The sequence below is a fragment of the Hakea prostrata genome, chromosome 2 (assembly GCF_041222555.1).
Source record: "Hakea prostrata isolate BN-2017 chromosome 2, UWA_Hpros_2, whole genome shotgun sequence".
Taxonomy (NCBI): Eukaryota; Viridiplantae; Streptophyta; class Magnoliopsida; order Proteales; family Proteaceae; genus Hakea; species Hakea prostrata.
Window position 1 is genome coordinate 49,652 of NC_142601.1, and position 72,089 is coordinate 121,740.

At 38.2% G+C, this 72,089-nt stretch overlaps 4 protein-coding genes and 1 pseudogene across 5 annotated transcripts; 2 read left to right on the forward strand and 3 right to left on the reverse strand.

Annotated features, from left to right (window-relative positions):
• Positions 1-14,775: 14,775 nt before the first annotated feature.
• Positions 14,776-24,198, forward strand: LOC149023117 (protein TOC75-3, chloroplastic-like; annotated as a pseudogene). The gene is made up of 7 exons (XR_016171484.1): positions 14,776-15,863; positions 17,284-17,413; positions 17,660-17,881; positions 17,966-18,241; positions 18,353-18,601; positions 19,443-19,697; positions 23,958-24,198. The product of XR_016171484.1 is annotated as a protein TOC75-3, chloroplastic-like (transcript).
• Positions 24,199-24,306: 108 nt separating this feature from the next.
• Positions 24,307-32,399, reverse strand: LOC149023118 (transcription factor PCL1-like). The gene is made up of 2 exons (XM_089143655.1): positions 30,901-32,399; positions 24,307-25,722 (listed from the first exon to the last, which is right to left on the reverse strand). Exon 1 carries the CDS (start codon positions 31,900-31,902, stop codon positions 30,934-30,936), a length of 969 nt encoding a protein of 322 aa, XP_088999781.1. The 5' UTR covers positions 31,903-32,399; the 3' UTR covers positions 24,307-25,722; positions 30,901-30,933.
• Positions 32,400-35,205: 2,806 nt separating this feature from the next.
• Positions 35,206-40,259, reverse strand: LOC149023119 (uncharacterized). The gene is made up of 7 exons (XM_089143656.1): positions 40,149-40,259; positions 39,907-40,002; positions 39,408-39,550; positions 39,247-39,297; positions 36,425-36,646; positions 36,167-36,269; positions 35,206-35,907 (listed from the first exon to the last, which is right to left on the reverse strand). Exons 2-7 carry the CDS (start codon positions 39,990-39,992, stop codon positions 35,325-35,327), a joined length of 1,188 nt encoding a protein of 395 aa, XP_088999782.1. The 5' UTR covers positions 39,993-40,002; positions 40,149-40,259; the 3' UTR covers positions 35,206-35,324.
• A 4,162-nt stretch (positions 40,260-44,421) lies between these two features.
• On the reverse strand, positions 44,422-60,259 carry LOC149023120 (pumilio homolog 1-like). The gene is made up of 9 exons (XM_089143657.1): positions 58,906-60,259; positions 54,121-55,679; positions 53,889-54,030; positions 53,643-53,750; positions 51,949-52,161; positions 51,731-51,841; positions 50,206-50,400; positions 46,261-46,435; positions 44,422-45,690 (listed from the first exon to the last, which is right to left on the reverse strand). Exons 1-9 carry the CDS (start codon positions 59,548-59,550, stop codon positions 45,653-45,655), a joined length of 3,186 nt encoding a protein of 1,061 aa, XP_088999783.1. The 5' UTR covers positions 59,551-60,259; the 3' UTR covers positions 44,422-45,652.
• A 5,386-nt stretch (positions 60,260-65,645) lies between these two features.
• Positions 65,646-68,881, forward strand: LOC149023121 (glycerol-3-phosphate acyltransferase 5-like). Its single transcript, XM_089142757.1, has 2 exons — positions 65,646-66,290; positions 67,645-68,881. The coding sequence occupies exons 1-2, from the start codon at positions 65,718-65,720 to the stop codon at positions 68,572-68,574; spliced, it is 1,503 nt and encodes a 500-aa protein (XP_088998883.1). The 5' UTR covers positions 65,646-65,717; the 3' UTR covers positions 68,575-68,881.
• Positions 68,882-72,089: the final 3,208 nt, after the last annotated feature.

Genomic DNA, 72,089 nt, shown 5'->3' on the forward strand with positions numbered 1-72,089 from the left:
TTTACAACCAACCACTAGGATATCCCAAAAGCTATCTAGCCTAGTGGGACCCCGCTGAGCATTACCAATTGTGTTATTCTCCATGTAGGCCAAAGACGCTCTTATATAAGCTTCATGGTCTTAGTTCTTGGCCATATGATCTCCTCTACAGACAAGCAACTAGCTATCGTTGATCAATCATATCTTATTCCTAGCTATGGCTGCAGGGTTCAACTCAAAAGGCTTAGCTCTCTCCTCAATGCTTGTCTTGGCAATGTTGCTTGCACTTTATCTCGACAGCACTAATGCAACCAGCACCACTGGAGAGATTAAGCCCAACTGGTCCTCTAGGAAAATAAATGTTTCTAAGTGCATCAATGGAGGATTTGCAAGGATTGGCTGCAAAGATTTTTGTTGGTGTTGTATGCCTGAGAATAAATTATGTTTTTCAACACAGGAGAAGTGCATACTGGGTTGCCCATAGGTTCCTCCCTTGGAAACTTCTGGAAACCCATCTACAAGCAACTCACCATAGCTGATGGTTGGCAATAGTGATTACAATAAAGCTAAATTATCAGACTAGTTAGTTAGGTCTCAGTATTTTTGTGTAACCATGCACGACTATTATTATTTTATTACTAGTAAATAAAACATCCTTAGTAATTTATATCTCAGAGGAGATGTCTTTCTCATTTTTATGATAACTAGGCATATGATATTATGAAGTCCCACGATGAATACAAACATCATATCCCCATCAGGCCTTTTTGGTATTAATTACATTCTTTTTTTCTTTTCTTTTTTTCTTTTCTTCTCTTATTTTATGAATTTTTTTTTATTTTTGGAGAAAAGTGATCAAATATAAGGAGTTGCTAGAGTTGCTACAATTTGAAGAAACACCGACCTTGTATCTCTTTATTGATAAAGAGAGCAAGGCGGTCAGGTAGGATACCAAGATCAAAGGCAATGATTTGCCCAACATTAAGTGAATCAAGCATCAGCGGCTAAATAGTATACTGGGGTCAATCGATTCCACAACACTACACCGAGGGCAAAGACTATGCACTGGAGGGCAATGCTAGTTGCAATGCTACTAGTGCAGATGTGCTCAGCTTAATGTATGGATAATAAAATGGCTGTTATCATTATCCCACAAGTGTATTGCAAAGAATCCCATGGAATCAGAGGAAAATGAATTATAATTTTTTTTTGGGTCAGCCAGAAAAATGAAATACATATTGAAATTTTAGTCAAAACATTTAAGACAAGAACTTGTTAACTCAAAACTCTCTCTAGGTTTAGGATAGGCAGCCGAGCTAAATTTGGATGCTCAACTTGGTTAATCTCGTTACTATTTCAGACAAGTTACATTTATACCCCCTGTATTTGTAAATAATTATGTTTATACCCTCAAAATTGAACTTATTACAGCCGTCCCTCTGTGATGTTGTTATATAATTCAAAATATGAGGGGAGTAAATGTAATAAAATGAATTTTTGAAAGTATAAATGTCTTTATATGCAAACATAGGGGTGTAAATGTAAATTGCTACTATTTTTATTTTTGAAAATGATAGGATTTAAAAAATAAATAAATAAATTGAGCCGATGGAGACCAATCCTCTACATTTATTCGGAGAATTGATTGAATTGATTTATTACTAGCATAAGGTTTCCATGACAAGCTTTACAATTTGTCCCAAGCAAGGAGCGAAAGTTCGCCACGCTTTGCTACCTGGAAAACTGGCGAAATCTCACATAAATTTTGGCGAGATTTGGCCCAAATAAATTTCGCAGATTTTAGGGGTTTTTTTTGTAATTTTTTGCCCAAATTTGGTGTCTACCCCAATTTGATGCCAATATTTAATAAATTTGAATTATTTTTTTTATAAATTCTTCCATTTAAATTTTCCTTCCTAACTACATTTAACATGTTACCTTCTGAGACTTAAATCATTCGGACATAATTGGAAAGATTACCGGTTGACCTTGAAGATTCAATTACAAAATCTCTTCATAATTTAAATTGTTTCCATAAATTCTTTAATGTATATACTCTTTGCTAACCATTTTTGGCACGTTGACTATTGAGGCCTAAATCACTGGAATATAATTGGTAAGATTGTTCATTAATCTTGAAGATTTTGCTATAAAATGTCTTCCTAATTTGAATTATTTTCTAAAATTATTCTATGTAGATTATCCCCCTAATCACATTTGGCAGATTGCCTTTTAAGTCTTGAGTCATTGGGACAAAATTTATAAGATAGTCCATTAACCCTGAAGATTATTCCGCTATAAAATTGCAAGAGAAATCGGCAAAATATCGATATTTCATGTTTGGTTCACCTTTCACCAAAGGACCAATTTCCGGCGAAAATTCGACGAAAAGTTATTCCATGGTTAAAAGTATGTACTATAGTGGTATGGAATTCATCAAAACTTAGTAAGTCATGTGGCTCACTCCCATGTTCATTACTAAGTATCGTTGGCTCCTAGGAAGGTAGAGTTCAGCTCTAGCTTTACTGGCTACATTAGTTCGAACCTCAAGAACAGTTCCGTGGGAACAGATTGGGAAAAAGACCAAGACCAACAAGAAGCTCATTTCTCTATTCACATTCACAACTGGGTTTTGATTATAACGAGAGCCTAAATCATGATTCATTATAACTTTTTGGATGAAACCGATCCAATTTTCAAGACCATTGGCTACTTTATAGCTGCATTGCATTCAACAGTCTGTATAATAAGTGGATTTACCAGGGACAAAATTTGAATGCCCCATTCAAAAGCTACATCGATCAATTGATTTTACAATTCTATCAACTGGAAGAGAAATAGATTTACAAGGAACAATTCGATTAGTGCATTCATCTCCAAAGGTGGCGGTGCCAGAGGATTTAATTTAAGGTCTAATGGGATGTTAGGGTTAGTTTTAGAGGTAAAATTGTTTAAAGGGAGAAGAGAGCCACCGTTTTAGCTAGTTTTATATGTCCAACTCCAAAGAGAGTTTTAGTCAGTTTTTTTCCTTTCTTAATGGAAACATTGAGTGGTTGATTTTGTAAAGAAAAACATTAAAAGTTGTTAATCACGTAATTTTTCCATAATATACTCATGGTACCGTGTGTTGGCGATAAATCGGTGTGTCGCTGGGGGGCAACACGACACCCCCCAGCGACACGAATTTTACCAAAAATTGGCGATATATCGCCGATAGTCGATTATTCCGGCGACTCTGTCTTCACTTTTCTCACCTTTTCTATTTTCTCTCTGCAACTAAAACCTAATCGGCTACTCTCTCTCTCTCTCTCTCGTGGAGCACACACACAGTCTCGCTCACAAGGGTTATCGACTTATCGCTGCCGCCACCTCCACCAGTGACAGCGGCGGTTGGAAGTGGAATGGCAGAGAATAGTGGTGGTGATGGTTCTTCTGTGACGCCGTCGCCGTCGAAAGGGAGTCTAAACCCTAGCCTTCTCATTATATATTTATATCTTTGATTCTCATGGCAGTGTTGATTTTCTCTGTTTTGCTTCACCTTCTCCTCCACTACCTTAGCCGATCTTCCTTAGTTCCTCCACCACCTCTAGATCATCTGGCGATGGAAACCAGGATTCGTGGATCACTCGCATCACGCTCACCGCATCTCGCCGGTGCGTGTCTCTTGAGTATCAATCTCTCGATTGATTCACTTCCTCTATTCTCCTTCAACTCACATCGGTCTGAAAAGCTCATCCATCGTGATTGTGCGGTTTGTTTATCTAAACTTGAACCTTATGAGAAGCTTCGATTGTTGGAAAAAAATCGGGAGACATGTCGCTAGTATCACCTGGGACAAAGTGGACCAACGACGGCAACACCCGGCAACATGTCGGACCATGAATATACTACAAAAATACAAGATATATAATAATATCATAAACAAAATCATTTTTCTAATCTCATTTTAATTGAGACCATTGGATAATTAAATGTCATTTATCACAATTCTAGACACTAATTACAAGAAATTGCAAGGATGTGAATTGTAGAAAAAGTGAATAAAGATCATCATGCACTAAAAAAATTGAGTTATAATATTTGAAAACTTATGCCAATTGTATACATTGTTGTAAATATGTTTAAAACTTAATTAATAATATTTTATATTTTTATATAAATATCTGTTTTAATCGTGTCTTTTATCTTATGACTTTTACAACGGAAACTTTAGTCCCACATCGGGCTAAGAGAAGCTGATTATCTCGTTTATATATAGTAAGGACCTATGTAATATTACTTTGGGGTTAAGGATCAAACCCTGTGCAACGCAAACTAAGCTTAAACCCTGTTGTGACCCTGCCATGGTTGGGTGAAAACATGGAGATTTATACCTGTTTGATTGTTGTAAAAATCTCTAGATTCAGGAATTATGACTCCATAGATTTGAAATCTCTAGATATTTTAAATCTCCAGACTCATGTAACCAAACAGACCCTAAGGGGTAACCATTCGAATTAAGAACATAAGCTCGTTACTTTTTGTTTCCCTATAATTGGAGCCATTGAGCTCTATCCATTTATTCACTCGACCCAACTTTGAATTGATTTTATTTTGTCCCGTTACTAAAATTCAAACAAAATTTTATACCAATCCCGTAAGGATGAAGTATTTTCAGAGTTCTTCATTGATACGACATGCTGTTTTTTTTGTTTAACCTAATTACACCTTAAGTAACTTTTTTTTGGTGCAACCTTAAAGCTTTGGGCTGATTGATCTTGGGGTGAAGACATAATTAGGACCCGTATTGCACAATTTAGGGTGTCTAAATACCTTAGGGCCTGTTTGGTTACATAAATCTAGATATTTGAAATCTTTGGATTCATGAATGCAAGATTTATACCCGGTTGTGGAAATCTCTAGATTCATGAAATCTAGAGATTCATCTTTTTACACTAAAAATGTGAATTTGTAGATTCATGGGTATGGGGTGAAATCCAGAGATTTCATCCCTACTATAAAAACACTACACATTTATGCATTCACAAAAATAACAAATGAATCCACAAATTTCATTCCACACATTCAGTTAACCGAATAGTTAATTTTATAAATTATGACTCCATAGATTTGAAATCTCTAGATATTTGAAATCTCCAAACTCGTGTAATCAAATAGGCCCTAAAGAAAGTATATCTGGTACGTTTCAGCTCTAAAGGAGTATTGTGATTACAACAACGATTTAAGTGTTTGTGCAGTTTCTTCAACAAGTTTCAACATGAAATGTTGGTCTTTTGCCAACTGAGCAACCCCTTGAGGTTCTCATGCAATAAATATTATCATGTCAACTCTTGCTATTCTTGATGCAATTGAATTCTCCACTGCCTAATGTAATAGATTTTAATTATGGAAATAAGTTTTAAAGCCTATTTTAATGTTTATTATTCCTATCCAACAAAATATTTGTCCATAACAATTGAAATTATCCTTTTAATAGTACTAGTAAAATTCAAAATGCAAATGCACGTAGGTTGTTATTGTTTTTTAGTGTTGTAGATGAATATATACATTAGAAAATATTTTTGTTCATAAGAATTTTGGTTGAAAGAAAATAATTAGGTTTATTCTTAAGTGTTATAGATTCTAGTGTGTTTTTTAGGAAATTTATTTGTTTAAACAATTCATACTGAGGGAGAATAGATATGGTATGGAAATTTGGGTCATAAATCATAATTCAATAGTGAGAATAGAGACGGTATTTTATTATTGTTTTTTTTTTTCTTTCTTTTTTTTTTTTGGGGGGGGGGTCTGGCTGGGGGAAATTGGTAGCTTTGTATTAGGGGAGGTACCTAACCCGAAACATGAACTGTAGATCTGAGTACCCGAAGCTCTAGTTGGAAGAAGCTGTAGGCCATTTAGATTAAAACTCATATATATTGTTGATAAAGAACCTACCTTACTGGGAACTAAAAGAAGATCCAACCAGAACCCAGACGGATTGGCCAGATGGATATCCAGCATGAGAAAGGTCAAGTTGGAAGATGTTCGTGAACAAGGTAAGACCCCTCCACATGTTGGTTTGTTGCAATAGTGTTAGGGATCAACCGGGAGTGTAAAACACCCAAAAACTGAAAAGTACAAGGGGGCGGTTGCTTAAGGCAGTCGATTGACCAAGCGACGGCCACCCCGGCAATTGGTTGGAAAATTCTTGCCAAAAAGCCCTAGTTTTTCCCAGGCACCCTATTTAAAGCCTTCCACGACCTAATTTCGTATTATTTTATTCTTGAAGGCTAATGTGGACTGAGTGGAGCCAAAGAACATGTGGTTGGTGGAAAGGAACCTCTTTTCCCGGAGAATCCTCTGAATTCTCTTTGACTTTTGGATCCAAGTGGAGGTAAGTTCAACCACTCTCTTAATCTACTGAATTTTTGTCTTATCAAAGTAGTTATTTCTTCCATAGTTATGTTGTAGTGGTTTGGATGAATTTATTTCCCTCATTGATGATCTTGATTGGATCATACCAAGAGGAATGGATTTTATATCCGATTCAATGGTGGATCTTATGCAAGAAGATGATGTAGATCTAAATTTCTCTTTTTTGAGATATGTAGTTTAAGTGACCTTTCTGGAGTTCTAAGAATGTAGTTTAAACTTGGATTAACCCAAAATAAGATCGAGGGTGATCAAAAGTCTAAATTTCAGACTTGGAATTCTACCTGAAACTTGGGTGGTCGATCAACTTAACCAACCACCTTAACCAACCGGTCAGTTTCCAAAGGTTGTGTTGAAGCTATATTTACCCAGTTTGAATCCCAGACTCTAATGTAATTTCATGATCTTAATGTAGGGGTTTTATGGGATCTGTTGGGATATTTGTGTTGGTAATACTCCATATATATCAATTCGATAATTGAATGGAAGAAATTAAGATCATTACCTAGATTCGGTTTCCCAAATATAGAATATCTGCAGCGGAAGTAATTTGGATCCACGTCCTCGTTCCTCCACAATCCCGTCATTGGTTTGATTCCACAATCTCTTTGAAAAGGAATAAATTCTACAACCCAAATGCCATGTGGAAAGATGGTATGGAGATCTAAAGCAAAGGAGAAGAAACTACCAAATAATAACTCCTACCTGCGTTTTCTTGGAGAGAGGGAGTCATCCTTTTCTAAGGAACTCATGTAATGCAATCACACTCACTTATGCGGTGGTTACCAAAATATATAACCCTATATTTTGTAACCGCCCTAAAAGTGATTTTCCAATTTTGTCCTTGGGCATATAATTATAATAATTATTAATAAACCCTAACATCTCCCACTTACACAAGGGCAAGTATTAATCTCTCTATCATAGTGCGTCCCAGACACGCATGTATATCGCATATATACACATTCAATCTCTCTATCACAGTGTGTCCCAGACATACATGTATATCCTAGATTTACATATTTTGATCTCTTTGCTATGTATCCCAGATACATTGACCTCTTGTATCCCAGACACTATCATCCACAAATCATACTAGCAAATGGGTTGTGCGACCGGTGATATACCTGCATGCGTGAGCCCTAAACTAGAAACCTTAGAAGGCCAGAATGGTACATCACTCAAAGAAACACATCAAATAAGCATTAGTATACCACAGTGTTCTAAAGGTATCTTTAGAATCATCCACAAAGATGAGTTCTAAAGATTGTGTTTCCAATCTTTTGAGTCTATGGGACCCAACACATTCATGCACCTCAATTCACATCAGTGGCGGAGGCAAAAAATGAACTCATGTTTTTATGGTGAAACAGTATGGAACGGTATGCATGGTATTAAAGGTGCTATAATTACTCTCTCTGTGATCACACCCTATGCTTAAATGGACATGTTTACATTTCACTTTGGCTCCTCCAAACATGGCTTCAGGTTTTGTTTCACTTCACCTCTCACTGCTCTTTCAGGTACCTATGATACACCACCTCTCTTCAAGAATCTCCATCAGTATCCTCACAAAGCTCACATTCTTGGGTGGACCACATTGTACCAAATCAATTGGCTTTTATCATCCATTCCTAGATGCATATATATTAATTAATTTGGATCAGAGTGTCAAAATCCCAAGTTCCCGGGGTTCAGAACTTACATCATTGCAATATTAGGAGTTGGATTTGAACGAGCATAGTTCCTTCCATAGCCAATTAACATCTCTCCTATATTATTCACCCAAAAAAAAAAACTCTCTCTCTTCTGTATTCAACTTGTCATTCCTCAGGATTTAAGGTACTCATGATTTTATCGATCTTAAGAAGAACCACTCTGTATTTCTTTTACATATATCAAATTAATTGTTTACATGGACTCATCGTGGTGGTGTTTTAACTTGTTGCGTCTAGACCTTCTTCGCGTTAGCCAAGTAGTTGGACGACCTCTTGAGGGCTTCTCCAATGTAACTTGAGTAGATGTGATGCCTGCACTTACAAAGGAAATTAGAGTGGCCCGACCTTGTATTGGTCGGGGGACCGCCTCCAACGCCCAAGTTAGTCTAGGCAACAATAGAAGGCTCTAAGAGGGTTCTCAAAGCGTAGAGAATGATAATGAGTAGAGTCTCATACCTTATCCATCTTAGGATGGAGGTTGTATAGTGGTTACCTAGGGGCGGCCCCTCCGTCGATTTCATCCACTAATTGAAGAGTGGGTCGAGTTGCCTTAGGAAGCACGTTCCTTTTCTTAGTGGGACTAATGGAGCCGTTACTCCATCATCCACTTCCCCGCATTTCGGAGTGAGCATGATGGGTGGTTATCTCTAACTGACCCTGTTGACTTGATCATCTTCAACGTTCCTCTTCTGACTTAGTATTGGGCATTCTCTCATTGCTCGAGCATATCCTGAGTGGTTTTCAAGGGATCCTCTAGGGGAGAGGTTCTTCAACTTCCTGAGGGAGTGTTGATGGAGTTGACTGAGGGATTCTCCAATCTTCCTAAGGGGGAAGGTTCTCCGTGCCTTTCCCTGAGGGGAGAGGTTCTCCAACTCCTCAAGGAGGTGTAAGTGATTCTTTCTCGAGGACTCTCCATTACCCGGAGGGGGTGTAAGGGATTCTTCCCCTCTCCATTACCCCGAGCGGATGTAAGGGATTCTTCCCAAAGGGCTCTCCATTACCCCGAGGGGTGTAAGAGATTCTTCCCGAAGGGCTTTCCATTACCTCGAGGGGGTTAAGGAATTCTTCCCACGGGACTCTCCATTACCCGGAGGGGGTGTAAGTGGTTCTTCCCAAGGGGGCTTTCGGGTTGACTGCCCTCCACAACATAATTCTTGCCATGTAATATGCATAAGCATGTTTTAAGATCTCAAAGCCCTTTCTGTGAACTCAAAAAAGAGTGTTGGCTTGAGATCTTGGCGAGATCCGACTTGGTAGAACTTTTTCCCACCTCGAGAGATATTAGATGTCACTCAAAGGTTCAAACTTGCTATTCAACATATTTTAACCCTTCTAAAAATAATGCTAGTGAACTCAGATTTATGAAAAAGAATAATCAATGTGTTTTCTACTTCAGACCCCGAATCCAAAACCAATACGCTAAAGAAAAACCTTCAAAATGGCCATTTGTGTGCATCATATAGTCCTGCAGTAATGCTCGAGAGCTCAAAATATTAAACAAGTCTAATACATTACACATTTTCGTGGTTCAATTTACGAAGTTCAACTATTACTCCAATCATCACAGTACAACTCGAGAGTGAAGAGTTAAGACCCTATATCCTCGTCTCGCTGAATGGAAAAGGAGAGAGTATCTCGCTAGGTCTCGGTCAGATCTTGGGAGTTCTCTCACCATGTGTAGGAGGACTTGCATGGATAAATAATACCATGAAAGCCATGGAAGAATTATGTCTACTGTACTATCACTGTAATGAACAAGACGCTGACAATGGATTCACTGAGCCTTATTGATCTGCAATGCTGTTGCCTCAACTTCAACCTGTGTGGTTCAAGCCTCAATTCACAATCCATTCCAAAGATGAGTAGGTGGGCAGAACAAGAAGAATGCTTGGATCATGCCTAGTTGTGCTTCCAACCCGTTAACCGCATGTATGATCAGAGAGTTGTGATGATTTTCAAGAATCCCTGAAACCCTGTGGTTATCATCTCTTCATCTTGCTTTTGATTTTCATATACCTTCCTCTTTGACAGGTCTAATTGTTCATTGCTCTATGATTGTTGTACTAATTTGGAAATACACTCCCAAAGAAAAGGGAACAGAAAATGGAAAGTTAACCTCCAGAAGTATAATTTTATGTACAAAAATTGAACTTGAACGTTTACTTCTTGTCCCATTGAAATATTCAACCACCTATAATGCAACTCTCATTTCGAAGATGCAAAGTGAGAACTCATTTATTGTTTCGGCAATACAGTCAGAAAATAGGTAAATGAAGGTTGCTATGAGCGTATATTCTAAGAATTTCATTGGCACTTAATTCGGCAAATACTGCCATTCACCAAACAGTAGTCGTGTAACTCTTCTGTAGTAGTGAAGCAAGGTGTCAGGGACTCTTAGTTGGCCTGAAGCTTCCGTGCCTTGTTCTTCTCTTCCTCAGGAGCTGCAAGAATTAAAAACCAGAAAAAAATATCCTGAGTAGTGAGGAATCATAGAGTGTGGAAAGAGGGAAGATAATGAGATTAGAATAGCACCTGTATGAGCGTTGATGGAGACAGTAGTATCTGTGGATGCATTGTTGGCTGTGGTTGCTTTCAACACAGATGAAGAGGAATCATTGTTGCTCCAAAGCAAAGAAGAAACAACACCTCTTACCTTCTCCACCATGCCGGCTTCGTGGTCATTCCCAGCGGGCAGGTCTGTCCTTGGACTACTTGGATTGATGACTTCGGTGATAACCTGAGAAAGGGCTTTCTCATCTTCACCTGGTTCAAGTTTATGCATCAAATACTCTTTCACCGATAGACCTTTGTCCCATAGGTGCTCCTGGGGACCAGAAAAAGCAGAACCACCAGGACTGCTAGCATTTGTATGGTCTGCATTGGAGGTGATAAGGTCGGTGGCTTCAGAAGAGATCGCCCAGGTCGGGCCAACCTTATTAATCATGGCTTGGGAAATGGACTTGTTTTTGGCGTCTTCAAGTATTTCACCTTCATGATGTTCTTCCTCGCTGTGAGCGATGACATTGTTAGCAACCACATGCTTATCAGAGACCAATGGGTTCACTCTTTTATGTTGCCTTGATGACTCTTTACATACTACAGGCGCCATCTCTGAGCATGTGAGAGTAAAACGCAAAGAAGGTAAACATATTGAAGAGAAAAGCTGTTCGGGTGTGATCAAGCAAAACAATATTTTCATTCCCGCTGCTTTATCTAATGATGCGAAAATTGGAAATTTATAACCCTAGTTATATGTAATTTTCTTCAGGAAAACTTTATCCTTGCTCAGATTAATGCGCAGCACCATTCTGGTCAGGTTTAAAGTTCCAATCATTCGCATCTCTTTTCACTTATGTGGCTTTAAGCAATGAGTGGTCTGAATTTTAAATCCAACCATGTGGCAATCATCCAACGGCCGCAGGACGGCAGACCGAAGCATATCATCACAATTAGTAATTCCACAATACCTTCTGGAAAAGGTGAACTGAACTCGCTATACAAATTATCTATGCTTGCTTCCACCCTCATCCTTCCGGTATAATGTTAGAAAGGTAAACAATTCTGCAGGACTCCTGAAATCCACTTGTCTATTATAGTTGTCTTCCTACAGGTAACGCTTGGGTCAACTTATTCGCACCTTAACTACTCAAGGGTAGATATTATGTATAATTTAAATATACGGCAGGGCTTCGTCCCTAGCCCCAAGAAATTCAAACTCTAACCTCCTCAGTGGAAGCATAGGCCTTTTGCCAATTGAGCAACCCCTTGAGGTTTATGTGCCTTCTTTTTAGGGGATAGTTTTCTCACATATGCATGATTTTATGAGCATAGATATCCTCTCTTTGATGATGATTTTCATTATAACAAGTCTTTTTTTTCTTTTCTTTTATTTTCTTTTTTTCTTTCTTGTGTGTGTGCAAAAATGTCTTAAGTCCAAGTCATTAGCTATATGGAGAGGAAATTTCCAAGCCATGTAATTAGATTCAGAAGACGTGTCTAATCTAAAAACAAATCCTCATTTTTAGAAAAATTTTGAAAATGGAAGAATTCAAGTATCCTCTATGTTTCACTCAAATACTTACCATAAATCTAATTATGTATGATGAAGTATTTTCTCTCCATATGGGCAGAGGATCGAGACTCTAAAATGTCCCACCCTTAACCCTCACTTTTAGTTTTGAATCCACATCCTCTCAACTCAAGCTGCCCATAAAGTCATATACCCACAAGTAAAACATGTCTAATCTAAAATTAAAATCCTCCTTTTTAGGAAAATTAAAAAAATGTATGAATCCAAATATTCTCTCAATTTCACTCAAATACCTATCATAAATCTATGTAGGTTGAAGTATTTCCTCTCTGTATGGGCAGAGAATCCAGGCTCTAAAATGTCCCACCCTAAACCCTCACTTTTAGTTTTGAGTCCACATCCTCTTAACCCAACCTGTCCATACAGTCATATATCCACACTCAGGCCTGTGTGAGTCACATTCATGCGAGTGTGTTTGATAGACTGTATAGACAAGTTCGATGGAGAGGATCTAAATTCCTTTTAGTATTGACATTGACATGAAACATTTCACGTCAATGGGAGCTGATTCGGTCTCAGTAACTCTATAATGTAACTCAAAAGAAAATTTGGATAAGGGGTGAAAGATGGATCGAAGAGATGATAATTACTGTGAGCTGCCAAATATTGAGGTTCCTCTGCTTGATTGTGATCATGATCGTCGTCTTCGTCTTCCAACTTAACACCCCATGTAGGAGTGGTGTTATCGTCATGATTGTGTTTTTTCTTGGAAAGACTTTGTTTCAGTTTTTTAGCCTTTTCTTTCACTTTTGCTATAACCGATTTCTTTGAATGCTGTCCGTGTTCTTCTTCGTACATCCCTAACGAGGGCGTCGTTGGTGCTGACCACCCACCGTCTTCTGCAATCGAAAACATTTAGTATCAGGTACATCATTCAAAAATTTTAAATTTTTGCTTATGTTTTGCCCTAGAATTTGTCGAAATTGAGAATAATTTACTAAAGCAAGAAGATAGATATACGGAGATCCATGAGTTAGGGTTCGAGACAACTAAATTACCATTGGGAACTTGTGCCGTGGGTGTATTAGGTGCAGTTCGGCTTTCCATTTGTCTTTGAAGCTGCTCCATGTGAGCCATTTCTCTCTCTCTCCGATTTGAGATGCCTCTTTCGATTATGTTCTTCGAGAAAATCTCTCTTTTCCTCTGTCTGCAACTTTCGGAAACATTTCCAATGGAGACGTTAGCAACGGTTATTAGTATACTTTTGTGTGTGTGTGTGAGATCTGGATTTTGGGATGGAGAACATGCAACGAACATGTTTAACGAGAAAATCTCCTTGTAGAGATTGTGGACCCCATCTTTACACATGGTGGGAAATACGATTACTTCGACCATAAGACTTTCCACGTGGCAGGGTTAGAATCGTTGGTTTTTTCTTCTATCGTTGACTAGGTCTCCACTAAAACCTCACTTTTTTTCTTCTTATGGTCTCCACTAAATGTTGCGTGTGATAACATTTTTTGAAAAACGTTTTTGGCATTCTTCTGTTCTTTGGGAACGGAAGAACAGGTTAGAAGCGTTTGATAAAATGATTCGTTCTTCTATTCTTTAAAAATGGACTAGTCATAAAAGTTTTCTAAAGAACGTTTTTTGCAGAACATAAAAAAGATGTTTTTACCAAAGAATAGAAACGGAAGTGATAAAATTGGTTCAAATTGAAGCCTTAAGAACAAGTTTATCAAACACCAACTTATTTTTCAACCCAAAAAAAAAAAAAAGAAAAAAAAACACCAATATATTCTATTAGTGTTATAAAAATATTTTCATAATGGATTTATCAAACGCCCATTTTCAAGCAAAGAATAGTCTTTTAACACAGAAACAATGAAAAACGATTTTGCATAAGAATTGGTTTCTCGAACGGAAAGCGTTACCAAATGCATACTTAATTTCCCCCGATCCACTTGTTTCCACTCCTCACTTTGGATTGTTTCCACGTAGTTAAGGGAGAAAAATGTATTATTATGGTTTTAATTTAAAGTAGAGGATAAGGCTCATTTAAGGTTTAAAGTATCGGTATCAATGTATTGTCATATATTGTCATGTATCAAGTATTGTTTAGGCTAATGTATTGTATTGTTTAGGCTAATGTATTTTAATATAATTCAATTAGGTGATATATCGTATCGATTTGATCAAATATACGTATCATCTAGGATGACGCGATATCATGGCGCCTGTAATTTAGCCTTTTAAGGTAAACGTCTTCCAAGAAAACTCTTCTCGTTTGGTTTCAATGAAGATATTCGATACGACTCTGACCGTTGAAACACTTAAAGTCAATGCAATATCCGAATTCCACATTTCCAATCCAGCTGTTCGAGGTTTCTTTTTTTCCTTTTCTGGTAACCTGTTTGAGATTTCTTTCACAAAATCTTTCTATTTTCGTATATTTTCTTTCACAAAATCGCTGACATCTAATAAAGTGGCCGAATCTAAAATTTGTAGCGAAGAATCTCTCTGATCGGAACCAACCAATAAAAGAAAATTTTCCCTACCTTTCTTGTTCTTTGAGACGAGTAAGGAGCTCGGAGGAGGGAGAGAGGATCAAGAAAGAACCAACCTGTGAGTCTTGGATTCTCGCCGGAGTAGTTTCCTGCTCAGAGAGAGAGAGAAAACACTGAGCTGGGCGTAATGGAGTTCTGCGGCACTGCACAGCTGCTGAGCCCCAGTCTTGGCCATTCCTTCAGCTCCCAACACAGAGTAGCTACCCAGTCCCCCGCTGATCCCACATCGTCCTCCTCTCTGTCTAGTTCTTGTTCTTCTTGTTCTTCAACACCTCGTCCCGACATTTCAAGCTGGTCCCTTAAATCTAAAACCCTCTCTTCGCTCTCTAAAACCTTGGCCTTCTCCTTTTCTTCTGGTCTCCTCTTCCATTTCTCCTCCACTGATAACGGACCTGGAAACAGCGGACCCGTCGACGGAGGTGGTGGCGGCGGCGGCGGCGGGGATTGGGGTTGGAATCGCAATGGTGGTGGTGATGGCGGCAATTTCTGGTTTCGCTATTGCTGGAGAAGAAGAATTTCAATCTCCTGAATGGGATACCCATGGTCTTCCTGCAAACATTGTTGTTCAACTCAACAAGCTTAGCGGATTCAAGAAGTACAAGATATCTGAGATTCTATTATTCGACCGTCGGCGTTCGACCACCGTAGGCACCGAAGATTCACTCTTCAAGACGGTCTCCCTCCGTCCTGGTGACATCTGCACCAAGGCTCATCTTCAGAAGGAGATTGAAACCCTAGCTACATGTGGGATGTTCGAGAAAGTAAATATGGAGGGGAAGACCAAAGCAGATGGTACACTCGGCATCACTATATCTTTCACCGAAAGCACATGGCGATCGGCCGATTCCTTCCGTTGCGCCAATGTTGGTCACTTGCCGCGGTTCAAGCCAGTGGAGATGGACCCTGACATGACTGATAAGGAGAAACTGAACTATTTGCGGAATGAGATGAAGAACTACAAAAGAAGAATTGAAAGGGCAAGGCCGTGTTTGTTGCCGCTTCCCGTTCAACGGGAGGTCACGCAAATGCTGTGGAAGCATGGGAAGATCAGTGCCAGGTTATTACTGAGGATTTTTGACCTAGTCCAGAAATGGTACGACGATGAAGGCTACGTCTGTGCTCAGGTTGTGAATTGGGGCCACCTCACTACGAAGGAAGGGATTTTGCTTGGGAGCAGTGCCTACGTGGCACTGCTCCAAGCAGTGAACGTTCAGGATTAAATCTTTACTGTTTGATTAAATCCACACCGTGGATTATCAACATGTGCAACAAAACTCTTTTTAAGTGCTATTGACCCGGTTTAATGGCTTTAACTCGAACCGTGGATCAGCTCGTTTCAAACCAACAAACCAAATATTAAAAATCCTCTTTTCATTTTCCTCTTCTCAATCGTAACCAGGAAGATGAAAGAGCACCTCTAGAAGGTAAAAATCCTCTGAAAGAACCCTAGATTTTGGATGTTGTTTAACTTAATTGGCCAAAGCAAAATCCAGAAAGTATATCCTTCAAGCTGAAGCGAAACATCTTGGAAGCAAAGAGAGCAAGCTCACACATCCACTTTCACACCCCATTTGGATCGGCAGCAACACACGCACAGGCTCTCATTAACAGATATTCTTGAAGGGTTTTGTGAATCTTGAAATATTCTCAAATGGGTTGGATAGAAGGAGAGATGAGGTGCAAGAAACACCTGATGCATAGACAAGCACGAGGTGTTTGTCCTTATTGTCTGAGAGAGAGGCTCATTAAGCTCTCTTTTGCAATTAATGGTGGTAGAAGAGGAACAGAGGAAGTGGACTCACCTTGTTCTACATCGTTGTCTTCATCGCCTTATTCTACTGATGCATCTTCTTTGGATTCTTCTCCACGCCATGATCGTTTTGCCTATTCAGAAAGGAGAGGTTTTTGTTCTTCTAGATTTTTCTTGAAGAGTCGATCGGTTGCGGTGGTTGGGCAGAACACCAGGAATAAAAGTAGAGTTGCTGTGGAAGCTGCGGATGGGAAGAAGAAATCTGGCCAAGTTTTGGTCGCAGCTGTTACGTTCTACTGGAAAGAAGACCAAGCAGCTCTTGTTGCATTCCAGTACTGTTAAAGAGATGTCATCTCAGAGCAGGATTCATTCATTGATACAGAATTAATGTGTACAGATTGATTGTTTTGTGTATCTTTTGTTTTTGTAATTTGTTCAATTCTTAGCAAAATTGAAAGAAGAACAAGCACCGTGCCATGTTGTTACACAAATCCGTTTGGAACCTTGAAAACATTCATTCATAAATTTTGGTTTGATTCGGAATATTTTTACCTTGTGGAGGTGCTCTTTCATCTTCCAGGTTACGATTAAGAAGAGGAAAATGAAAAGAGGATTTTTAATATTTGGTTTGTCTGGTTTGAAACGAGCTGATTCACGGTTCGAGTTAAAGCCATTAAACCGGGTCAGTAGCACTTAAAAAGAGTTTTGTTGCCCATGCTGGTAATCTATGGTGAGGATTTAATCAAACAGTAAAGATTTAATCCTGAACGTTCGCTGCTTGGAGCAGTGCCACGTAGGCACTGCTCCCAAGCAAAATTCCGAAGGAATTGGCCTTTGAGGTTGTGGAGGGAGACATTACCCAATTGGTTGTACACTTGTACAGTTTGAGGATAAGCTCGGAAATATCTGTGAGGGGAACACCCATCTTGGTGTTATTATGCGAGAATTGCCTAAACAGGTAACAACCTATTCGTCTGAGTTTATTTAATAAAGTTTCGTTTTCGTTATCATCTGAGTTTATATGATTGTTCATTTGTATTGCCTTTAATTTGGTTTTCTTTGTTATTTTTTGGAATCTTTCTGTTGTGTGGATATTCAAGAAGGCTATGTTTTAGCTTTCAGTTGATGATGGTTTACCTACGTGAGCATTAATGGTTTTTTCTTGGTTAAATTCCAAATTGTTTCTCTCATTTCCAATTATTAGCTTCGACAAGGCCATGTTTACAATAGAGGAGCAGCGAAACAAGCTTTCCGGAACCTAAAGTCTCTTGCCCTGTTCTCGAATATCGAACCGAAGGCACGTGCTGATAAGAAGAACAAGGGAGGAGTCATAGTTGAGATAAAACTGAAGGAGCTTGAGCAACCGACTGCCAAAGCCAGCACAGAGTGGACTATCAATTTTGGACATCAAGGTCGACCAACTCTGGTATATATACGTATGCTAAAAACGACAACTCTTTTAGTAGGACAATGTTCAGTCATCGCTAACCTCTGAACATTTCTCCTTTAGGAATATTCTGGAACCGCCTTCTTTAAGCATCGGAATCTCAATGGGCTGAACAGATCTATTTGTGGTTCAGTAACCAACAACATGGATGATTTTTTTTTCACGCTGGACTATGTTCATCCATATCTCGATGGTGTCTATAATCCTCGCAACCGCACCTTCTGTGCGAGCTGTTTCAACAGCCGGAAACTTAGCCCAGTTTTCACAGGTGGATACACTGTTTACAAAGTTCCGCCCATATGGGTTGATCGATTAGGGGTCAAAGCTAATATTACAGAGGTAAGTCATGATGATTCAATTCTATTCATAATCTTTATTATTCAAACAATTTAACAGTTGGGCAAGTCAGAGCACCACCCCTGTTTCATTATTTTTTATTTGACTCTGCAGAGCTTCACTCGTCAGAGCAAATTTACATGTGGACTGGTGATGGAGAAAATAACAATGCGTGATGGAAACATGCATATTTCTGCTAATGGTCAGAGGCAATTGCCAAGTGGGGACCTTACTGTGTATGGCCCTCCAACAACACTCAGTGGCACTGGAATTGATCGAATGGCATTTGCACAGGCAAATATCACACGTGATAACACCAAGTTTGTGAACGGAGCTGTTGTGGGTGACAGGAATGTGTTTCAGGTGAATTTCCAATCTTATTATGTATTGTTGTTGTATGTGATGTATGCTTGTGTTTAAGATATTCATCTAATCACACAGTTCGACCAGCTTCATCATTACTGCAACAACTTAGAGAATGCAGGAATGTTGCCCAGATTATAATGCTTCATGGTTTGCTAGTTTCAATAATGTTCTAATAATAATTCATACATTTCTCTTTTTTGTTTGGGGGGGGGGGGGGGGGACGGCTTTGCTGTACTCTCTGAAAAATTAAATCTTCTCCTTGATAAGTCCTTCAGTTTTCAAGATTATTATATGAAATTTGTTGAAGCCAAGTTTATTTTACTTGTGGCAACTGTCAGCTTTATGATGAATCAACAAGATGCATCCTTCGATTTAATTGGTTACCATTTTGAGGAATCAAATAAAAATGAAAGATTTTTTTCTTTTTTTCTTTTTTTTCCCCTTGGGATAACTATTTTTTGGACTAGGGAAAGTATCTAATTCAAGCCACTTTTCTGTTTAGCTTCTCAGCTCATAGGTAATCTGAAAACGTTTAGGCACTAGGTCTTTTCATAGGCAACAGTGTTGCTCTTGGATGCGTGAAATGAAGGCATGGAAAATATTTTAAGTTATATACATTTTGTCAAATTCATAAAAGCAGGATATTTAGAGTTGCCATTACAAGATGTTAATACTGTCAGCAGTGTTGGATCGATCATGTACAAAGGTGCCAACAACAATCATGGATCATGGATGTAACTAAATCAGAATATTTCTCTTTTCCCATTCATTCTGCTCTTCTATTTACAGCGGGAAATCTTATTTCCCAACTGAAGTATATATACATATCTAAATGCAGGTGGACCAGGGGCTTGGAATTGGTAGTAAGTTCCCATTCTTTAACCGCCACCAGCTAACAATGACCCGCTTCATTCAGTTGAAGCAGGTTGAAGAAGGTGCCAGTAAACCACCCCCTCCTGTGCTGGTCCTCCATGGCCACTATGGCGGTTGTGTGGGAGATCTCCCCAGCTATGATGCTTTTACTCTTGGTGGACCTTACTCTGTTAGGGGCTACAACATGGGTGAGCTTGGAGCTTGCAGAAACATCCTTGAGGTTGGTACTACTTTTATATTTCATATCTTTCAGTTAAGCTGGCACCCTGATTAATTTGATGTACAATAGATACAGGTTTTTGTGCATTCATGTTCACATGTTTGTTTGTGGCAGAGTTGTTAGAGCAAGGGTTGCTCATATGAGTATAAATGGGACATAGCGTCTCGGATTTTAATCTCATGGATGTTGAAATAGTAGTGTAACTTAGACTTGTACATGAGGGCATTTATGTACTTCTATTCATTTTATTTTGTTATAGCTGCCACCATATTGGCACACAGCACTCACTTGCCAGTGGACATAGTGTCTATGTGAGGATCCACATTGGGGTTCAAGCCCAAACCGTCATTGTCGTAGACTCTCCCTCGCGCCTAAACCACTGAGGGTCTCCAGCATGTGTCCTGAGAGGAATTCAATTGTTCTGTTTTTTTATCAACCAACCGCTAAACAGTGTTTTTTCAAGCCATCATGCAATGATTCAGCTACTGGCTGCTGTTTCTGTAGCATGTTTTAGAGTATCTCCATTCTCCAGTTGATTCCCATGGCTTTGCCCAGTACCTTACAACTGAAAACAAGAACCCTACTACTGGACCACTTCAGAAGAATGAAGTCTGGGTAACAGTCTGGTGGTGTCAGTTCTTCTCAATTCGATTTAAGCGAATATTGCAGAGAGATAACTTTGCATTTGCTGCCCATATTGGGAAGCTGCCCAGGAAACATTTACCTTAGTTGGGAATGGGTTTCAGGTGTACGAAATGTGCGTTCTGTGATCCATTCCCATCTATGGCACAATTTTATTCCTCGATTCAGCCAGGGGACAAGTTTTGTACTACCGTGTAATAGCTTGATGTCACAAGTGTTGATTCCCATACTGTGCCATTTTGGGACTTGATGTCAAGTCTCAACCATGTGATAGTATTTTGTGCTCTGGTATTCATCTGCATCTGAATAGGAACCTATCAAGTGTGGGTACTTTAGTGAGCAGTGTCATGCCAAGGAATTTTTATGGCCAATTAACTAACTCGAGCTCATGTGATCATTTGCAGTATAGCCAGGCTGATGCTTACCACATTGAAGCATCTGACTCTGCATCTGCCAATATTAGTTCCTACATCCCCCTGGATATATTGCTTACCCTCTGCATCTCATGACTGATGTGGAGGCCTCACTGTCATCCACATCTTCTACATTCACCCTGTTTACTCCTAACTGTAATCTTACTTTATAATATTTCCTTTTGGTGGTCAATGTTCTTCCATTTTACCTTGTCCTTTTATAATTGACTCAGGTCCTATCAAATATATGACTGATTTTTCTAGTTTGGTTGTTTAGCATTCTCCTTCAGACAGGGTTCAAATTGCGGCCCCGGGGCTGATGCTCCTTTCTATTTTGTCTATTGAGGATAGTGAACTATTGGCTGTGGTAAAGTTTGTGATAGTTTATAATTGAGGAAGATCTCTCTTTAGTGTTTGGGATTCCTAGTCAAGCCCATCGAACGAATTCTACACCAACTGTGCTTTATATGAGTTGTGTCAAGGGTATTGGAGCTTTGAGATTGTCCCCTTCTAGACAAAGTTTTCTAGTTTATTTCAGTAATGCATTCCCAATAATTTCTTTGGTGATGCTTGTATTTTAGACAATATAATTCAAACTACTAAATTAAAGTTTAACTGATAGAACTAATGTCTTGTTTGTTTCTATTATCATTATCTTTTTGTCTTTGACTACCGTTGGTGCTTTACTTTTATTGATTTTCATACACATAGTTGGATTTATTGCATGCTTCATTAAAGCCAAGTGTTTTCCTGTTCTTAGCATGGTGTTGGGTGATTTCTAGTGGGGGCGGTGGTGGCTAGCAGGGGAATGGGGGACGGTGGTTTCCAGCAGTGGAGGGCATTTTCTGGCGAGGTCTAGGAAGAATATGGATGAAGGGGGGAATCCGTTCACCCACCTAAGGGTTGGGCATGGAATGACACAATGATGGAGGTATTATGGTCATAACACTACACGTAGGGGCAAAATAGTCATTTCAATTTTAAATTTTGAATTAGTTAACAGAATGAAGGCTATTCTCCAATAGTGGCCAACTAGTAATTTTGGAATTAGGTCAAACTGGGTCACCACTATTTTTTTTTTTTCACTTAAGGGGGATAGAGTTTCACCCCCACTTAAGTGGGCTACTAGTGAAAAATTCAATTTGATGGTTTAAAAAATTCCCCCCAAAAAAAAATTAGGTACAAAATGTCAAAAAAGATACTACCTTGCCCATAAGGAGTCAATATGGCCGACAAGGCACCAAGGCTACATCGCCAAGGCAATAGAGCAGTGGTTATTTTTTGTGTCCAAAAAACAAGCCTTGGTAACACTTTGATAACCATGATATCAGGGATCATTTGGGGCTGAAACTCTTTGTTGAGTCTATTTCAGCCCTTTTAACACAATGCTGGCCTCAAATTTATCAAAAAATAATGTAAATGTGACTTCCATTTTAGAATTAGAAGAACTAGGGGCAGACCTGTGATAACCTTAAGAAAAGTGGAAAGAAAACATATGTATAGCTTAGGCCTTATATCTAGTATGGCCTCAACCTCAAATAGAGCTGATTGCAAGGCAAGGATCCCTATTGCCAGCCCCTTTTAGTTGGGAAAAGGCTTGTTTGTTGTTGATTTCCATTTTGGACTCCCAAGTGGGAAAGGAAAATGCTGAAGTGAAACCTTAAAATGGGCTTTGGTTCATATCATATACTTGTATATTATGCTCGAGGTTCAAAATTCATACTAGTTTAATGCATGCACATTATATACCGCCAATACAAGGCTCAAATGATTATCCAATAGTCAAAGTTACAAACTTTAGACCCCATGTGCTAAGCATAGGGTAACTACTATATTTGAGGAGGTGCCCTTACTTTCCCTCTTGTAGTTCTCCATCTCCTGGTTCCTTTGTCTATGGGGGAGACTCAGGACAGTAACATTGACTGACTTGGACCAAATTTTCAAGTTTATGCTTGATCTCGCAAACAAAAGCTAGCTAGTAACAGTGTTGCACACCCATTCATGGTCAACCTGCATCCTCTAACCCTGTTTCAACTTCAACTCGATCTAGTAATTTTCTCTTCCTCTGACCCAGGGACCCTTGTTCAACTTCAGCTTGATCTAGTATTTTTCCCTTCTAGTGCTAATGACTCTTTTGACTTGCCAATTTCTATTTATAAAGGAAAAAGATCGTGTACTCAAAACACTCTATTGTTGAATTTTTTTTCTTACAATTCTCTCTTTCCTTCCGAATATGTTTCTGTGTCTTCTTTGTCCTCTATTTTATTCTCTATAAGTAGCAGGAGGCACTTACAGATCCACGGTGGGAAGCAGCCAAGGTCGAAGAGATGCAGAGATTTCAGAAACAAGTAAACAACCCATGGGATTGCATATGCCTTCAAATAATATGGTTGTGAGTTGTGAGTTGTGAGTTGTGAGTGGGTTTTCACAGTGAAGTAGAAAATAGATGGGACAGTGGAAAGATAAAACTTGCCTAAACCTATGGGATTGATTATCAGGATATTTTTACCATAGTTGCCAAAATGAGCACCACTGGAATGATCCTTACATCTGCAATAAACTTGGGATAGCAAGTGCAACAACTTGACCTGAAGAAATGCACTGAAATTAACAACAGAGGAGGAAGAAGAATAGATGTGGGTTGAGGGGTCCTAAAATATAGAGAAGATATCACTGCTACTTAAACTCGAGAAGGAGAAGGAAGATCTGGTTGCTATATTTGTGCCACTACTACTGCTGCTACTTGAGTTGTAATTGAAGCTTCTCCCTAGAATGGCAGAAAAACAAGGTTGAGCAAAAACAAATAATGTCTTGTTTCCTTGGATGAACATCCAGCTATTATGGTACAAAACATGTGCATCTTGCCTGTGGTGCGTGCATTATAATATTTATCCATGTACTTGTTTCAACAAAACACCCAGATCAAAAGGTCAGTCAGTCACATACTTTGGATACTGTAGTTGTTCTAGATGTTGTTAAAAGTTTGTTGGTTATGTTTAACCCTTTCTTTGCTCTTGTTCTTCTAATACTATATTTCATCGTTTTTGAGAACATTAATTAAATGTTCTGTTACATCTGTATTTGCAGTCGCAGTTACTTTCAGTTCGTATTCATTCACAATCAGGAGGTGTCAGGCTTCTTTTGTGAAAAAATCAAATAGAGTACATTTGCCATTTGACAGCATTTCCTTGTGCTGTTTGTCTAGCTTGCAGCTGAGCTGCGTATTCCTGTAAGGAACACCCATGTTTATGCTTTTGCTGAACATGGCAATGATCTTGGAAGCTCAAAGGATGTGAAGGGGAACCCAACAGAGTTTTACTGGCGAGCAGGTCAAGGCTCCTCGTATGGTATTGGTGTAAAGCTAGGCTCGGTACGTGCAGAGTACACTGTTTACTCACAATGAGGGTACTGGTGCATTTTCTTTTAGATTTGGCGAGAGGTTTTGAGAGCATCAATTTTAGTTTATTTTCAAATTTTTTTAGATCAATTTTTCTTCGCGGTTGGAGCAAAATCTTCAACTTTTAGGGCCTGAAAATCAGTGTTTAACCCCTTCCTCCAGAATCTCATATTGAAGTTCCTCAGCTTACCCTACTCTGAGGTTTCTGTTGCAGTAAGATCTTTGAACCGATCAGCTCCAGCCTCCATCTTTAGAATAAGATCTCGCATGCAATTTTTTCTATACAAACCCATTCGGTTCAAGAAATTGGGCTTTCCTGGAAAGTTGATGGTAAAAAAATGGGCCTTTTAATTTGTATAGTGGGAGACAGAAAATAAAAGTGTGAATTCTGAACCCTACAACTAGGTAAATCTTCTGTTCCTCTGAGAAGCTAATACTAGAAGCTTTTTGGTCCATTGAAATTCCCATCAATTAGGCTGCAACATCTTCCATTCAGTTGAATTTTTAGGGACACTTCGAAGCTCAAGTAAGAATACCTACGTTGATGTCATTCAGTGGACACGCTTGCCTTAGTTTCAGTTTTTTGGTGGATACCCTACAACGTTGTCCTGACATTCTACGATGATGTCATCCAGTGGACATTCTTCGAAGCCCTTGAGCATGAGACACAAGGAAAACTCTACACGTTTCCGTTCACCTACACTTGCAAGACTTCACCATGATTCAGGAATGTGCTCGGGGGATACAAGCAAGGTTTAAAGTATCAGTGTCGAGTATCGTATCGGTCAAGTGATTTTAAGAGACTTATCGTCCTGTATTGAGATACAAAGGATACTATCTGAACACAATAACATCCTGTCCAAGAAGTTGAAAAGTGATGCCCAAATTCGAGATGCTCTCTTAGATCACCACCACCATCAACATGTCCAGCATAGACTCATTTCATGAATACGTGGATATTCCAAACTCAAAACCGGTAATCCTATTTTACAATGAAGAAGTCAATAAGTGAAAACCTAACTAAGAGATCCTCTAGTTTCTGCATCAAGGAAGGTGAAAATTTCTATTTAAACGAATTAATAGCAATCTGTTTCGATTGTACGCATCTGAATTGAGTTTTCAGGATACAATGCACAAACGGGATTTACTTAGTTCTCACTTTCCTTCTCCTTGTAATAGACACAAACTTTAGAAGACATTTCATGGCTGTCCTGATATTCCATAATACTACCCTTTCAGTTCTATGTGATCTATCTATTAAGGTAAAACAAACAATCAAAATAGTCAATGTTTATTTATACCAGCTAGTCCATCACTGAGGCAATGAATAACTCAAATAGCTCCTTTGAAGCATCAATGAGGAAGATAACCCATTCCAAATGACATGGCAAAGCTGCATACAGGATGCTCCAGACCTGTCTTGGGAAGAGATAACGAGGATATCTCAAGGCTCTTTGTATACATTGATATTATGACACTGAAAGATCCCCAGAATTGGCTTCCATCTCCTCACAAGCAGACCAAAAGATGAACACTGATATCCATTCTGGATTGCAGGAACCAAAGTTTCTTCCTGGTACATCAGCAGAAATATAGCCCAAATATTATTATTAATTCAGGTTATGCAGTTTTAACTTATTTTCTTCCGTAAGATAAGTCCAAAGTGAACTGCACGTTGCAATTCATAGTTGTTGGTGGCAGCAAAAGCACTGGTACATGGAAGTGAAAAATTCTCCCGTTAGGTTGTTTCATACTTCCATCATCAGAACAAAGGCTACCAACGTTAGCAAATGATATCATGACGATCGATATACATAGGCATACAAACTTTCCAATCTGTGGAAACTGGTTTTAGGCAACATGTAATTCCTACTGGCACTTCCAGCTTCAGGAAGCAGTTCCTTGCCAGCCAAACATAACCCAAGTACTACTACCCTGTTTCCTAAATCGATCCATTTCCTAGTGTTGGCTCACATTTAGATTCTATCTTTCATCGATACTCCTGCAAAATAATGCGCTTCCCACATCCAAATTCAAGGGAATCTAGTGCCTTGCTTAAGCAGTTTTCAGTTTTAATCCTTTAGTCACTAACACTGCAGGTATCAAGAACAATAGTCCAACTAAATGAGGCTGACCACATGGATCTTTGGTCTCCACAAGCTGTATTTGAGGTGATACCCAGTGCAAGGCCTAATCTAAGCATGTCTTCTTCTCACTTCTTCTCTATGGTTTAGGTTTGCTCTTTTTGGTTCCCCTGATCAGAATCAGGTTGCTTCTTTGAATGAAGCATCTGAAGACATGCATTCAACAATGGCCATACCAGCTCAAATGACTCACACCCAGTTTATCATGTAACAAAGCTACTCCCTACTTAGCTCTGATATGGCCGTTTGTTAATTTATTCTCCTAGTTTTGCCACACATCCACCACAACATTTCATGCACAAAGACATTAAGTTACGCTGATTGATGCAGTTATGATTGTGAAATCGAGTCAATTGTGCCTGGGAAGACTTCATTTTGGCCCATGTTTGGGTTCTATAGGCCTTAGCTTCTTTGTTTTTGGTTATTGATACAATGAACCTAACATATAAGCCCACAAAGTAGAGGTAACATTAATGCATGAGATTGGTAGTTACATTGTCTGTTCGAGTTAGATTAAGAAATTCAACAGCTATCTAATTGAAGAGATAAATACCAATCTCGATAATAGTGGCAACCTCAAGTCCTTAGTACAACCAAGGTTTGAGCAAGAGAACAAAACAAGGAAATAAGATAGATTAAGAAATGAAGCACAGGAAGGGCTCTTCAACCCCCTCTGGCTCCCTCACCCACAGCTATCTCAGCTGTCAAACATGGATTTCTCCATAAGCAATGGAAACATGGCTTTCAAATTCTAATTCTAATTCATCTACTCCAGAAAATAGCAGCAAATGGGGAAGAAGCTCAACTGGAATTTGGAGTTCAATTTCAACAAGGAGATTACTGAAGTTCAAGTTCAAACAAGCAGCTGGAAATGAAGTCTAAGTTCAACCGAGGTATGCCTTCTATATCTCATTGTTTGTTCTGTCCACTCTATTTTTGCTTTTTCATTCTTTCTTTATTATTATTTTTTTCTTTTCTTCCCCCTCTCATCTCTCTGTTCTTTTCCCGGGTTACCTGATGTCTTATTTTCTATTCTTCTTGCTACTTTCTTCTTCTTCTTCTTTTTTCCCCCTTCCTTTTTTTTCTTGGTCAGTGGAACAAAAGGGGTGGGAAGGTTCCCACAAGGGAAAAGAAAACTTTCGATGGGCTACAGAGATGGCTTCTTCCCTTGTCTTCTTTTCTTTTCTTTTCTTTTTTTTTTTTTTTTTTTTTTTTTGGGGGGGGGGGCGCAGGGGAGGGGGGTTTACTAAAGAGAAAACAAAGGGGAGGGTGGAAGTGTGGTTGCTGGAGTTGTTTTGCTTATTGCTATTATTATTTTCATTGCTGCTGGTCACAGAACATTAATGGAAAAGAAAAATATTGAAGACAAAGTGATGGGGAAGGAGAGGATCCTTCAGCTCTAATGCCACTTAAGTAGGGAAGCAGGAAACCTGAATATAAGATTTGAAAGAGTGGAATGCTTAAAAAGGAGGAAGAGGGGGAAGCAGAGCACACATGCACATACCAGCCACAGAGACTCTTCATGGATGTAAAGTCAATCATTATATTAAATCTATGTCTAATGATGAGGGAAATTACATCATATATAAATAAAGAAACTTAAAACACTCCTGAAATAAGACTAACTCTCTAGCTATGAATAAATAGACCAAACGTAAGCAAAGACATTATTTCCCAAATAACATAAATTGCTAATACTCTCCTAGACCAATGACTCAAACTGGACAGAGATCATCTCTATTAGAAAGATGGGGCTGAAAGAGCCAACATATATTTTAATATATTTATCACTATAATCATAATAAAGAAGATATTATTTGGAAACCATACCTTTGTCTTTTCGTTAAAGTTTGATAGGAACTCACGAATCGATACCCAGAATAATAAGATTTGATCACTAGAATATTAAGGATGAACACTTAGATAAGAAAATTACAAGGATAAACTGGTCTGCCAGAGCACATGTTGTCCCTCAGCCATAGGCTGCCCAAAACCTCACACAAAATAATCGATTCCCATCCTCAAATATTTCCCTCTATTTGTAATCCCCATTTATTAGTTACAGTAACTCTCCCCCCACTCCCCTTCTTACCCCAAGGTCCTATCATATTCCATTAGAAACCATAAACTAATGAAAAGGGACAGAAAAATATTCCTTCGCATTATCAACACAAGAATGCGAATAAGAACACTGGTTCTCGATTGTTGCAATCTGGACCATTTTGCCCTTATAACAATTGTTACTCATGTACAAGCAAAATGTATCACTGACATAGTGTACAATAAATGAACTTAGTGTTTAGAGTCCCAAATCACAAGCCTACTCCAGGCATGTTCATCTTACTTACCTTCCCATTAAAGATTAAAAAGTCAATTCTAGGGGCTAAAAGCTAGAGTAATACCTCGTTTACAATCAGACAAGAAAATGAAAATCCCTGTGAGTTGGCATCATTTGCCATCATAGTTCGCCTTGGTATACAGGGGCATTTACAACAGGGATTGCATTGGTAGGTGATTGCATTGGTCCCCTAGGCTGCCACCTTCTCCTTGTTGCCTGGCGCCAGGCCCCCTTCAATGCCTTGGGTAACCCAGATGCCATGACAACTGTACTTTCTGTATAGAACTATAAGTACCCGAGTATCCGAGTGTGAATGTGAGCTAGAGGGGGTTGAATCAGTTACACCTAGTGGATTTTTACTCTTCTTTGAAAATCAATGATAATTTGAATAAAAAATCAAGATGTCAATCAATAAGTACACAAGACACTAGCAACATATAGTGGTTCAACTTATCCAAGTCTACATCCACTCCTCTCTTTAAGAGAGTGCTCCACAAGTTTCTCTTTTAATGCAATAGGTAGAGAAACAAACCCTCACAAACCTTTTAAGGATAAGCAGATCCTTTACAATCTTGGTTTAATGGGAAAGAGTACCCCAATCCTAATTCTATTATAGACAAAGGATACAATCAAATTCAAAGATACAAGTAGAAGAAGTTACCTATCAAGAGGTGTAACATTTTACCTCTAAAGTGAAGTGAGTGATGCAAGATGACATGCAAGGAGTGAGATGCATGCCCCACAAGAAATATTGCTAATAGACTTCAATGTGGACTCCATGCACCTTAGCCTCAACCAACCAGATAACCTTGAAATTTGCAGAGAATGCTAGAATAGACCAATGTCAGGTGAGAGGCTTGAGCAACACTTCAGACTTGAGGCAACAGGATTTTTCTCAATCTCAATTGATCACACTTGGTATATACTCCTTAGACTTGAACCAATCCAATTGAGTCCCTGTATATAGGTTTAAGTGTGTGCAAAGAGTGGCTCCCAATGGATACAACACAGTGATATTGATAACTAACCAGCGTCACCATTTGGTATACGGGCGGCATTGTTTCCAGAACTAGCCATTACTTTAAGTTTGCTTCATAGCGCACATAAACAACGTTGTCTTTTACCAAACGGCTCCATTCCATTTGCACTCTGTGATTGTATATTGATATTTTTTAACAAATAGGATCATTCATTTCACAAACAGAGTTGCCCGAATTAAGCAAATCTAGATCTATTTGGCTAATAGGCTTGTATGTTGCCTTGGCTTTGTTCGCTCGACTCCTAACCCTTTTTAGTTGTCTTTTTATTCCATTGACCATGTTTTAAATCTATCCTGGGGTCATTCTATAATATGCATGTGTGTGTGTGTGCATTTTACAAGTGGTCATTGTGTCCTAAGGTGCACTAGATCAATCTTGGAGGGCCTTTCGATCTTTAAACTTGATCTTCAAGTTTACCATTATCCTTTTCAAGCTTCTTACTCTTCGAGTTTCCTTGGTTATCTAAACTTGATTTAACAAGTTAGCATATCTGTGTTTGTTTTCATCAAAATTGTACGAAGGATGATGTGACTTTAAGTACCAAGCATGAGGAACATAGAATTTTTCAATTGTCCCGAGCTTGTGTATTAACCTACCAGATTTGCCTGCACCCCTATAAAACAACTATACATTTGCCCAAGGTACATAACAGCTTGCTATCTTATCTAGGTGTTCAGCTCAAGGTACATAACACTTTTGGGGATAGGGGAGACTGAAATCTCTTCTAATCTATGTAACATTTCAGCCTTCATTCACAGTTGTCCATTTAGTTAAAAGGAAATGTGGATTCAACCACCTCTACTATAAGAGAATCTAAAACCTCAATTTCAGAAACAACACCCAACACCCAAGAAGAGGTTTTGATGCATATTGAGCTTGTGGGTTTGATTTTTCAGATTCTCTATCGAGAATGAATTGAATTATCAGCCTATCATGGAAGGCTACGAGGAACTAAAAAGGTACAAGTAGACATACAAGAGTAACAACAACAACAACAACAACAAGCCTTCTCCTAATTAAATGAGGTCAACAACATGGATCCTTAGCATTCAAATAAGCTCTGCATATTCTTTTCTCACTGCTTCTACTAAGGTTATCTTAGGCCTGCCCCTGGCTCTTTTATTTCCTTTAATCCAGTAAATCACCCTCAGTATGGGGCATTTAAAGTACAAGTAATCTTACTAATACATAAACACTGAAGAATAAAGACAGAATACAGAGAAGCTCACCTCGTCAGTACCTTAGGAAAGTCATGAGTAATCTCATTTATTTTTAGGGTCAACGTGAGGATGAGACATAGCCGGACCGAACTTATTGCCCGACCATTCTCGCTGCTGCTCCATAAACATGTTATAGGAATGGGGATCGAAGCCATTACAGGAAGCAGCGGCGGTTGGATTTCCTACGGGCATCCCCATTTGACCGTAACTGTGGGCATCACCAATTACAGGCATAGGCATCACAAAGTAAGGCATTGGAAGCGGCATGTGGTGGCCACTGGCACCACCCGAATCGTGAAAGCTCTGCGGCACAGGGGTTGATGAAAAGAGATGATCCGAAGAGGAGGGGCCTTCGTTGGACAAGCCTTGCATCCTCTTCAAGTACAAACGATACTTCTGGAGATGGCTAGCGACGTTTTCTCTAGTTAAACCCTCCACGTTCATCATCTGCATAATGGTCTTGGGGACGGCGTTCTTTATACCTAAATGCGCGACAACATCAACGAACCTCTTGTGAAGTTGCGGGGTCCACATTAATCGGGGCCTTTTCAAGTTCCTAGCAGCAGGGTGATCATCGTTATTATCGTCATTTGAATTATCCGTTCGCATCACAGACTCCACCTCTTCAGCACTGTCAAGTCTTCTTATCTTGCGAGCGTCAGAACCGTCCTTGGTGGTACTGTCAGGTTCATAATCATCACCTTCATCAACTAAGGGTTCATCCTCGCCGAAGGAAGGTAAAGACTTAAGATGCTCGGATGAAAAAGGTTGTGACTGTTGTCGGCAGAGAGTCGATATCGTATTCTGCGAGGCCAGATTCACATCGAGCATGGTTTGATGAGGCTGTGGTGATATACTGAAAGCCGAGGCCAACTCCCGAGGGATCAAAGACTGTGACAACGGCGTCAGATCGTCTGCGCTGGGCAATCCGGCCTCCCACTCCATGACTCGATCATCATCTCCACCACTGAGGCCTCTTTCGAAGCTGTTCCTCTGCACTTCTTCCCCCATACTCTCCTTGCAGTCTTTTGTTTCCCAAAATTTGATATCAATAATGACAATAATGATAATTCAATCATATGTGAGGTAGTAACAGAGCCACGAGTCTTAGGTAGTAGCAGAGCAAAGACAGAGAGCACCAGTTGGCGGAAATCGAAGGAATTAGGGTTTTCAAAAGCCACGGATCCATGTGCAGATGAAAGCTTGAATTATAGACGATTAATGGATAAACATGTTAATTGATTACTTGAAAACGAGGAAATAGAGGAGATTAAGAAGATTTAAGCGAGACGACTACAAACCACAGAGTCGAGACTCGAGAGAGAGAGGGGGAGAGAGAGTAAGAAGCGTTACCATTTCTGAGGCAGGGAATGGCAGTAAAGAGCAGTAGATATTTTTCTGGAGTTGTTCTTCTTCTCTCTCTCAAGATTCGTAATTCGTAAACAATGGTGGGCTTTTTGCCTTTCTGGACCATTTCGTGTGGACTTTCTAGACTTTAAAGGCCTTTTTTCTTTTTTTTTTTTTTTTTTGGGTCAAAAAGACATTAGGTCACAGCGAAAGGAAAGAAAAAGTGTAAAGCCGGTCCCAAAAAGTGCTCTTTCCAGCAGGCTTACGTGGACGTCTTAGCCGGATATTTGGATTACGGTTCGACCGGGTGATCGAGTTGTTGGGCTTTTACCTTTTAGTGGTATAAATCGTAATCATAGACCTTCTCAATTTTGTAATAACCCACCGCCCCACCGACTCTACTTAGTATTTTGCTTCTTCTTCTTTTTAAAGATATATTTGATATAATTGAGAATAATTCTCATGTTTTTGTTAAAATGAATTGTTATAAGCCTATATTTATTAATGCATCTAGAATCTGTTCAAGTGACAAAAACCTGAAAAACAAGGTTAGGTGTGGGCCAACTATAGTGATAGGGAAGTTACACCCAACAATCAAATCAATACATGCAACACTGGATGGACTCTAAACATGTATAGAGCCATAAACCCAAAATAGGATGATTCAATTTTTGGGGTGGGGGTGGCAATTGTTGAATGTTTATTTACTTATAAATAGATCATAAACATTAATCTAATTTTTATTTAGGTAACGAAGATCTACAATTAGGACTGATTTATCATGAATTCTTCTTCTTTCTTTCTTTTTTTTCTTTTTTTTTTTTTTTTTTTTCTTTTTTTTTCTTTTTTTTTTTTTTTTCTTTTTTTTTTCTTTTTTTTTTTTTGGTAAAGAGAATTTTCATTCCAAGCAGCAAGAGGGGGATGGACCTCCAATAGGTTGGAGGCCCATAGTAGAACACGACCACTCAGTCTTCCTTGCCAAAGTGAGGGCCTCCTGGGGTAGGGAATGGCAATCTCATTATCCTCCCTAGAGAAAAGCAAGAAAGAGCAAGACTCAAAATTCTTGTATAATACCAAAATATCATCCACAATGGAGGCAACTTCTAACGGAGGCACAAGAACAGCTTGACTACAAAGAAGATGAATTAGTTACTCGCAATCAGAGTAAACAACAACATTGGATACATGATTCTGAAGGGCACACCAAAGAGCAACTCTCACCGCCAAAGCCTCATCCGTAAGAGCATAATGAAACACAGCAGGTTCTGAGAAGGCCTTCAAGATAGATCCTTGCTCATCAAAAATCACATAACCTACACCACCATTAATGTTTCCTGGTGCCTGGGAAGCATCACAGTGGATCATAAAACCTTCATTAATGTGCATCTGTGGAGGAAGCAAGCACCGCCAAATCTCCCTGTCAGCTCTTCCATGATTCATTTGTCCCTTTGTAGCTTCTAAAAGCTCGGTTGCTACAGCTTGAGCCCTTCCAATAACATCCTCCAGTTGCCACTCTTTTCCTTTCAAATAAGCTCATTCCTTACAATCCATAGGTACCAACAAATGAAGCTACAATGTACTAGTGCCTCCCTTTTTTTCTTGTTTACTGTTGAACTTTAATTCATACCATTTATTCAATCATTTACATAGTAAAGGAGCTCCATCCACTATAGGACAGTAGGAGAAGGCACTACCAAACCAAACTGCCTTTGCAAAAGGATACTCTAAAAGAACAAGATCGATAGACTCACTCAACTTCCCACATCTTTTGCAAGAGGGGTCGACTTTCAGCTGTCTATCCCTCATTGCTTCGCCTGTAGCTAGGCCTTGTGCACACGCCCTCCATAAAAATGATTTCACCTTTGGCATGGTTTTGCAATTCCAAATAAGCTTTCAAGCTCTTGAAGTAGCCAATTCCCATTTATGTTTCCTAGAAAATGAAGGGAAAAGATTCATTCTTTGGTCTCTGCTATTACTTAGCAAATGATAAGCAGACTAGATGAGAAAATCTCATTCTTTGATGCCATCCAAACTAGTTTGTCCTCAGCTTGAAATTGACTAAGTTTGATACTTCTAATAATCCTCACATCCACTTCATTAAAAAATTGGTTTAGCATATCCACCTTCCATTCCTTTGTACTCGGATTTATCAATTTTTCCACTCTTGAGATAGGGCATCCCTCAGGCCTAGGAGTTGTAGTTTTGAATTGCATAGCCGACCCTATCCATCAATCTTCTTAGATCATCACTTCCTCCCCTGATCCGATTCTCCACGAGTCCTTCCTGTAGGAGTCCGGATCCTCAACCCGTCAGGGGAGCACAAAGTGCTCCCCGACAGCTTTACCACCACAAATTACAGGGGGGCCCAGGGTTGGGTGATGGGAATTTTTATCTAAATATATAATTTATATATATATTTATTATATATATATATATATATATATATATATATATATATTATTACTTGTGGCCACCGATTTTATGGTGGAAAAACCATCGGAGAGCACTTTGTGCTCCCTTGACGGGGTGATGATCCAGATTCTTCTCCCTTCTAGCTAAAACACTTCTCCAAGCCCATGATAATGTATTTCCCACTCTAGCTCTCAGAAAATCAGTAGAAAGAAAATATATGGCTTTCTTTTTTTGTTTTTGTAAGAAAAAATATATGGCTTTCCTAAAGGAGCCCCAATGAATTCGGATCATTGAATAATTCATCCCCTCTCAATATCAATCTTAAAGTGATTTTAGTATTTTGGGTGTACAAGATAATGAAACATTTCCATGATCATTCTTTTTCATCCTCACCGATATAAACTAGAATAATCACTATCTCGAGAACTTAGTTATAGAACCCAGATGAAAAACAAACCTTATCAGTATCCTTAAAAGGCTTTTTAGCACTCTCCCACATCCAAAGAGCACTATACAAACGTAAATGAGAAGCTAAAACTAGACCACTGAGCTGTGCAAACAAATTAACAAGAAGTTTCTCCAACAAGAAAACTATTAGAAGTGAGAAACAACAAATATCATGCAGAAGTTTCTAGCACTTCCGTTGTTGATGCAGATGTATACTCCCAGGATATTCATGTTTGTGGATTCCCACCTGCATCGCCACCTGAATCTGTACTCCTCTCAACTTGAGTGGCAGTGGATGAAGGACCCATCCCCAGCAGCAAGGGGGCCTCCTTCTTAGCACTGCCAGACTCTTGATTTGTCGATGGGTTTGCAGCAGCCCATGCTCTCAGAGGAGGTTCAAAATGCTTGCTTGCAACATCTGGCGGAAGTGCATCTTCACCTGGAAGAACAAGTAGACCTTTTTCTTGGAGGGAAGAAGGCTCACCGTAGCAAGCACTCCAAAGGGAGTCAACAAGATGCCTCTCCTCCTTAGCAGCCCCTAGATCATCAGGGGCCATCATGCTGATATCTTTGATCCTATTCTGCAGGAGTTGCTTTAACTTCTCATCATCTTCAACCAAACTGTTGTTGCTGGCACCACTTCTGCTTTCACGGGCAAGCTCAAGAAGCCCGCTAAGTGCTGCTTCTCGCACTTCAGCATCATCACTGGAAGCCAGGTGCATCATGATCCGAGGAAATCCAAGCTCAGTAACTATGTTGTGATCTGCAAGGTTCTCATGTAGCAGATACTGGACCAAGTTGAGAGCCTTCCTGGTAGTAGATGTTTTTCTCACGTCAATAGTAATAAAGGGGGGGAAATTTTGAGAAATACCATAATGACGTCAGTGTCCATGTAGAAAAGAAACAAGGATTGTGCAAACGCATATCTCAGAGTACATGCATCTGAATTTAGCACGGTTTTTTTGGACAATCAATAGACCACCTTGAAGCTCTGCTGACTGCAGGACAAACTAACAAAAAGGGAAGGCAGAAGTTAAAACTGGAAAATTTTTAAACTCATGAGTAATACCTTTGGAACCTGACATTTTCTGACCCCAATGCATCCCTCAGTCCTGCATAACCATTTGCTAGCCGAAATGCTGCAATTCCAGGTTTGTTGTGCCTAATTAAGGCTGAAAGTCCACAAAATCAAACAATTCAAACATGAGCCTCACCAAGTAATAAATAGCAAGGGCTTAACAGTAAAAAGAAACACACAAAGTTTGCAGTCAACTGGTGCCAAATGAAAACAACTTTATTATGGGTAGGGGAGGAAAAACAAACTTACAGGATATTGCGCCAAGTGCTTTGGTTCGGACTGTTATGTCAGGATCTGAAGCAAAGTTATGGAGGAGAGGTTCTAGGCCATTTGCTTCCATTACAAGTTGCTGGCTCTTGGGGTTGTTCTGAACAATGGTACTAACCACCTCTGCAGCCTTCGCTCGAATGCCAGCATAGGAATTTTTCAAGTGGCCAAGCAGCGGGCCAAACCCCCCAATTGAGTGAAGGTCTACATCAAGTAAAAATCGAATGTAAAAACCAGAATGAATAATCTTAAAAACTCAGCCGTTCAGACACCAATTCTTTGAATCCATAGCTAATCACACAACTTACAGACAGTTGTTCAGAATAGCAATTCTTCGAATTCGTAGCTAATCGTATAAGTTACGGAGGCACTAAAAAAAACAAACCGCAACAAGCACCTGAAATTCTTCTTCTGCAAAGGTGCTCCACAGCTACTAATCCAAAGAAATAAGTCAAATGAGACTGAACTCACATGATCCTACTAGAAGTACTAAGTTGCTCAGCAGTCAATGATGAGCCAAGCTGAGTGAATTTTCACCCACTTAGTTCAGCCTCAGAAAGTTTGAGGTGATATGAATGATTAGTTCAAGCTCATGCCAGCCCAACACAGCGGCAGATGGAGGAGAGTGGGTTGTGAGAGAGAGAAAGGAAGAGTTAGCAATAATGGGTTCTGCTTGAATTGGAATTGAAATGTTGTTGGATTATATGACAGTTAAAAAAATCAAGTGAAATATTCATGGCTAGATGGTTAAGTACTATCCAGGATAGCTGACAATAGTTACGGGTTAAAGGTTTAGCTTGACAATAGTTATGGGTTAAAAGTTCAGCTTATAGGGTAAAAGTAATATTTAAGGCTCATTTAGAAATTCCATATATAAGCAGCCTCTCTATGATTAACTTACAAATGCACAAGGGAAGATGGATATCTCTCTCTCACTCTTTTTAATATTTTTGGATAGAAAGGAGGGTGCATATCTATTTCTCTATCTGAAGTGCATGTAAATCCGAAAACATAATCTACATCATGGTAAGGAGATAGCTGGATACAGCATAATTAGAATTTTAATGTGCAAACTTGCACGATTGTGTAATATGTGTATGTGCATTAAGAGAGAAGAAATAAGAAAGAAGCATAATAATCAAGTTCAGAAAGGAAGTAGTGCGCTGGAAGGCCCCCACTATCTCAATCTGAGCTCATGCTGTAGTCTCATCCCTGTACTCACAGAAGGCAAACTAAGCTGAACCTACACAGGCTCTGTTCAAGATAGGCTAATCAGAGAACTGGGTTAGTGCGTTGGACGTCCTACATATAGAAAGACCACAACGAATATGTGGCAATATAAACAGAGACACAAATTTGGAAGAGGGGAACCTAAGACTTCACAGGCACCTACACAACTTTTGGTTAAACCCTTGAACCAGAGAGCGGAGGATGCAATCTTAACACAAGCTTTATAACATAGCACCCATAAAGTAAGAACATTAAGATAAAATTCATATGCCAATAAGAATGATTTTACCTAAAAAATCAGGAAAAGTGAAGAAACTCAGGGACTGTCAACTAAGGTGGTAACTGGCTCCAATTCACAAAGCACATTATTTACAAACTTGCAAGCTCAAGGCCACTTATTTTACCTAAAATAAGTATTAACCAAAGAAACATGTAAATTAAGCATACAAGTATACAAGTACAGACTAAGCCCCATGTATGTATATTATATGTTAACTAGTTAACAATAACAAGAAGATTCACAACACCTTCCTGCAAAAAGGAATTTATCAAAAAGGTTTTTCAGACAGCACGCCTAATGGGATGTTAGGAACTTCTCCAAGGAGTATTCATCAAAGCTACTTCAGAGAAATTCCCATTTTGTTAACCACCCATGATGTTGGTTTTTGTGTTGGTGGAAACGATGCTGAGCCAATACAAAGGGGCATTTGTGATGCACAAAGGCCAAGAACCATCTCAAGCCAGGAAAACAATTGTCAATGCCTAAGTGTTCCAAAGGGTTGGAGAAGGTCAAAAAACATGTCAACATCAGCAAGGAGGGCAAGGTGCTTGGATGTCTGGGTGATGCCTTGACAACTATGGCCTAGGACCAAGGTTTCAATCCTAAGTGACTGAGAATTATTTGTAGGCTTATAAATAGTGCTTTAATGGACAAAAACTTGAGAAGTAAATGACGGTGGAATTTCATCAGTGAAGATAAATACTTCAAATACAAACCATACTTCCTTTCTTTTTCCCCCCTTCTTTGGTAGAAAATACAAGCTATACCACTGACCAACACATGTGGTATGTGTCTCTTACGTCAACACGGTGACAACATGAGTAATGCTACTATTTTGATTTCTGCTAGTTGTAGCCAGCCTTAAAGATGTCAAAGATCCCTAGTGGGATACTAGTCAAGGCCTACCCAAATTACAGCGGGATATAGTTAAACCATTTATATCGCTTCGAGACCCAGGCAGTCCAACTTGATCGGACTAAGCTTTGCTGACAGCCTTGACAGTGTACATGAGAGTAGGAGACAAACTACATTATATTGTCTAAAACCTCGCTTAATACCTAACTTAAAAAAGCCAACATCCTATCACCTTTACATTAAACCCCCAGAAAACCCTATTCTTTCTTTGAGATTATTAGTCTAAGATTTTATCCCAACCCTCACCTGGCCTCCCCGCTTCTCTATTTTTTGCTTTCGAGAGTTGAAATTACCGGATTTTTCAATTAATAATTGACGATTACCACACGCTACAAAAGAGCCAAAAAAGAAAAATAGATCTGAAGATCAGAGTATGTACCATTAGCCATGTCAATGGACTCAACATGCTCTTGTAGCTCTTCTAGTATACCTGCAAATAGAAAGACCCAGTTGATTAATAAAAAAAACTCGAAGTAAAGTGATAATAACAAGCATTCAGGAAAAGTAAAAGTTCAGAACCAAGGATCAGCTTTGTTATACCTTCAATATCAGCTGGAGTAACACCTTGAGCCTCCAACACTTCCTGTGGAGTTTGCATAACAAGAGTGATTTCTTTCATTCGCTGAATAACATCAATAGTCTGCGCTTGCATAGCTTCCATGAACCATTTCCGATCCTCCTCACTGATAGGTAAAATAAATATATAGATTTAAAACCAAATAGGAAAAAAATGGTATGGCATCAATAGTTATCCAAAGAGAGATTATGAAATGTGGTTTTTCTTGCACCAATGAAGAGATATTTTCAGTTTATTTGAAGTTGTTGCTAATCTAGCCTCTAACGGAGGGAAAACCTGCACGCACCGCCTCCTTCCATTTAGAAATGTGCTAGTTTTTTTGAGGTTACCTAAGAGATATCTTAGCAGCAATACAGGTAGAACTTAAAAACCAAGAAGAAAAGAACCATGACACAGATTGAAAATTTTCTCTGGTTTCAGCGACTCCAATGAATCTGTAATCGAAAGAAAGAGAAAGCTAACCTCAACTGTCGAGGAGGACGAGTTCCATCGGTATTAGCGAGACTCCATTTGAGCAATCCGTCCCAGTTGGGTCCTTCTTTTGCCATTTGTTGAAACCTGCAGGAGGAGAAAGACACCGAATTCGCTATTCGATTGAAAAACGAGTTGTAGTTTGTGTAGGAATCTTGTTTGCGAAGTTTTAAAGGCAGAAAGGGAAGAAAAATATAAGTAGAGGAAGAACCGCCCCGCCAGAGGACTCGAACCTTCTGGAATATTAGAGCATATCAACTGAAAAACACGACAGAGAACCGAAGGGAGAGGTTGGGGCTGTGCGAGATGAGATCGCAGACCACAGAGATTACCGGCTCGACCCTCTCTCTCGAGGAGTCTTATATGATCTGGATCAATCACGGCTACTGTAATTCTTTTTTTTAGGTTAAAAACACTTAAAATGTCAATTGTGGGTTACTTGAGGATGTGAATCTATTAGTTGAACGATTAAAAGCCCAGGGTTACTTGAGGATGTGAATGTATTAGTTGAACGATTAAAAGCCCAAGCTCTCAGGAGGTCTTAAATTCGCATCCATTCGGCACTTATATTAGTATCTCCGGCTAAATATATAATAATAAATAAAAACACCTTTAAAATTTCACAGCATTAGCCTAAAACTTGGACCTTGCTTCAGTCCTGCGCATTAATGTCATTCAGTACATTTTAGTCATGCGCATTAACGTCATGCAACACATTTCGGTCCGTCGAGCGAGATCTTGGTCAAGATTTCTTATCGGACAGTCTAAAATTTCGCTTGACCATCATGCACGAGCGAGATCTTGGTCGAGATTTCTTATCGGACAGTCTAAAATTTCGCTTGACCATCATGCACATTATTACTAAAGCAATTTCACTAAAACCTCCTCTGCTTTTGTTTTTCAGAAAATTTCAGCCCCACCCCAACTTAGCCCATAAAATAAATGACCCTCCTGATTTGACTGGATTCATCAATTAGAACCTATAAAATGAAAGTATATGAAGGACACCTCTTTAGTAAATGATCACAATAATGCCAACACTCCTTAGTGAAGAGGTCCTACGATCAACTTTTATTGATAGAATATGTAATATCTACATACCTTATATATAAAAAGCGTCTTTGTACACACAAAAAAAAACAAACGAAATACCCTACACTTAACTTGTTTCATCATCTCCCTCTACTGTTTTTGACTTCTTCCACTTTCAATCATAAATCCTCATAGAATTTAAAAAATATGGTTCACCCCTTCACAAATAGTGTTTTAAACTTAGGATGTAAAGAAAATGTTGAAAATGTCTGACTGACAAATTAGGTAAATCAAGGGGTGACATTAATACTAGGAGGTACAGCTGAAGAGCTGAGATTAAAATTTCTCGGTGGGGTTCAATTGGGGAAAACATCATCTGATGTGCACAAGTCCATGTTGTGCATAGCAATGCACATATACATTGGTTCTGATCCAAAATTAACAGTTTTAATCCATTCAATTACTTCAGCTAAAAAAGCGCGCATGATTTCAATCCAACTTCACTCTTCATTGGTTCCTATTTATATATTGCCTCTGGTGACCGATCTCACTTTCTTTCCTCTCGAGAATTCATCAAGATTTTCACTACACCATGACTATTACGGAACCCCAACCCTATGAGTTATCATCCAGAATAACTTCAGTAAATGACGACTGCAACAAATCCACAACCACGTCGATCTAATCCAATATGTCAGGTAATAAGAGATGGAGAAAGATGAGTTGTTATACCAATCGTTGATTCAGCTAGATGTGTTGGAATTAGAAATCCATCAACATTAGAGGCACACTAAATGTACCAATTTCTTGGATCCACATGAAATCCCAAGCTGCCAAAGTTCTAACCACCAGTAGTCAAAACAAAGGAAAGATGAGAAGAACACTGCTACCAAAGCTGGAATAAGCAGACAAGAGAACTCAAAATGCGCAAGTGCTCATATCGGTTGAAGATACTTGCCACTTGCCAGTACCTGAGGTTCCACCTTATAATGCAACATTCATTCAGATGAAAAACTGAAAATCTTTTTACTCTCCCAAAATCTGAAACTACTGGATTTGGTTCCTTCTAAAGAAGGCAGTCCTAATTTCAGACCAGTGAGATTTACTAGAAGGTCAGCTTGTTGAATTATCACAGGTAACAATTGAAACCAGTCTCCAAAAGAGTTTTAACAACAGAGAATCAAGGACTAAATTCACAAAATCCTGATCAAATGCTCAATTGGACGGTTTGATACAGATAAAATATGAAGCTTGACCCAAGTTCACACAAGGTAGTAGAGATTGATTTTAGTTTCAACTAACAAGCCTGATGATACTCGAGAATTTGAGATCAGACATAGAGAACAGAGCTTTAAACTCAATTAAAGCAAAACCAGAATGTAGCCAGAAAACAAGAAATGTTGAGGAATTTCCACGAACACTTGAATGGTTGTTGTAATCACAATACTTCTTCAAAGCTGAAATATACCAGAGGAACTTTCTCTAAGGTATTTAGACACCCCGATTTGTGCAATACGAATTCCAAATGTGTCTTCAGCCCAAATCTTTAAAGTTGCATCCCAGAAAGGTTACTTAAGGTGTAATCAGGTTATGTTCACTGCTTAACAGAATAACAACAAGAGAGAGAGAGAGAGAGAGAGAGAGAGAGAGAGAGAGAGAGAGAGAGAGAGAGAGAGGAAGAGGAGGAAATTCAATGTCCAAAAATGAACTCAAAAATAGATTTATATAAGGCCCCAAAGGCTGTGGGTGAAAGGTTAAGGTCACCTCCCTTTATGAGGGTATCTTTCAACTCAACTCTCTACATGAAGGTATCTATTCAGCTGACCTCCCTAAGGGAAAGTGTCTCTCTAATGGCATCTCCACACTTTCACCCAACAGTCTTCCTTTTTCTTTTGAAAAGCTAAGACAAGAGAAAGGGAGACTAGGACCACACTAGATGCATTGAAAACAAGTATTGCAGAACACTACTAAGTGATGACATTATGAAAGGTTGGGGGGAATACTTTTACAAACTATTGAATGGAGATACCTATATTCATATGATGGATTTAGGAGTCGAGAGAAAAAATAGTAAAGTCAAAAACACATCAAGGACATCTATGATAAGTTGGCAACCAATGACAAAGTGGCTCTATGAAAGGTGGATAAAACACTGGAACTGGATGAGAGACCGATTGAAGTCTCAAAAAGTCATGAGTATTGGGGGTATCTTGGCTAACCAAGCTATTTAACAAGATTTTGAGTACAAAAAGAATTCCAGATGAGTGGAGGAGGAGCATTAGAGTGCTGATTATAAGAACAAAGGTGATATCCTTAACTACAATGATTATAGAAGCATAAGCCTAATGAGTCATACCATGAAACTCTGGGTAAAAAATCATTGAAGCCCACCTAAAAAGAAAGACTGATATATCAAACAACCGGTTTAGTTCTAAGCAAAGGAGATCCTTGACAGCAGCAACTAACCTTTTATTGGAATTTTTAGAGCCTACACTGGAGAAAGTTCATCTGATCTTTACACACCTAGAAAAGGCTTATGACAGGGTACCTAGAGAACTCATTTGGCATGTCATAGAGAAGAGCAGGAGGTCAAGTAACTATATGGACATGATCAAGGACATGTCTGAGGGTATGATGATGACTGTCAAAACAAAACTGCAGAGGGGTCAAGGTAGTGAATTCCAATTATGATTGGGTTACACCAAGCATCCGCTGTCAGCCCATTTTTATTTGCATTTGTCATGCACGATCCAAGATGCATGGGCCCCTAGGTGTATGCCATTACCAGGTGATAGTGTTTTGATAGATGAGACAGCAAAAGAGATTATAATGCAAAGCTGGAATTACGCAGATCAAACTTGGAATCAAGAAGTTACAAGTTAAGCAGAACAAAGAAAGAATACATGAGGTGTAACTTCAACTAAACCATGAGGCGCATAAGTGGTAAAACTTGAAGAATCAGAAATTCCACAAAATGAATGCTTTAGATACCTGGAGTCGATCATTAACAAAGAGGGTGATATAGAAGATGATCCACCAAATTAAAAGGAGGCTGCCAAGGTACATCAGTAGTGAAATGTGACAAGCGCATGCCGATTACACTCAAGGCAAAAGTTTACAAGATAATAATAAGATCAACTATAATGTATGCGGCAGTATGTTGGCCAGTTAAGACATGGTAGTATAGATGAGTACAGCATCGAGAGAACCATTCAAGGTGGTATACGCTCATCTACAAAGGAGACCTATAGATGCACCAGTAAGGAAGACTACCAGATACAGTTTAATGCAGCTAAAAGAGGGAGGGGCACACCAAAAATAACAACTGTAGTATTAGTATGAAAGGATATGTTGTTTGGAGGACAAAGAACCCATGTCGCTGACCCCTTGACCTTTGTAGGGGGATGCTCCTGGGATCTATTCTACAACTTCCACCCTTCTTCCCCCCCCCCCCAAAAAAAATAATAATAATAATAACAGTAATCTCAGCCTCCCCTCTATCCATGTAACCAACCCCATGTAGTTGGGATAAGATTATGGTTGCGGTAAACATGTCCAAGACAGAAATCAATCGCCAATTATAGAAGTGTCACTCAATGGTTGGATTTGAATTTTCAGAAAATTCCTAGTTGGACTTAGATCATGTACTCAAGAATGAGAATGATTTGATTTTAATGCTAAGAAAAGAATTATGCTAGAAATTGACATGAAGAGAAAAGATAATTAGATGAAAATAGAAAAAATAAGAGTAACACAGTAGAGAGGAAATATTAGACCTGAACTCAGAGATGAAAAGAACTAGGAGGGAGTAGATCAAAAATGGATCTTCAATCTCATCTGCACCGATGAACAACATCAAGACACTCTAAAAAAAAAACTTAATTATAGGGCGACTTCCTAACTCTCAAATTGATTCACAAAGGGGACTTGGATCAACTTCTTGTAATGATTCAATATAATTGAGACAAATTAAGCATTATAATTTAACTCAAATGATAATCTCGTGTCCTAACTTACCCCCACTTCATGGGATTATAAATCTGGCTCCCTACAATGACACCCAAGAAATTAAAGCCTCAACTTATAACATAGTCCCCAAAACTTAATTTCAGAACATAAATTGGTAACCAACCAATGCATTGCAGATTAAAAATTTCCAAATGCAGCACAAGAAGACAAAAAGTAAAATAAATAATGCATGACATTCCAAATATGCTTAAGAAAGAACCATAAAATTAACCATGCCAGCTAGCTCTTCAAGTACAGGACTGAACCACTAAAGAAAATTGTGCTTCAATAAAGAAGGGGGTTGGGGGGAATTTGTCCATAAATTATAAGAAAATTTCTGGCCTCACCTAACACTGAAGGCTCTCCACATGGTGACATTTGTACAGTCAAGTGAACACATACACTACCTCCTTTTTTCTTTACACCCTCAGAAAACTTGTACACTCACTTTATCTCCTCCGCATGGGCATCAGGAGTATTCATCTGAGCCTCAGCTTGCCTGACTCTAGGTATATCCTTAAACTACACAATGTACAGTTTTAAGTACAAGCGACAATTAAATTTTATTTGCAATTAGCCTGTACCATGTACAGACAGAGCAATAGCTGGACAACTGAAGAAGTAGGGGGTTGAGAACACACACACAGAGAGCTCACACTAGCCTCAGTTAGCTGTACAACAACTTCCGGATGCCATCTTAAGCGGGGTATGGAGACTGAATACCAGTTCTCCTCTCTGCAAATAATAAATCCAAATTAGAGATCTATTCCCAACCCAAATAAACAGTAGATGCTGCAACATAATGATACTAAATTCTTTAATTTTGTGATCAAATAGTCAATTGCATGTGAATATCATCATCGCATATGTGATGAACAAGTCAAGAAAGAACAAGTTGAAATGAAACATCATGCTCCCAATATTTTTCTATGAACTCATGAATCAAGATATCAACCAATAGCCCAAACAATGGAGGCAGTTTTACACATCATCAAATGAGAGAAGTCTTCGGCTATGCAACAACAATTATTCAACCCCAGAAATCCCAGGGTCTAGGGATTACCCATGAAGTTCCCATGCAGTAAGTAGCCGAGATTACTGCATAATGCTTTTCTTGCAGTAGAGATGGTATATAAAACCAACATATGATTCAAAGGATCATGGCCACAATAATTTCCCAGCATACACAGCAGGACAGAGCAAACTTGAACAAACAAAAGTTTGCCAACTATGCTAGAGCAGGGACTAAAAAGGGGAGGGAAAAGAAGATAACAGAACTATCAAGTACAAGGCAAAGCAAGGTACCCCCAGCGACAACAAGCTTCTCTACCCGTGCAACTATATGCTTCCCATAAGTGTACTTCTTCAGGGCATTCAGATGAACTTTTATCCTTGATAGGATCAATTCACGTTGCTGGTCATCAGAAGTCTCCAGCACTTTCTGTACAACATAGTTTGCAAACTGATCCTTCATCATTGCCTGGAATCAAAACAAACAGAACAAAAGATGTTAAGAACAGCAAGGCAGAGGACCAACGCAGAGTAGAAACTAGAAAGCATTAAAGGAACACTTGAAGTCACTGAGCACCATTAGAACTGGCCTTTGCTTTAAACAGGACGCAAGAAAATTCAACTGCATCTCGAGTACTCAGACCATTAACTCAAGAAACAGATCCACGACAGTGAATTTCAGATTACAATTAGGTTATATGAAGGATCAACCTATTTAACTGTTATCACAAGTAGAGACATTCAAGATAAGTTTCTTTGGTGTATGCTCTTTGTTGATGATATTGTTTTTGTAGATGAGACAAAGCTAGAGATTAATGCCAAGTTGGAGAAAAAGAGATCAACTTCGGAATAAAAATATATTAGGCTAAGTATAAGGAAAACAAAAGATCAAGTTGGTAACTTAGTATTACTATGATGGGTAATGACATTGTAAAACTTGATAAGAGGGAGATCCTAGAAAGCGATTATTTTAGGCATCTTAGCTCGATTATAAATAGGGAAGGATATAGCAGTGTTTAATAAAGAACTAAGATAGGGTGGATAAAGTAGAGAGTTGCATCCACAGTCTTGTGTAATTGATGTATTCCTCTTAAAACTTAAAAGAAAAATATTTATAGGACCATTATACAATGTGTAATTGATGTATTCCTCTTAAGCTTAAAAGGAAATCTTTATAGGACCATTATACGACCAGCCATGGTGTATGATGTAGAATGTTGATTAGTTAAAAGCATCATAAAAATAAACTTAGTGTAGCAGAAATGAAGATAAGAAGATGGATGAGGGGCAAAACTAAGAAAGATAAATTAAGAGATGATCGTGTTAGAGTTGGTTTAGGAGCAGCTGCATTACATGATAATTGATAAGTTACAAGAAAGTCGTTTAAGATGGCATTGCCATATTCAGTAGAGGCCTTTAGAATGTTGCAGTACAAAGGATTGTTGTAATCCAAATGACGGAACTAGAAGAGCCAGAACCGAACATGATATAATCTTAGGAGAAGTGATGAGAAAAGACATGCATCAGCTTAGACCTGAATATTGTATGACCATGATGGGAGCTGATTGGAAGGCAAGGATTCATATAGCCGACTCCGTTTAGTTGGGACACAGCTGAGTAGTTGGTGTTGTTCCCAGAGTATGTCACCACCATTTAATGTGGTTTGATCTTTTATTCTGGGCCTATTTTGATGATATATAGTTAGGGGCTTTGGTTTAAACGATTTTAATTGTAATGGATTTTTTTTGTAAGGCCTACATTTTAGGTCTAAAAAGGGTAAAGGAAATTATTACATTAATTAGGTAGTAAATACAAATAATGGGACTCATTAGCTATTAGTTACAAAGCTATCTATTATATAAAGTCTACCTTATTTTGGGATCTTCCTTTGGAGGAGATAAGATTAGCTTCAAGTAAGTTGGGTCTTTCTAAAGAGTCCAGATGTGGAAGAGTTCTTCATTGATTTAAGTTGTTATTTATTTTATTATTTTAACTGTTTCGACTTTCGAGTCAAGTAAGAATCTATAGTAGTCAAACTTTGATTCTCTATCTCCTCTCTATTGTATAAGTACATGCAAGAAGGCTAGACCTGACCAAAATTTGGATTTCCTGAATAGAATTGTTCTGATTTTATAACAGAAACTGTTTTTAGAGCTCTCTAGAGTTCCCAATTGGGTAGGATGAATAGGCAAGAACTGAGGTTCTATTGCCAATACTGGTTTTGAGTTATTTTTAGGGGGAGGTAGTGTTACACAACATTATTGCAGAAGGGAAATAGGGGTTCATGTGAATATCATCGTGCATATGAGAACAGATAACCACCTCAGATTTGTTCAACATGCGAAACACATTGCTCATTTGGCATCTTCAAATGATAACTCATTTCATATGGGACCCAGGGAAAACGACAAATTAGCAAATGAGACAGCCAAGGAATTCTGCACCTGGTTTGTGCTGTGGAACAAGATATTGTTGGACTTACTAACTGTAACATTTCATCTCTCTCTCAGGAAAAAATTGGATAAATGCAAAGGCAGTTGACCACACATTCAACTTATCAAATGGGAGAAATGTATTTCTTATTTACTTCAAATGGGCTACAGATTCAGAGCAGTTTAAAAGTTCAAAAGTAGCACAAGTTTCCTGGATGTTTGACATCTGAGGAAGTGGCCTGCTCCCCTCTGATTGACAGAATGGTAATTACGAAACGTCTACTCATGGATCTTTCCTCTTCCTTTCGTCCCCCTTTTCCATCTTCATTAATCTGTTATAGGCTTACAACTCATTCACTGAATTGAGCTAGAATCCCTTCATGTTGCTCACTTGATTGAGCACTTTTGGACATAGTAATACCTGTCTTGATTGTATACTTTTGAGCCAAGGATGAACAGGGTGAAGTGATCTTTTGAAGCTTTGATGGGTAAAAATGCATCAGTAGGGGAGTGTTTCACCTTACAGGGAAAGACACGCGCAAGTAGGAATTGTCCGTCCTGGTTTCTAATGTGGGACAATGTTCTGTTATGACACATGAGAGTTGCTCTTGGGTTAGGAGTACTACTACGATGTGTAATTCTCTAGCTGATATTTGGTATCCTAATTTTCCTTCTCTAATAAAAATTGCTTATATAACAGTTACATGCATTATGCAAAATACCCCAACCCTCACAAATTCTGAAAATAGATAAATAAATAAATCTAAAGCACTAACATTGAAGTGAAATGACTTGATTTTGAGCCTAATCCAGATAATGGTCAATTACTTCTACCAAATACAATGGCACAGATCCAGCAAAATATGCCTAACCCAAACCTACTAGAATTCATTCACCTGAAGAATATTTCAAACTCTTTAAGTATTCAGGGATTATTTACAGCATTTCTTAGGATCCAAATGAAACATTTAAACCCTCAGAGATGAGCAATTTAGAAATGGTCATTGGTTATTTCCAAACTAATAATCTTCAATTGCATGATAAAACATATAAACAGAAACATCTTTAAATTAAGGACCCACGATGTGATTTCAGAAAAATTAATGTTGAGGTATCTGAAATAATCAAAAACAGCAAGAGGAAAGGGAAACCTTCAGTATTTCAATCCTAAGATTCATGTTTTGTCATAATCAAAAACAGCAAGATGAGCAATTTAGAAATGGCCATTGGTTATTTCCGAACTTATAATCTTCAATTGCATGATACAACATATAAACAGAAACATCTTTAAATTAAGGTTCCATGATGCGATTTCAGAAAAAATAATGTTGAGCTATTTGAAATAATCAAAAACAGCAAGAAGAAAGGGAAATTTTCAGTATTTCAATCCTAAGATTCATATTTTCTCATAAAACCTAGCCACTGAGATCTGGGTAAGGCCATAATGTAGAGTCTTAACTTCCCCCCCAGCAGAGAGGGTGTTTCCATATACAGGCCCACAGCCTCTGAACTGCAATGGAGCAACCTTACCACTGCACCAGGGTCTGCTCTCTTAAAAGTTGACAACCATTATCTTATCTTGTAAAAAATCAAAAGAAAAAGATATTGACCTTATCAATATGAGATGTCATGGGAAAAAAAAACCCAAGCTAGAGCTTCAAAGATGCTAGTAGTAGTACCCATGCAAAGAGAGAGACGACAGACAGAATTTTTTGTGGGGGGGTTGCCACAGAGAGAATATATGATCACCACCCAGAAATTAAACATTCTCATGTCCCCTGGATATAACCCCAGAAATTTGATATACCTGCAGAGGCTCATTCTCATCAGTAGAGCCAAGCATCTCATTAACCAACAGCTGACGTTCTGCAGGACCACCAAAGGTTAAGCACTTTTCAACTACATTAGAGGCAAACTTTTGCTGACTCATTTGAACTATCTGGCCAGCTAACTTTTTTATTATAGTAGAACGTTCGTGTGGTTTTCCATGCTCCAGCACATGCTGCAATAGATAAAAGCAGAAGAATACACAGCTGATAAATAAATACACAATATCTATTTGAAACCAAAAGGAAAAGCAAGTATTTGTGATCCAAGGGTGTGAGCATCATAAAAATCATAAGAGTACATCTGGTCTGCCAAAAATTACGAAAAAGCAACCACTAATTGATTAAAAGAAATCTCAAAAGACAGTACAACTTGAAAATGTTCAAATATAAGTAGAAGTGCTAGAAAACTTGGCTCTTATGGAACTAACGAGTTAATGTTCAAATATAAGCCTTTCAGAGATTAGTTAATGGGAAATGAAGTTCCAGACTTACTATAAGTTGACAGTATCCTGTAAGCTCTTATGGAACTAATGAGTGGAAAGAGAGCTTATAAATAAGCATCAAGATTCAACTGAATGAGATTAACACTATATGACACACATGCATGGACAAAAGGTGCCTCAATGCACTAAAGCTCTTGAAGGCAAAATCCTTTTTCTCACACAGGAGCACAAAAGCCAGAGACCCAAGAGTTGACAGACCGGATCAAGTGAACTACATTTTTATATCTAAAGAAAACATTGAATCCCATGCCGTAGAAGCATGGATGTATTCGAGAGATTCGTAATGGTACAATACTTCAAAAAGTAGGATTTCAATCTCGTTTCAACCTAACTGAATTTTACCACAAAATTTACCCAAAACATATAGTTGGCCATTTCGCAGCCCTGGACAGCTGAAATGAACAAATTTCTCAGCAAAAAAAAATGTGTTTTTGTCTATGCAATGTTAGACATGACCAAAATACTAACAATCTCTCAGTTGATTACTTAATTGTGCCAATTCTCTATTTTGCCCCCTGTTTAATGTCGGCTTGTCAAAAATGCAAAATTCTGTCAACATTTTAGCCCCATGTTTTGAAACCATGGTTTGCCCTTGCATAAATTGAAGGGTCTAAACTTAGTAGAAACTAGCCAATAATGGCAAGGAATTTAGGGGACATTTAGATAGGTAGTTGCGTTTTACTCTACGTAACTCTCATGCAGTGGTAGTCTGGTACAGAAATCATTTTTCTTTTTTTCTAGCATAAAAGATCTTGAATCTGGTCTTGCAAACTAAACAACTGGTTAAACAATCAAAAGAAGTTTATAATTCAATCTTGTAAGAACAGAAGCCTCATGAGAAAATAGAAAGGTGAGAGATGTAAAGGACAAAAGGGTAATAAGACCCATTATTCTCATAGACAGCAGCTAGTGCGTTGTTCATATAAACTTGATGCACTAGCTGCAACACATAATGAGAACATGTACAGAGGATTGGAAGGCTTCTAAAAAGACAACAAACCTGGACAACATAATTTCCATATTGGTCCTGAGCCAACATGCAAATAGATTGCAAAATCTCTTCCATCATGATATGTTGTGTTTTTGGGTCACTGCAATGCTCCAGTACTCTCTACAATATTAAAGAAATGCAATTTAGTCATTAAGTTGGTTACATTAGATTGAACTCCAAAAGCTGCAAGATAGAGAATAATAATTTAAAAGAATTAGTTTCTCAACCTGTATCACACGACAACCATAAGGATGGGTGGAAAGTGTAACAACTTGATCATAGAACGAAGTAATGATAAACTGAATAGCATCTTGAGGTATGCATTCAATACACTTCTGGATGACATGATTCCCGTTCTGGTCACGTACACAACGCATGATATGTCCATCAAGCTCTGCAACCATTTTGATCTGTTGGTCCAAATCTACAACTTCTATTGCCTGAATTCAAAACAAAGCATGTAACTACAACTGCAATGTTCACCAATGAACTCTAGGGCTAAGTTAAATAAGGATCAGAAATACAACTGAAATGTTCCATGATAAGCTCTAAATGTAACTTAACCAAGGATCAGAACACTGATGAAAACCTGACATTGTGCAACCAAGGAACTCTTATCTCACAGGTGGTCATGGTGAATGGACTTTAGGACATGTTTAAAATATGTTGAAAGGGTTTAAAATGCCAAAACTGGCATCGGACCCAGTGCAGACTGATTCAGATTGAAACAAACCTAGAAAGTGCCAACTGAATCTGGATTTGGCCAAACTACTGGGAGTCCAGATGGCATCCAGTGAGTCTGGTTGAGAAAGGCCCACTACTATAATGCTTTTTTTGATATCCACATGGACTTCTGTAGCTTATTCACAGAGAACAGCCAAGGCCTCACAAACACTCATCAATGGAAATCTGCAGCACCAAAAGAATCATCTGATTCAGGGTTTTTGCCCCTTCTCCCATTTTGGCAGCCCAAGCCTCCCAATTCCCAAACACCCCCCCCCCCCAAAAAAAAATAATAATAATAATAATAATTACATATAAAACCAGGGACTAAGAGAGAGAGAGAGAGAGCAAGAGAGTTGACTTTTCCTTTCCTCTGACCTGGGAGGCCAAAGTATTCCAAGGAATTTGCAGTTTGAGGCAAAGGGGCCAAACCTTTTGGTTTTCTTCTAATTCAGTATTGCAATGTAATTTGGTAAGAAGTAGCATTATAAAACCTAAGACATGTCGAATTAGGATATATGTTGATGTATAATTCAGTATATGGTGCCCCTAGCTAGGCAATCATAGTCATATATGTCGATTCAGGACCTACCGCTTTGGGAATCCATTCAATAGCATATGTGAAAGACCAGTTGAACCAGATGGAGTGGATGCTTAACAGCCTACCACTTCCATAATCTGACCTTCACCCAAATAGCTGACAAATTTAGAACTCAGATGTGGCATTGACCTCACCACCACCTTCTCTCTACTCATTCAACCTTTAGAATTTCTTTGCATCCCAAGGTGTTGGAGGGACACAAGAAGCCATCAACTTAGGCACCCTAGCCATGCATTGTGTGACTTAATGAAATGTAGCATTCTAGCAATGACAATGTTTTATGATTAGGTTTATATGCAACAGAGATGCCATATCAATGTATTTACAATAAATTTTTGATCTGACAATTATCAAATATGAAGAAACTAACATATAAAGAACAAATGACATATTGTAACATGAGCATGTTCATCAAAATTTAAAATGTAAAATAAACCAACGTAAAAGTGTCAAGCATCGGTGTGCTGCCACCTTGGAAAGCACACAGCACCTACGCAGTGATGCCTTGACCGCTATAAGAGGAAATATAAAAAACTTAGGAATGGTAGAGGATGATCATGAAAATCTGGGATCATTCAATTAGAAGAGTAAAGGTACCTTTTGTATTACTCGACAACCATACATTTGAAGACTAAGGGTCAAAACATGCCCACTTAACTGGTTTGCCAGTTCTCTTCTCTGTGATGCAGTTCCATGCTCAAAAAACTGAAGAGAAACCATATTTGTAAGACATCCATAGAACTCTCAAAAGCACTAAAAACACATTTGCATGTCTGAGACAAATATGTATATTGGAATTCTTGAAAAAAGTGCAAATGAGGACTATGTAATAAAATAAGAAACCTTTTGGATAACATAGTTGCCAAAGACATCAGTCATCAAAGAAAGTGCTTGGGGGATGATTTCCTGGAAAACCATGTTTTTCTCTTCAGTTGTTGCTGTTTCAAGTTTTTGTTGAATAAATCGACTCCCATACTGATCAGCACTGCTCATAAAAGATGAAGGGTACACGAATCCAATCAAATAGAGCTAAAAATCTTAATTAATAATGGAGATGGAAAAAGATAAAAAGTACCTGAATTCAACGACATGACCTGCAATTTCTGAAAGTTCAAAGCATTTAGTTTTGTTGCTCTTAAATTCCTCCAAAAGTGAGGATGCAAAGCTCTGATCCATGTTCCCAGCAGCTTCCGAGTGCCAGGATCCTATGACACCCCCACCCAAGTTTCTCAGTCCAGGAGAAAAACGCATGTTTCGGTCATGCCTAAGAGGGCTACCAGGTCCAACAGGAGAATTTGGAACAACCATATTTGCTAAGGGGCTTCCAGGATATGACATGCCAAGACCAAAAGGAGAGTTTCCATAGTAACCAGGATTCTGGTTGCTAGATTTACCAAGGAAAGAAGTTCCATACTGTGATTTCTGGGGTGAGAGCAACGCCCCAAGATAAGCTTTCTGAAGGCCAAGTAAATCCACATATGAATTCCCAAGGTAGTTCCTATCAACAGAAGAGGCATTAAGAGCTGGAACCTGTGTGGCACCATACTCGGCTGTCCTTAAGTACTGAAGATACAATGGATCCATAAGGGGCACTTGACCTCCCATTCTGTTGACACTTGAGAATTCTGCTGCATTGGTCAAATTTGTTCCAGAAGGCAAACCTCCTCTAAATCCTCTAGAGTCCATGCCAGGGGCTGCCATAGCAGCTGCTGCAGAAACATCTTCAAATAAATGAGGCAAATTAGCACTGCCAAGCTGCCCTGTGATCATGGATGATAACGGTGGATTAACAGGATAACCACCTAAACTATAATTTGCAAGTGCAGAATCTGCGCCATCTACATGCTGATAGTGTGAAGGAGAACCTCCACCACCATTAAGAGCGAGGGTGGAGGGAACATTCATGTACGGGTAAGCAGAAGATACAGAAGGTTTATGCAGCTCAGCTTGTGCATCAGCTATCACAGGAGAGTTGTTCAAGTCCACCACAGCCCCATTGCTTCTACCCAAATCAGGGTATGATCCTTTGGCTGCCTGAGGAATGGAAGCCAGATGTAAATGCCCAGACTCAGATCTTCTCATGTACGGATTCTGCTTAATACTGTTCTGACCACCTTGCAGATTGAATGGTAAACCATGATGATCATCGACACCCTGTGGAGCCTGTGTCTGCCCATGATTCTCTTCATTTACCACACCATTTTTTGACAAGCTCATTCCTGACAAAGCATCTACAAGATCGGCAGAGTCATTCATATTTGATGGAACACCACTGAATGAGTTATGACCACTTCCATTTCTCTTATCTGTTGCATTGATCCTTCCCCCTCCGACAGGTGGAAGGCAAGGACTAGAAGCCCTACCAACAAGCTGAGGATCAGGAGTTGTACTTCTTGATGAGGAACTTAAAACAGACGCAAAACTATGAGAATTCGACGCACCAATGTTTTGGGCCCCGGACAAGCTCTGAGCATTAGCACCAGAAAGCAAAGTATCTACAGTTGTTAATTCATGGCGCAAATGAGCAAGCTGGGAATTAGCAGAACCTAGTGCCTCCACACTGTCATCAAAGGTATTACGGCTGGCAGGACGGGAAGGGTGGCCAGGGACAGGTTTTGCAAGTCCCAGATCATCCTGCATTAAAAATAATCTCTTACTCCACCAGAAGAAGCAGAAGTACATGGATAACATGTAAGTTTTTTTTTGTTTTTTGGGGGGGGGGTTGGTAAATTACAGTATTAATAATAAAGACTCATGCTTTACTGTTTCTTGTTTTCAACCATGTCCCACACGAGAAGATAGGACCAAACCATACAAGGACTACTTCAAATAGATACCAACCTAATCAGTCTAAGAAAGCAGCCTGTTAGTTGCCAACTATCTAACTAATAAACAGTAAACACAAACAAACTATATATAATGCCATAAAGGACAAATCCTTAAGATGGGTACAAGAGGCCAAATTTCTAGCTTCCAAAGCTTAACACCAAATTGTGGGTTCATTTCAAAATTTTAATACACTGTAGAATCCTCACTCTTTTGCAAATGTAAGCCACATAACCTTTGACAGTGGGCAAGCCTGGTGCAACTGTTAAGACATGCTATTTCAACCTGTTGGTTGCAGACCATGACTAAGGATGCATAACATTTTCCCCTCCCGACCCTGCAATAGTGGGAGCCTCAAGCACTGGATAGCTATTTTTTAGTAAATTCCACAAGAATAAACTTGGCAAAGTAAATCATAAAGCAATGCTTGGTAAAATAAATTGTAGCAAATGCATATCCAGGCACCAAAACCTCAGGGCATAATAGTTGCAATTGCCTTTGGAGCAGCATTTCTTAATGGAGGCCAAATATGTAAGCTGGAATGGCTTTTGTTTTCTTTTCTTTTTTTTTTTTTTTTTTTTTTTTTTTGGGGGGGGGGGTGAAGCAGCTGGAATGTTCTTGCTAGGAGATAAGGCTCAAAGTTCACAAGATAACTTGGTCAGAAGCAAATCCATCTGCAGAATATTGTGCACATCTGCTGATTTTCTTGAGCTGTTAGTTCAATAAAACAGAATTACTTGCTTGTTTTAGGCCACTTTCAGATTATTGGATGTTACTCTATTTAAACAGATCATCAAATTTTCTATTTGGCACCGAAACCATAGTTATTGTGGTGCCAATGAGATCAAAGACGTTGCAGGAGAGATGCATAAAGGCAACAGCAATAAGGCACCTAAGGAACCAAGGTGCCTGAACTCCCAGGCGACGCTTTCACACTGTTACTAGAACATCCTTGAGAAGGAGAATTGGAGAATATCAAATCTTTTTGCAATCTGAACTAGCAAGAACATGACAAGAATTCAGGCAGAAAAGAAAATACTCTACGTACAAAACATCATATTTGACAGCTTAATTTTGGTCTTGATTTCCATCATTTTTCTTTTTAATACATCCAATTTCCTTATCTGCCTGTGTCCGAGAGGTAGAGCCCCATTATTAACTCATCATCAACAGGCATATTAACTTAAATTATCCATTTTTATTGTTATACACTTCTCCTTGTATAATGTGAATATGCATCACAAAGTTTCATTCTTATTTCAAGGTTGCTTAAAGCATTACACGCGGAGCATCTAATTTGAAACACCTAGTCTGCTGCTTCCAGCTAATACTTACAGACAACACAAAGGTTTACAGCTAACAGACTCTGCCACAAGACCCATTACCTCGTTAGACCGTAACCAATCCATGGCCTATATTAGAACATAAGTTGGGTATAATTCAAATACTTCAACACTTTCTTCTTACAGCTCCTTTCAGATACAGTATGATGAGGAGAAGCAGAACTCTTGAGGAATGAGGGTCTATGTCAGTAGTAAAGGGAATGAAAAAACAAATAATGTACCGGTTCTAGAGAAAATTTACTGAGCTGCAATACTAGAAAACTACCAAAGATGGCAATGGAAAAAAGATAAGCAGATATACGATTTTACAAGCAACTAGATAAGCCAGTAGGTAAAGATAGATTTGGATGAAAGATAGCACCCACGTGGTGACCAAAAATAAACAACAACAATAAGCCTTGTCCCAACTAAATGGGGTTGGCTACATGGATTCTTGCCTTCAAATCATTTCTGTTTGAGGTCATGCTAAATACAAAGCCTAAGCTATGCATATCATTTATCACCACTTCTCTTAAAATTATCTTAGGCCTACCCCTAGCTCTTCTAGTTCCTTCAATCTGGATTATATCACTTCTCCGTATAGGGGCATTTATAGGTCTCCGTTGAACATGACTGTGCCACCTCAAATGACTTTCCCAAAACTTATCACTTATGGGAGCAACTCCTAGACCAACTCTAATATGATCATTCTTTGTCTTATCCTTACTAATTTCGCCACTCATCCATCTTAGCATCCTCACTTCTGCTACACTAAGTTTATCTATATGATTCTTTATAACCACCCAACACTCTGCATCAGTACATCGTACATCATAGCTGGTCGAACGACGGTCCTATAGAATTTTCCTTTAAGCTTTAATAGAATATGTAGATCACACAAGACCCTGGACGCACCTCTCCACTTCATCCACCCTATGTAAAATTCTTTGGAAAATATCATCCTCTATATCACCTCTTTTATTTATGATTAAACCTAGTTACCTAAAAAAATCACTCTAGGAATCTTCTTATCGTCAAGCTTCACCACCTCATCGTTTACCCGATCATGATTAAAGTTACAAACTAGATATTCTATCTTCGTTCTACTTAATTTAAAGCTTCTTGATTCCAAAGCTGCTCTCCATGATTCTAACTTAGTATAAATCCCCACTTGAGTCTCTCATCTATCAACACAATATCATCAGCAACAACAAGAACAACAGCAACAATAATAATAATGACAATATTAATATTAATAATATTAACCATAATAATAATAAGAAGTAGCAGAAGAATAACAATAACAAAAGCACTTGAGAAGAGGAATAAAAAGCCAAAAGACGGAAACTTGTTGTCTGGTCAGCCTTTATGCCAATGACCATATTTCTCTGTAAGCAATGGTAGCAAAAACAATCAAAACCAACACTGCGGAGATCAATGCTAGAGACAAAATGAAGCTTATTTTAGCGTAATACGCTATTACTGTGAAAGAAAACGATAGAAACCCCGAATATAATGACTTAATTTACCATTATTTCTCAGAGAATAACATACCAATACAAAACATCCATGATAATCCTACACAGAGAGAGAAGAAATAGCCGAAGGAAGAAAAAAAAACGTATTTTCTTGGTTTGCAGAAAGATTTCTAAACACGGCAAAACAGGTAGAGAGATTTTGAGCGCAGTAGAGTAAAAGTATGAATACGGCACCTGAAAAATATCCGCAAGGCTCTTCTGTCTGCTCCGAAATTCTAACCCCGACATTCCTATAAGCCCATCGCCACCCCACTCCGTTGATGCCTGTGATTTCCTCTGGTCAACCTCGTTTTCTTCTTTCTGCGAATTATACCCTGGCTGTAATGAAAAGAGCGATCTATTGCCCCCTTCATCAGCTCGATTCACCTTCCTTCTGTCTCCAGTTCCTCCTATTACTGAGCCTCCTCCGCCTTGAAGCCTCTGCGCATATCGCCAATCTTCCTTAGATAGCAAAGGAGGAGGTAGCCGCGGGTTCAAGTTCAAGTTAGCGTAGTAATAAGAAAGGTAAGCTGGATCAGAACGGAGTTGTTCCTCCGATAGCCCGTTAGCGCCGTTGCTACCAGGAAATTGCAACGCGTCTCCAACATGGCCAAGCATACCTCCAACAGCAGTCAAGGAACCCTGAATGGTCGGAGGAGCAGAACCACTTCTGTAGAGATTGAGTTCCTTCTCCCTATCGTTTGCCTCTTGCCTTCGTTGCTCCCGAAGCAAGAGACCTAACTCCATCGCAAAATCATCTCCAAACGATGCATCATTGGTTCCGATCATCGGTTGCATCCCCATGTCAGATAACATTTTAAGAGGGTTCTCAGTGACCATTCCACGATCAACTACTACAGAATTGGAAAGAAACCCAGAAGTTGGAAAAAATCGCAGCTGAATCAGCTCGTAAATCAACAATATTATACTTGCAGCAGCCAATAGCTCATTTTAAGCTTTATATGGAAAAGCGTTAAAAAAAATCGAATCATTGACTCACAAAGTGGCAAACGAGTTCATTTTTCGACTCATATCCTACAATCCGAAGCTAAACAGATGAACGAATCAAAAATCGAACAAAATAAAAAACAATGACTGATTACTAACAACTCAATCGAAAATCCAGAGATCGGACTAAAAAGACACGATTTTGCCATTTTTACGTGGATTAAATCGACAATCGGCTACCATTTCCGCTGTTTCTATACTTAAACATTGCTGCATCAGCAGCGACCAGAGAAAGCAAACGAAACGATGACAACGACGGCAAAACAAAATTCAGCAACAAGATACTACTACGACAACAGCAACAAAAACTCGGTGATTAGAAATAACAACTACACATTGAAGCCACAAAGAAACAGAACCAAAAATGCAGAAATGAGCAATGTTTCGAGCACAGGACGATAAAGAACACGAACTAGTGAGATCGAAGAATTTCAATTTCAGCAGCCGACAGCTGGGATCGACCCATGCTAAGATTCGTTATCGTAAGAAACCTTTTAGGGTTTTATCACTTGAACCAACTCCATGTTTTCAGAAATTTTTGCTTTCTTTCCGATTTTTGTTTTTCCGTTAATTAATCTGTTTAAAATTTTCTTCTTTTTTTATTTGTTTTAATAAATTTTCATTAACAGTGTTGGTTTTACGCTTATGAAAGAGAGAGGAAAAAAGTGAATGTTTCCTCATGTTCTAAATATCGCGTCATAATATCTGCCACGTGTGTAATGAGTTAGGGTTTAGTGGTTTACTAAGTAAAGCAAGTACACCTTGTACCCGATAAAAAAATAAAAATAAAAATAGAAAACATCTAACATGAAAAATTCCCAAAACGGTCACTATGTTTTTACCTTTTTGGCGTTATTTCCTGGTTTTCCGAGTATCATCGATCGATGCAACCGTGGGTTCTGTAAACGGTTGGCTCCACGGTAGAATTCTCCTGTAATTTAATTTTTTAGTTAGTAGTTTTTTTTTTTTTATAAAATTTATTTTTAAATTATATAAAAATGAAACAATACATATGGCCTTGGATGGAGTTAAACCTACGACATATTTACTAAGAGATAATGGCCTTACCACTAAAACAACCTTACATTAACAGCAACTTTGCAATAAGGGATTTGTAGTGAAAGTCGAACCCGTAAGACCGTAATCTCTTTATAAGAGGTGAGAGTCATTACTGAGCTATTTACCTGTGAACATAGAAGACCTCTTCCCGCATTCAACTATCACACATTTATAAATAAATTTTGAAGTAATTGACTCACTCTTAACAACCAGACTCGAGACCCTTATAACATGAATTTTTATTTTTAGTAAAAAAGGATATATTTATTTCAATCAAAGCCACGCATTAGATTACATCCTAAATTATCTAAAAGCAAAGCCGAACAAAAATACAAATTGATGAGAAGTCATAATTGATATATAAATAATTGTTGTAAGGTACAAATACGCTAAGGCAAGTAGGATCAAGACTCCACCCAGGTAGTTATAAGGAGCATTTAACAACCAGGAGTACAGCCACACACGAGTAGAACAAGTGGTAAAAATATATTGTTTCAACAAGTAACCATCTCCTTCATCCTCTGGTATAATGCATAATATGTCGTCTTTTACATCAAGTCCATGAAATACCTTCAAAGAAATCTCGTCATAAATGCTGGACTCATTATTAATTATTAAGTCTCCTTCAATAATATAAATAAAATAAAGATTAATAAAATTGAAATGTTTAAGTCAAAATTTTTAATAATTTTTTAAAGTAATTATCCTATATCTTGTCATATAGTTACTTCTTATTTCACCTTTTTTTTTAGTCAAAAACTTTGAATTCATTATGCATAGGAGTTTGGGGAGTTTCTCTTTGACTCGATAACATGAGTTTAAAATAAGGTAAGGTAGGTTAACCTACCAAGTTCTACCCATTTTCAACTTCAAACAATCTTTTTTCATAAATCCTCTTGAAACATCAAACATTTTCCCGTTAAGGAAGGGAAGGAAGAAAAGGAGAAAAAAAAAACAAAAAACAAAAACAGAGTTCAAAGATGTTCTAATGTTTCCACTCACTTGAATTCTCTGAAGTCTAACCTTTATCCTAAGATAGATGCACTAGTGACATGGAATTTTATCCGGTCCATTTCTGACAAAGAAATTGACCGTTTATTTTATTGTGAATGAGTGACAAGTGTCCTAACATCCCATCAAATGATTGAGGTCTATATACAAGTCACATCAAATGTTGTAATTAAATTAAAAGAAAAAATTGATGTGACTTGTAAATGGACCACAACTCTTTAATGTGACGTTAGGATACATGTAAGCCATCCACAAAGAAATGGATGATGGACTAAATATCAATATTCACTGACACTCCCAATTCAAAGAACAAGAAGGTCAAATGAACTAATTCAGAAATCTTCATGCCACCCCTTAGCTTCTCGAATACGGATCAACACCTTGTCAGGGAAGCACTCTATGCTTCTCGATGGCCTTACCACCACAAAACATGTAGGGGCCCACAAGTGCTGGATGATGATTTTATTTATATTTATGCTTCATTAATTTTAACCTGTGGACCCCACATGTTTTGTGGTGGTAAAGCCGTGCTCCCCTGACGAGGTGCTAATCCGTACTCTAGCTTCTCACCCCTCAAGTTGTCCAAATTATCAATAGATCCCCTATATAGTGAAAATATATGAATGATATCCCTTATCATTAGCAAATAGCAGTTAAATGTTGATGTAAGCAACTTGAAATTTCAAAAGACAAGAATAACATTGAACGAAAAACCTTATGCTCGGCTTGTTTCTTCATCATCCTTTATCACATGCAACTTTTTTATTCTTTTACTTAAATCTTCACAAGGTTTGTGAAGTATGTTTCATAGATAGTGTTTTTAAACTTAGAATGTTGTATCCCGTAAAAAAAAAAAATAATAATAAAATAGAATGCGAGGTTAATATTGGAAATTGATAAATAAAAATTAATTGAGACTAATGGTATTGGTAATAGGTGGTCTAATTAATAAATTGGATAACTAAAGGGGTGACTTTAATATTAGGGGTAGCTCAGAGGGTAGGATTGAAAATTTTGCAAACTAAGTTGGGATTATACTAAAAAAGGTAATATGAGGAATTTCCAGTGCCACCAATGAGCGATCCAATTTAAAAGGAACCGAACAACATTTTAAGGACCTGTTTGATAACTCACCCCTCAATAATTTATGGTGTTTCTTGCTTCGAGAAACAAAAAAATTGGCCAAAAACAGATTGATAGAAGTATTTACTTCTAGTGATTTTTGCAACATAAATTGAATGTTATCAAAATTTATGCTTCGAAAAACACTTTTGACTCGTCTTTTCTTGAAGCAAAAGTTGACATGGGCTCAACTTAAGTAAAAGAATTTAGAGAGGGGTATTCATGGGATTCTAAATAAATAAAAAATTTCAACTACTAGAAACAATCACCAATACTTCTAATGGTTTTTGCAGCAGAAACACTTGATGGATTATCAAATGGGCCTGAGCTATCCTATGATTAGCATTTTTGTTTGGGCTTCAATGTACAAACGGTTATGAAATACCGTATAGCCCAATATTCCACCCAAAAGGGAAAGACAAGCCCAATAAAAACACTTTGCTAAGATCAATAAACTCCAGACGATCTGGGCTGGGTACTTGATGAATTTTGAATTTGATTCAATTGGGCTATAACCTGGGCTTGTCCTTCTTTTCCAGTGATCCCATCCAGCCGGCCCAAGGATGAAATGGAACTGCTGGTTTTACGGTCGATGTCAATAAAAAAAAGGGTAATTTTCATCTGGACCCCCTGAGGTTTGGTCTATGTCATTTTTAGTCCAAAAAAACTAAAACTTTGCATCTGCCTCCCCTGTACTATAGAAAAAGTCAATTTAAGGACAAATTATCACTTTAATGACAAATTTACCCTTTTTTTTAATTTAAACAAAAAACATAGGAAATAAAAATGAAAAAAAATTTTAAGTTAATATTCATTTGTGATTCTCGAAATCCAGTTATTCAGAATTGTAGCAAAACACCACAAAGCAACCGTCTAAGAACATCAAACACTTTGAATGTTTCTTCATTCAACTCATTTAACTTTGAATCCCTAGCTTAAAGCTCTCTTGCTTCACGGGCTACTTTGGAAAACTCAGGTAAGTGGAAACAAGATTCAAGGATTTGAAAAGGTAAATTTTCATTAAGTGACGAGAATTCCGAAGAGAAATAAAAAGGGAAAAAACCCTAGTTTTGAAGAAAAAAATTATTTACGAATTGCAGAAAGGTTGATGGAGCGATATGAGAAACCATGGCTAAAGTCGAAGATGTTGTGAAGCAATCATTGGGGATTTGGGAGAAGCTGTTGTTGGCATGTGCCATTAACCGTCATGGAACCAATAGCTGGGACTCTATGGCTATGGAAATACAGAACCGAAACACTTCTCTTCATTTTCTGACGCCACAGACTGTAAACTGAAGTATCATGACCTTAAACACCGGTTCATGGCAAAAGATAAGACTAAGACAAATCTGAAACTTCCGACGATAAGAAAGATGTGATTCTATGGCTCGAAGGGTTAATGGCTCGAAGGGTTAAAAAAACTTCAAGTGGCAGAGCTTCGACGCGAGGTTCAAGGGCATGATGTTTCGATCTTAAACAACTCTTTTGATTTCGAATGGCATGATGTTTCGATTTTAAACAACTCTTTTGATTTTGAATGGCATGATGTTTTGATCTTAAACAACTCTTTTGATTTCGAATGCTAACAATCGTATTTCTCTGGTTCAAAATTTTGAATTTGAATTTGAAAATTTTTTTTTCATTTGTTTTTTCCATGTTTTGTTTAAATTAAAAAAAAAAAAGAATAAGGGCAAATTTGTCATAGAAGTGATAATTTGTCCTTAAATTGACTTTTTCTATTGTACAGGGGAGGCAGATGCAAAGTTTCAATTTTTTTGGACTAAAAATGACATAGACCAAACCTCAGGGGGTCCATATGAAAATTACCCTAAAAAAAAAAAGAAGATTTTTATACGTGTAGGTCCCTTTAGTGGACCATAAACTAATATTGAATCCCCTAACCCCTTAATGGCTAATGCAATACATTATGTGTGGGTCCTAAGCAGACTAACATCGTCCGTTGTTAAGCATATTCAAATTCAAACGTGAACAGATTAAAGTGTCATTCAGGTTTTTTAATACATTGTGTTAATATATGGTTACGGAAGAGATTCATGGGTAAAAAGCTAAAAAAAAAAAAGAAAAAGAAAAAAAAAACTCTGATCGATGAGCTCATAAGTCATAATCATGGCAAAATCAAATGGCCTTAGTGGTGACTTGCTTAAGTTAGCTGACACTGGGTAGCTGAGCTGCGATTGCTGCAGCTTTTCTTTCTTTAGTTTTATCTTGCATGTTGGGTTATAACTTGTAAGATGTAGCTTTTCCTACCAAAGACAAGGAGAAAGAACATATGGTTGATCAACATGGTGAGGCCACCGCAAACTTTGCTGGTGAGAATTTCGAAATTCGGCAAAAGGAGTTGAGCAACCATGACCCTGAAAGCTAAAATAACCTTTCTGGGAGGCAATAATCCCAAATTTATGATGACAAAGTATGAATAAATTCCATCTCAGAGCTTTCCAGAGTCAAAGATTCTAATTACAAGCGAAACGTGTAAACGAATGAAATGTTTAGATTTTAAATTAAAACCCTAAAAAATAAAAATTTGGTAAGAACAGTTGATGTTTCGTGGCGTAGGATCCTATCTAACCATTCGCTTCACCTGATGATTGTCATAGAATTTGTATAGAGTGTGCGAAAACCCAAAACAACAACACGGAAGGTAGTTGTGAACCGATAAACTGCCACTGTACAAGTCGCTTCCTTTTTAATGACTTCGGATTGGAATTCTCAAATCAAAATTACCCTTTATTTTATCTACAACATATCTCCATTGATTTGTTGTAGATAAGCTGCAAACACACGAGATGACATTAATCCAAGCACAAATGGAGTCGGTCGTTTCAGAACTTGAAGGGACCCTTCTCAAGAACTCTGATATTTTCTCCTACTTCATGTTGGTTGCCTTTGAGGCTTCCAGCTTGATTCGTTTCACCTTGTTATTACTATTCTGGCCTGTGATTTGCTTGTTGGACATGATTGGAATGGGGGAAGTTGGTCTGAAGCTAACCATTTTTATTGCAGTCGCCGGCGTTCGTGAGTCTGATATTGAGTCTGTGGCACGGGCAGTGTTGCCTAAGTTCTATATGGATGACTTGGACATGGAAGCCTGGAGGGTGTTTAGCTCTTACGAGAAGAGGGTGGTGGTTACCAAGGCTCCTAGGGTGATGGTGGAGAGGTTTGCGAAGGAGCATCTACGAGCCGATGAAGTTATTGGGAGCGAACTTGTGGTGAACAGGTTTGGGTTCGCTACTGGGTTTCTCAGAAGAGATGAAGTTGGTTCCATTTCCGACCGAGTTAAGGCCTTGTTCTCCGGCGAACAACCTACTGTGGGTTTAGGCCAGCATTTGTTATCATCATCCTTCCTGTCTCTGTGTAAGGTGAGCGACAAAATTTTAATTTCTCAGTTGATTAAAAATAGGAGTTTTTCTGGGTTTGCAGCTTCATTAGCCTGTTTATGCATGGTCAGTTAGTATGGTTATGTCTAGCGGATTAACATGAATCTGATTATCCATATACATCAGTTAACCATCCATGTTACGTCTTCAATTCATGCTCTTGACACTGAACAAGGCGTCCAGCACTTCTTTTTGTGGCCTTGGTTCTTTGCTTGTTACCTTCGAAACATTGAGTCCGGATCTTCTACCTGCCAAAGTACATAGAGGACTGCATTATTTTCACATCTATCCATCACACATTCACGAGGAGAACCCACCTTTGGTCTACTTATTGTCCACCTCGTAGTTGCTCAAATTTGGACTAGCTTCTTGAATGTGTGGTGGAAAGGTGTGAGGATAGTCATTTTTTGCTTGCCACCTTCAAAACATGGAGTCTTGACCCTCTACCCATTACGATACTATAGAGGACTGCATGACTTACATATCCCTTTACTACACATTCAACAAGGTGACCTCCCTTTTGGTCCACCTTATTAGTGTTGAAGTGATCACCTCCTCTTGAATGTCTCCTGGAGAGGTGTGTGAGTAGTTTTATCCTCTACCCAGCACCAAAGATAGAGGATACTAACTTGAATTGCCATCATTCTATTTTTTTTTTGGAAATAAACCCAGCTGCTACATGGGAGTGAGGGTGTTGTTCGAATATCCTTTCCATTTCATTGCTGGCAAAAAAGAGCAATAAGAATATGCTTGCTATCAAGGTGGTAGCTAGTTTTTTGGAATCTGGAATCTCTGAATCCAATCAGGGCGTCCATTCCGGCATCTAGCCACTAGATGCCCTACCCGTGATATCAAGGTCGGTTTCCGAATATCACGAATAGGGCATCTAAGTGGCTGCACGCCCGGATAAACGACATATATACCTGGACATATACCTGAACGTAGGGAATCTCAATTCAGTTTCTTTCTCTACTTGACATATTTAACTTCATTTGTATTAGGAATGCTTCCTACAAAAAAATAGTATTAGGAATGCTAAAGAGATACCATTCAAGATGGTGATTTAGAACCATATGTTGGTGAACTTTGATAGATCTTGTGATAGACATAGGACAAACAATTGCCTATTAACTATTTCTCACATAAAAGAGTACATATGTTGTTTTTGCCCCCACACCCTCCCCCCCCCCCCAAAAAAAAAAGAAAGAAACAAAAAATAGAAAAGAAAAGAAAAAGTGAGACCATATGTATGATAGAGAACCAGGCCAAGAATATCAGGAACCAAATAAAGACAAGCATGTCTAAATCTTAACCATTTTGTGTAACTTGTATCTAGGAACAACTCCATCCACCATTCACTGGGAACCAGAAGCATGACCACCAAATCATCCGGCCGGTACCAGTGATCTTCCATGATGGCCGATTAGTGAAGCGGCCGACTCCGGCAACGGCACTCCTCATCCTCCTATGGTTTCCCATGGGTATTATACTAGCCATGATACGCATTCTACTTGGATTAATAGTACCATTGTCAATGATCCCCTATACCAGCAGTATATTTGGTGGCAAGGTCATTGTCAAAGGCAAGCCACCCCCGCCGGCGACCGGATCGAACGATGGCGTTCTCTTCGTATGCACGCACCGCACCTTAATGGACCCCGTTGTTCTATCCACTGTACTCGGTCGAAGGATCCCGGCCGTGACCTACTCGATTTCGCGGTTATCGGAGATTCTATCACCAATACCTACAGTCAGGCTGACAAGGAGTAGGGAGTTGGACTCAGAGATGATAAAGAAAGAGCTAAGGAGAGGTGATCTAGTAGTTTGCCCTGAGGGCACCACATGTAGGGAACCCTTTCTCTTGAGGTTTAGTGCACTGTTTGCAGAGTTGACAGACCGGATCGTGCCGGTTGCCATGAACTACCGGGTTGGGTTTTTCCATGCAACCACAGCAAGAGGTTGGAAAGGGTTAGACCCAATTTTCTTCTTCATGAACCCTAGGCCAGTCTATGAGGTGACATTCTTGAACCAGTTACCTGTGGAGGCAACTTGCTCAGCTGGCAAAAGTCCACATGACGTGGCTAATTATGTTCAGAGAATCTTAGCTGCCACGCTGGGGTTTGAGTGCACCAACTTCACCAGGAAAGATAAGTATCGAGTGCTGGCAGGGAACGATGGAACTGTATCTCAGACAAGTACAGACTGGGTTGATGGTCTTAAGAAGGTGGTCAGCACTTTTAAGCCCTTCATTTATGCATTAAATTGAATGTTTAGTGCACTGGTAATTGATAATCTTTTCTTTCTCTCCTTCCTCTTCTTTAAATTTAATAAGTGCTAAGTGTGTATCATTCTGTAGATAAGTGTTTCTGCTGCTGGTTCGTTGTGGGATTTTCTATTCTTTTCATTTTTTCCTTATGTCTTCTTCCATCTTCCTTAAAAAATGTATCAGAGAATTGATAAATGTTTAGATCAGATTACAGTTTCTATGTGGCGTCCTGTATCAATCAAAACAGGTAGGAAAATTGTCTCACAGACTTTATTTCTGTGGAAACTTGGATGCTAAGTTTACCCTTTTGAAAACATAACACATGCCCAAGGCCCTGGGCCAGAAAACAGCTTCATTTAAAGTATTTTAACTCTTTTTGTCTTTTCAAAACTTAGATATTCTTTGGGATAGTTGACGTGCACCTCGAAGTTCTCGACTAATTTTAATTAGACTTGTAAATGGATTAGATTCGGCTCAGATACACAGTATCTGAATTTGATATAAATATCGGATGAAAATTTATTAGAGGTATTTGAATTCAAATCTAGAACTTTATTGATATCCAATAAACTACTTCATTATTGGTTGTTGATTGTCATTTTTTTATTTATGATTTTCAATTTCATATTTTCCGGTTGCTGATTATCGGCTTTCAAATCGATTATCAGTCCTTTCTAGAGAAAAAAAATGTTTAATATACTGTAACATGATAATATCCGGTTTTTCGGTTTTCAAATTTGATTGTCAGCCCTTTTTAGGTAAAAAATATTTAATACTTCATTTTAATAAGATAAATTTTTATCCATATATTATCAAAACCGGAATTCAACTGCTTATCGGATTAATACGGATATTTTTTGGTAAGAAAAATTCTGGATTCAAACACTTATAAACAAATACAAATGAGAATTTGGAGGCGAAATTTGACTACCCATTTACAAGTCTAATTCTAACTTTTGCAACTGAGGAACTCGGGTGGTACCAGATATAAAAAAGAGGACGAAGGGAAAAGGGGAATAAATGGCTTATATATATGAGGGCCTTTTTTTTTTTTTTTTTTTTTTTTTTTTTGGTATAAAAGACGTTTTTTATTATTTATAGGGATAGGGATATTACATATGCCACCGATATGAGTTAAACCCATGACCTCTCCACTGAGAAGAAGGTTCCTAACTATCCTACTACTCCTCCATTGGCTATATATATGAGATTTCACCTAGAGAATTCCAACCCTAACATCAAATAAAGCATAATATGTTGGTAGCAAATTAGGGTTTTAAAAGATGCAGATCAAGGAGAACCAACCAATGCCAACCCTGGTTCCCTTGGACCCGACTCATACAGATTTCTTGGCGGAAAATTTGCCAGATACTTGGAAGTTGGAATATATCAATTCCCATTTAATCCGGACCAACCAAGCTAGTATGATTATTGGAATAATAAATGTGAGATTAAGGCTGCTTAACTGCACCAATCATATAATTATGTATCCATAACAATCAATCAACAGAAGAAATATCATGCACACAACATGATAAGTATATATAGCTAGTATATAATAAGATGAATTTTCTTTTGAAAATTTTCAGCATCTCTGATTATATAATAATGATTCTTTAAGCTTTCTTTCTTTTGCAATAAATTATGCATTCATATAACGTATGAGGCTTTCATTCAAAATTTTATAATTAATAATATAGGAAAATAAATATTATTGGTGTATTACATTCTTTAAATTAGTGATTTTGTGGTATCTTCTGGTCATCTTCTTCTTCATTAGTCTAAAACAACCTAACTCAGAAATTACCTTCATCATATCATATCAGAAATGACCTAATTCAGAAATTAGTGTATTACATATCATATCATAAAATTAGTGTTTTGGTTTTCTGGGTTTTCTTTCTAGAACGATCATGAAGAAAACTTACACTTGCTGGCAATTCTTAAACAAGGTGGTTTTGGGTAGGTGAAGGGATTAGTTTTGAATGAAAAATTAAAACTATTTAAGATTTAAAATAACTTTATTCATTTATTTTTAATCTATTAAAGTTTAGTTATAATTATTAATTTTTTCATTTACTCATTCAATTCTTTGAGTCACTTTTTGCAAAGCTCTCAATTCCTCTTCTATAAGTTGCAGAGCCATTTGAATTTTCCTTTTCGGAAATCTCTTAGAATGAAATATTATGAATTTAAATATTCTTTGAATCATTCAAGGATTTTTCTTGAAATCATTCTTGTGCCATGAAATTACTCAATAATATGCATAGTCATGGTTACACCATAGAGAGGCATTCACTAATATTATTAAGTGACATGACACAGTGTAACCTTATTTTCTTGTAATTTTGTTACGTATATCAAAAAACTTCATACATGAAATATTATGAAAGTCACATTTTCTTGAAGGTAACCATTAAGTTGGTAATCTTTAACATTGGAACAAAATTTTTCAATATATATAATATGGTCTTACGTGTGGAAGTCATCAAGAATGTTCCTTAGGGGGTCAACAGATTAGGTATTTTGAAGGGAAAATTTTTGGGTCAAAAGGATGGTCAAGAAATTTCTAAGGAAAAAAAAAAAAAAAAAAACCAGATGGTCAACAAATTTGGGTGCAATGTAACAAGTCATAACTACCAGGGCGTCGTCTACCATATAATGCATTCTAACCATACCAAACGCTACTTACCAAGAAACTACAAATTAAAAACGATACCAAATACTTTCCGTTCAATTGATTTTTTTTTTTTTAATTCTAATGAAAAAGAAATGTATAAATAAATAACATAGGGGCATTATGGAATTTTAGTAATAAAACTAACTGAAGGAAATTAAGGGTTTTAATTACTAAAATAACTGAGGATATTGTAGGTTTTAATAATAATATTAACTGACAAAAATTTAATATTTTAACTACTATGGTAATTGAAGGAAATTTAGGGTTTAAATTAAAAAATATTTTTAATCTAGGATAATTTGAGAGTTTTAAATAATATTTGAAAGTAAAAATAGAACTTAACGGAAAAAAGTTAACAGAATAGGCATGTTTGATAACTTTGCCAGTTAGGATTATCCAACTAAGATGGGGTTCAAATACCATTTGGTCAACCAAAAATGACATAGATCAAAATTCAGGAGGTCCAGATGAAAATTACCTTACTTTTGAATGTTAACATAGAAATTTTTATAACAAAAACAGATAAGATGTTTTCTTTTTGTTGATATAATATTATTTATTGTAGGAAAGGGCACAAGGCCTCCCAAGAATAGGCTTCCTGGAGCCAAGTAGTGGAAAACGGTTAAATGGTCTCACCCTCAACAGATCGGGCTCCTGAGCTAGAGAGTTTACCATAGAGTTGGCTTCTCTAGAAACAAACTCAAAAATAAATGACATGTCAAGGGAGATGGTTTCCCAATATCCTCTAGCACCACCCCTAGTTGGGCACCACCCCTAATTGGGCAGAGGCATTGGGAGACCTGCTATTTAAGTGATTTACAACATCTTTACAATT

Bases quoted from the DNA above. Each gene is read 5' to 3' on its own strand.
- LOC149023118 (XM_089143655.1), bottom strand. From the start codon at position 31,902: ATGGGGGAAGAAGTGCAGAGGAACAGCTTCGAAAGAGGCCTCAGTGGT.
- LOC149023119 (XM_089143656.1), bottom strand. From the start codon at position 39,992: ATGGCAAAAGAAGGACCCAACTGGGACGGATTGCTCAAATGGAGTCTC. The intron at 39,551-39,906 runs GTTAGCTTTCTC...TTTACCTATCAG, and splicing joins CGTCCTCCTCGACAGTTGAG to TGAGGAGGATCGGAAATGGT. The intron at 36,647-39,246 runs GTACATACTCTG...TACTTGATGTAG, and splicing joins GTCCATTGACATGGCTAATG to ACCTTCACTCAATTGGGGGG.
- LOC149023120 (XM_089143657.1), bottom strand. From the start codon at position 59,550: ATGGTCACTGAGAACCCTCTTAAAATGTTATCTGACATGGGGATGCAA. The intron at 53,751-53,888 runs GTTTCTTATTTT...GTTTCTCTTCAG, and splicing joins GCAACTATGTTATCCAAAAG to TTTTTTGAGCATGGAACTGC. The intron at 45,691-46,260 runs GTACCTTGCTTT...TATTATTTGCAG, and splicing joins GAAGCTTGTTGTCGCTGGGG to AGAGGAGAACTGGTATTCAG.
- LOC149023121 (XM_089142757.1), top strand. From the start codon at position 65,718: ATGACATTAATCCAAGCACAAATGGAGTCGGTCGTTTCAGAACTTGAA. The intron at 66,291-67,644 runs GTGAGCGACAAA...ACTTGTATCTAG, and splicing joins CCTTCCTGTCTCTGTGTAAG to GAACAACTCCATCCACCATT.